The sequence below is a fragment of the Hemibagrus wyckioides genome, linkage group LG19, assembly GCF_019097595.1.
Source record: "Hemibagrus wyckioides isolate EC202008001 linkage group LG19, SWU_Hwy_1.0, whole genome shotgun sequence".
In the NCBI taxonomy this organism is placed as follows: domain Eukaryota; kingdom Metazoa; phylum Chordata; class Actinopteri; order Siluriformes; family Bagridae; genus Hemibagrus; species Hemibagrus wyckioides.
Genome location: NC_080728.1, coordinates 508555 through 579113, shown reverse-complemented (window position 1 = coordinate 579113; position 70559 = coordinate 508555). Strand labels below are relative to the sequence as shown.

General features: G+C 43.5%; 2 protein-coding genes across 4 annotated transcripts in view; one reads left to right on the top strand and one right to left on the bottom strand.

Annotated features, from left to right (window-relative positions):
• The window catches only part of pphln1 (periphilin 1), a 15453-nt gene extending 8055 nt beyond the window's left edge, over window positions 1-7398 (bottom strand). Inside the window, exons 1-7 of one of the 3 annotated variants that reach the window (XM_058417249.1) lie at window positions 7052-7398; window positions 6721-6774; window positions 5735-5799; window positions 5595-5659; window positions 4319-4525; window positions 3961-4025; window positions 1421-1555 (exon numbers count right to left, since the gene is read on the bottom strand). In XM_058417249.1, coding sequence (XP_058273232.1) covers window positions 1421-1555; window positions 3961-4025; window positions 4319-4525; window positions 5595-5621 — 434 coding nt within the window. In that variant the 5' untranslated portion in view covers window positions 5622-5659; window positions 5735-5799; window positions 6721-6774; window positions 7052-7398. The remainder of the gene's footprint in view (window positions 1-1420; window positions 1556-3960; window positions 4026-4318; window positions 4526-5594; window positions 5660-5734; window positions 5800-6720; window positions 6775-7051) is intronic. The other 2 variants (XM_058417248.1, XM_058417250.1) reach the window with 2 other exon arrangements.
• Window positions 7399-10638: 3240 nt separating this feature from the next.
• Window positions 10639-40949, top strand: LOC131369782 (macrophage mannose receptor 1-like). Its single transcript, XM_058416632.1, has 7 exons — window positions 10639-10757; window positions 10997-11062; window positions 22807-22924; window positions 38428-38793; window positions 38993-39325; window positions 39412-39503; window positions 39673-40949. Exons 4-7 carry the CDS (start codon window positions 38559-38561, stop codon window positions 39817-39819), a joined length of 807 nt encoding a protein of 268 aa, XP_058272615.1. The 5' UTR covers window positions 10639-10757; window positions 10997-11062; window positions 22807-22924; window positions 38428-38558; the 3' UTR covers window positions 39820-40949.
• The last annotated feature ends 29610 nt before the right edge of the window (window positions 40950-70559 follow it).

The window sequence follows — 70559 nt, the reverse complement described above, 5'->3', positions numbered from 1 at the left end:
TTCTTAGAAATTCTGGTCTATGCTGAGATAATTGCATCACACAATTCCTGCAGTTCGTTCAGGTGCACTTTCATTTTATAAATCTCCTGTTCTAACAAACCCCAAAGGTGTCCTGCTGGACATTAAATGTGAATGCCGCTTAAGACCACTAAAGGCATTGCCATGTTTGTGAAACCAATTTGAAAAGACTTTTGTTTTGTGACGTGGTGCATGATCATACTGGAAGTGGCCATTAGAAGATGGTAAATTGTGGCCATGAAGGGATGCACATAGTTAGCAACAAAACTCAAATAGACTGAGGCATTCATGCAATGATTGATTGGTATTATCGTTTGGTATTAACATGCCCAAAGTGCATCAAGAAAACATTCCCCACACCATTACAACACCTCCACCAGCCTGGACTGTTGACACAAGGCAGGTTGGATCCATGCATTCATGCTGTTATTGGCAAATTCTGTCTCTACCATCTCTGTGCCTCAACAGAAATTAAGGTTCATCAGAACAGACTACATTTCTGTATCTTGTGCTGGCTCCAGTTTTGAGGAGTCTGCCCTCTTCAGCCCCAGCTTTCAGTTCCTGGCTGACAAGAACCACCAAATGCGATCTTTTGCTGTACTCCTCCTTCCGAGATGCTTGTCTGGTCACCGAACTTGTACAGAGTGGTTATCTGAGTAGCTTTTCTGTCAGCTCCAACCAGTCTGCCCATTCTCCACTGACCTCTCACAAACAATGTTTTTTTTATTTTTTTTTTAAATACACAAATCTGAGTAAAGGCTGCTTTGTGTAAAAATCTGGGGAGATCAACAGTTATAGAGACTCTCTAAGCTTATTAAGCAACAATCATGCCATGGTCAAAATCAGAGATCACATTTCTCCTCATTCTGATGGGTGTAGTGAACTTTACTTCAATCAGTAGGTGTACAGGTGCTTCTAATGAAGTGCTCTGGAGTGCAAGGCATATATAATATGATATACCAATATGACAGGCCAGTGGCTCCAAAAAAATTATTGCCTTGATGATAAGAAATGTTGGAAGAGAAGGGCCAGACTTGTTTCAGTTGACAAAAAGGCTATGGTAATTCAAACAATTGGTAATTACAGGTACTCTTTACCCCTCGGTGAGCAGAAAAACATAAATCAAACCTTGAAGTATATGAGCTACAACAATCAAAGACCACCCAAGCAGGCCCATAATTTACTAATTTTGTACATGAACATGCTTCAGAACAGAAGATTTGCAGCATGAATGTGTACCTGATATATGCAGCAATTACATGGTGCAATTACGTATTACATGTACCAAAATCTGTGACACAAAGAATTAAAGTTTGTAAATTCCTAGACTTATCCTTGATCAACACCCACTCCAAACACACACAGTGTAACCTCATTCATTTTAGATACTGCTCATGCCTACCCTCGGTCCAAGTTCATAATGGCCTGGATTAATGTGTCATCTCCCAGGTTGGGGCCCAGTGCTGAGAGGGGTCTGGGAGCAGGGTAAGAGCCCTGGGTACGAGCATTGGGAGAGGAGACAACTCGACTGCGGCCTCTGTGAGATGAAAAGATAAAATAAGGCAAAAATAAATAATGAATAAGGGCCTTTAATGCATCTCTATCTCCATTTTTTGGACACACACTTCCCAGTGTTGCTTTCAAGAGATTAAGCCCAGTTTCCATTCTACACTACTCATTAAGATTCATTAGTGCACAGTTTTAGTAGGGAACTCAGACACTTTATTAGTGTCATTTATTAGTGTCATGCAATTATCCAAACAGCCAATCATGAGGCAGCAGTGCATTGCATAAAATAATAATAAAAAAAACACCACAAGAGCTTTAGTTAATGTTCTCATCAAACATCAAACAGGGGAAAAAGGATCTCAGTGACTGTGGCAAAGATGATTGCCTTGTTGTTGAGAGAGGTCAGAGGAGAGATAAGCTACAGTAACTCCCATAACCATTACATCCATGGCGAGCAGAAAAGCATCTCAGAATGCACAACACATTAAACCTTCAGGTTGATGGTCTACAACAACATACGACCACATTGGGTTCCACTCCTGTCAGCCAAGAACAGGAATCTGAGGCTACAGTGGACACACACTAACCCAAACTGGACAACACCTGGTCTGATGAATCTGCAATCTATCCATAGAACAAATCTGGCTATAAATAGTCCAAGTCGCTGGAGGTGGTGTAATGGTGTGGTGAATATTCTCCTGGCACATTTTAGGCTCCTTGATGATTGATACCAGTCAATTATCATTTGATGCCACAGACTATTTGAGTTGTTGCTGACCTCATGGGTCTTTATGGGCACAATTTACCATCTTCTACTGGCTACTTCCAGCAATATAATGCACCATGTCAAACAATTCATGTCCAGCCTGGTTCCATAAACAAGATGAGGAGTTCAGTGTTCTCCAGTGGCTTTCTCAGTCAGCGGATCAGTTTCCAGCAGAGCACAATAAGGATATGGTGGACAAATCTGCAGCGAAGATTTGCAATCATATCAAATTGGATCTGAATCTTTAAGGAATGTCTCCAGCACCATAAGAAATCTAAAACCGTTCTCTGGAGGAGAAAGGAGTTCATACCCAGTATTACTTCTGCCTCACAGGGAGGCTGCAGATACATGGGACTGCTGTGGATACTTGGCCACTTGGGGATCTTAACACTGGCTGCTGTGGTTGGTTTTGCGCTCGGCTCACCAGCATTTAACATACACTATATTGCCAAAAGTTTTGGGACACCCCTCCAAATCATTGAATTCAGGTGTTGTTTTCAGAGGTTGCGCTCGGCCCCTTAGTTCCAGTGAAAGGAGCTCTGCATACCAAGAAATTTTGGACAATTTCATGCTCCCAACTTTGTGGGAACAGTTCCAACATGACTGCACACCAGTGCACAAAGCAAGGAGCATAAAGGCATGGATGTGTGAGTTTGCTATGGAGGAGGAACTTGACTGGCCTGCACAGAGCAAGAAATTGTCCAAATTTTCTTGCTATGCTAAAGCATTATGAATGCCTTTCACTGGAACTAAACGGCCGAGCACAACCCCTGAACTTAATGATTTGGAGGAGTGTCCCAAAACTTTTGGCAATATAGTGTATGCTCAATGCTGGTATTGACTGTATACAGCTGTAGAAAGGACATAATTTATAATCCCACTCTTCGGTGTTTATATAAGTTATAATCCCACTGGTTCCTCTCAAGGTTTCTTCCTCATATCGTCTCAGGGAGTTTTTCGTGCCACCGTGGCCACTGGCTTGCTCATTAGGGATAAACATAAATAAATAAATATTTAACCTCTTGATTAAATCTGAATACAGAAACAGAAATATAGCTACAGATAGTACAGAGTTCACATTATATGACAGAAACAGGAATACGCTGAAAAATTATAGAACAATATTAAATTTCTTGTTCATCTCCCGAGCTCTTAAACATGCTAAGAAATGTACTGGTAACACTGAGCAGAAACACTAGTTCATGTCTGTATTATATCTATCTTGGCCTAAGTGTAGTGTGCTCATGATAATATGAACATTGCTGAATATCTTCTGAACATCACTGACAACAAACAACTGAAGAACTGAACTTTCAGAAGCCCAGCCTTCTGGTGAGCACTGTAAAAATGAAACAAGGTGCAGTGATCTGGTGGTGCAGCATGTGGTCAGTGTGTTCTGTCTCTACTCTACCCTAAAGCACTATGACTTCCATACCAGCTCAACACAAATCACTAGGAAGCTACAAAAATGCATCCAAACAAGCAGAAAAGACGATGCATCACTAGCAGGAGAGAAACAGAACTGAACTAAAATTTAACCACTTCTTTATTTACAAAAAAACAAACAAAAAAATCCCTCACCAACTGCATGCCGCTCGTTCCTGTGACCAAGGACTGATACGACACTTTGAGAATACATCTTTTATACATGCAAACATTGTAAATACCTGAAGTCCACCTGGCGTCCAGAATGAGAATCATCTTTGGGCGCTCTATAATAAGAGTAGTCATCCTGTTGAAGAGGTGGGAGGGATGGAGACACAGCTATGATCTAATATCTATAGTGATTCTGTACACAACAGCATGAGAGAAAACCTGACATGAACATATTTCTCTACTAGATCTGAAATGCACAAATAAAGACTCGTACCCCATTGAAAATACTGATTACACAGACCTTAACGAATGCTGGTTCCACAATTAAAGGTTAACGTTTACTTCTCTGTTTAATTTAGGCAGGTGCCTAATCATATAATCATTTTTATCTAATCCTGACTTGAAGAATGAAGGAAATTCAGTTCTTACCCTTCGATTAGCTGGACCTCCTCTGGATTCGTTGGAGAAAGAGTAGTGGCTGTCACTATGGTAACCCTTTTTCTCATCGTTGTGGTAGTTTCTTGGACCACCATTTGGGTAAAAGCGAGGAGAGTCATAGTCAAAGTTTCGGACGTAGTCTTCATCAGGACGGCCAAAAGCTCTCCTTTCCCCACCACCTCCTCTTGGGTAAGGGGCCTGAAACAGACAAATTGAAAGGACTAACATACCTTTTGCATCACACAGATCCTTATCCAGATTTATTTTACAAACGTCGTAACTAATCAGAACAAGCCACAGTTAAAGTGGGTAAACTTTACCGGCCTCATGTGCCACTACTACAACGAAGAAAGATCAAATCGCTTTGAATGAGCTGTTAAACTCCTGATAGGTCAGTCAAATATAGTGCTTTTGAAACTATAAGTGTTTTAAATTTCGCTCTCTCAGTACAGTTCTAAGTACACAATTTATGCTTGTGTTACTATACACAATTCTTCACTCCCACTTATTAATTTCACTCTGTCGAATGGACTACATGAGGACTGCTGCTGACCGGATGCAATGTGGACGGTGGCATATTCTCATCACTGAAAGAACACCACAGCCTCGTTAAAGCCTGGCGATATGATACAGCTACACTATATTGCCAAAAGTTTTGGGACGTCTGCCTTTACATGCACATGAACTTTAATGACATCCCATTCGTAATCCATAGGGTTTAATATGGAGTTGGCCCGCTCTTTGCAGCTATAACAGCTTCAACTCTTCTGGGAAGGCTTTCCACAAGGTTTAGGAGTGTGTTTACTCTAGAACATTTGTGGGGTCAGGCACTGTTGGACGAGAAGGCCTGGCTCACAGTCTCTCAGCATGATAGGAAGCTCAAGCACTAAAAGAAAAGCTGCAGAATGAGACGAAGAGCGCTCTGAACAGGGGATCCCCTGGAAGGACAAGTGGAATGAATACAGATGTGACAAGTACTAAAGATTCTGTTCTGAAGGTGATTTAACAAAGTATTATTTAAGGTGTGAGAACAATTACAATAACCTGGTTGTATACATGTGACATGATTTATAATAGTTTCATTTTCACACAAAAAAAAAACCTGTGACATTGATCGGGGTGTGTAGACTTTTGATATTCTGTATATATAGGGTAATGTAGAATTACTCTCACACATCATGCATAAAACCCAGCAACTGAACCTCACCAAGCATCAGAAGAACTACAACTAGAGACAGAATACAAGAAAATCAACTAAAACCCTTACTGAAAATATAAACAGTGAACTGCACATCAGTGATGTCTTGGGGCTGTTTTAGGGCTCAAATCATCCTTAAAATACATTAAATAATGGGTTATATTATATCCATAGCTGACTTGGTGCCAAAAAATCCAGAAAGCTCTTACAGCTCTGTCGGGATGGAAGCGCTGCTCGTACATGTCTCGGATACTCCGGTCTCTCCTGAATGCCACTAGAGCAAAAATAAATCAACAAAAACAAATAATAAAACTTTAAAATAAATCAGCGCTACAGGACTCATGCACAATAACAAATACTACAGGAGGGAAAAGGTTTTTTGGGGAAAAAAACATAAAACCACAAAAAATAAAGCAAAAAATAAAAAAACATTTACATTTAGGCTTGATTGTCCAAAACTACACTATAGCCAAAAGTATTGGGACACCCCTCCAGATCATTGAGTTCAGGTGTTGTTTTTCAGGGTTTGGGCTCCGCCCCTTAGTTCCAGTGAAAAGAACTCTTAATGCTTCAGCTTCATACCAAGACATTTTGGACAATTTCATGCTCTTTGTGGGAACAGTTTGGGGATGACCCCTTCCTGTTCCAACATGACTGCACACCAGTGACCAAAGCAAGGTCCATAAAGACATGGATGAGTGAGTTTGGTGTGGAGGAACTTGACTGGCCTGCACAGAGTCCTGACCTCAACCCCATAGAACACCTTTGGGATGAATTAGAGTGGAGACTGTGAGACAGACCTTCTCATCCAACATCAGTACCTGACCTCACAAATGTGCTTCTGGAGCACACCGGCCCTTTGTGGATAGGGCCAAATATTCTCATAAACAAACTCCTAAACCTTGTGGAAAGCCTTCCCAGAAGAGTTGAAGCTGTTATGGCTGCAAAAGGGTGGGACAACTCCATATTACATTTATGTGCATGTAAAGGCAGACGTCCCAAAACCTTTGGTCTGACTCGCAGTCTCCGCTCTAATTCATGTGCAGGTCAGTCAAGTTCCTCCACACCTAACTGTCTTATCCATGTCTTACATATACACACACACGCTATATATATATATATATGTGTGTGTGTGTGTGTAAATATATACAATGACATGCATTGTTTTTTTCTTTTGCAGAAATATTCCACCTACTTGTTGATCTCAGTATGTGATGACCAGATGGACAGTCGGGAGAAGAAAAAGGACCTGAAAAAGAAGCAGAAATGTGACACCATCTCAGCTTAATGTGATTTAAATTGGAAAAGTGATTTCAGGAGCTGTTACACAAACTGGGGGTTAATGGGGAGCATTGTGCAACTGTTAGATGTAAATAAAAAAACAGTGAGAGAATGTGTGTATTATATAAGTATATAATATACTCGCTCGTGCACTTGTTTAGTAGTTCCAGACGCTAGCGCTAGCATTAGTCACCAGGTAACGCTTTGTTACTGCCCACTAGTATAAATCATTACACACAGCTTACCATTTACACCTAGACCAGGAGAGATCACGCAAGGTGTGAGTATTTACACATGACACGTCATATCAACCTTTTTACAGGACTAATCACCGAAAAATCGCTGGGTTTAACTGAAACTATCTGGATATTTGAATACAAGGGAAGCCACCCCCGATATTCACTTCCGGTCGCGTGGACGCAAATATTTCAGAATAAAAGTTTGAAAAAAAGGAAAAAGAAGCATTGACCCTCATTTTTCAAGCCGAGGAGTGTACCGATTATTAAGATTGCAGTGTTAGCGAGGTTATATTTATCTGTAACATGAATGTGGCTTTTAACCCGGGTTAAACACTGTAGCAACTCAGATAGCGCCTTGAGCCTGCTGTCCAATCAGAGAGCTGGGAATAACGATTGCGTCACCAGTGCTCGAGGATCCGTGGAGCTTCTCCAGGAGACAGAATCGTATTTTCCAAACAGGGTCATGGTCATTATTACGATTTCCCAGCGTGTGAATTTAGCATTAGACTGCACACACATCCCTGTAGCTTATTAAGGTCTACTCTATAGGTAGCCTTTTCATTTACACATTTCCTGAAATATCTAACAGTAAGAAAGTGGGCATTAAAAGAGCATGAATGTAGAACACAGTGAGATCCTGTTTCCTTAAACCAAGCTGAAGATCCTTTCTGCTTAATCCGAGCTGAAGATCCTGTCCCCTTAAACCGAGCTGAAGATCCTGCCCACTTAAACCGATCTGAAGATCCTGTCTTCTTAATCCGAGCTGAAGATCCTGTCCCCTTAATCCGAGCTGAAGATCCTGTCTCCTTAATCCGAGCTGTAGATCCTGTCCCCTTAAACCAAACTGTAGATCCTTTCTCCTTAATCCGAGCTGAAGATCCTGTCCCCTTAAACCGAGCTGAAGATCCTGCCCACTTAAACCGAGCTGAAGATCCTGTCTTCTTAATCCAAGCTGAAGATCCTGTCCCCTTAATCCGAGCTGAAGATCCTGTCCCCTTAATCCGAGCTGAAGATCCTGTCTCCTTAATCCGAGCTGAAGATCCTGTCCCCTTAATCCGAGCTGTAGGTCCTGTCCCCTTAAACCAAGCTGAAGTTACACATTAAAAGAGTAACTCATTAATCCAGGTTTTTACTCTCACTATGTCATGACTGCTCTTACTTCTAAGAAAGAACTAATTAGAATTAAATCAAGCAATATGAAAGACATAGTTTTTCTATCAAACTGAATTTTTGTCCTCATTTTCTGCTTCAAACCTCTATGTGTTTTCTATATAAAAGACAGATGGAGGATTCTGATTCTTTTACCTGTAAGAAATTTTCTCAGTTGCTATACGTTATAGTGGGATCCTTCCTTTGTGGTATATTTCAAACATATTAATTTTAAACATTAAAATCAGCCCAAATATTCAGTTGAATTGTGATCTGTTTAATAGATATAAAAGCATTTTTCCTGTTACACTTTTGTTTTGTTTTTTTACCACAGGTAACTCTCCCACATGTTTAGTACATCCCTTTCTGTTCTGTTATGCTTGAATTTCGGTACTGTTTATATTTATATTTATTTATATAATTGCACATCATGTCCCACTGTTACTACACTTAATATATTGCACTTGTATATGTCTTATTATTTTTATCCATTGTATTTGTAACTTAAAGTTAGATTATTTACATATTTTCTGTCTACAAAAAATCAACAATATAAATAGTTGCAGTAAAAATGTTTATACCATATAATTGTGTATAATTTAGTTATCAAATTTTTCCATGGCTAATGTTTGCATTAGAGGTTATATACGATCATTTTCAGCTTGATAAAAAGCTGTAGCTCTTTAGCCATATGCATGGTAGTGTATATTATAATTTGGCATTATACTTCAAAAAATAATGTTACAGTATTTTGTTCGTATGTAACATTTAATAAAACACTGTTTTTTTTTAAATGTTTGCATTAAATTTTCTTTATTTTATTACAGTCATTATTGTTTAATAGTTATATTTACAAATATAGGCATTTTTATAGGGCGAGCATAATGAGCGATTTTTCATCATTTGTTAACATTTGCATTATGTAAATTGTATTATGGCGACCTCGCCTGGAACCTTCCATTACCATTCCAGCCACTACAACATCCACTAAACCCCTAAGTTGTCTATGGCAGATCAAGCAGTCATAGATTCATCATCCTCAAATATCATGGAGGGAATGCGAAACCCTTCTGACTGTAATACATGGGTTATGCTTCATGATCAATCCATGGGATTTTATTCATTCACATCATGACATCTGATCTGGTTCCAAAGCCATCTAGTATTGAGTTTCACATCCCTGTCAAATGAATACAACATGCCATTACTTCTACTGTTTCTTATGTTGTAATAGGACATTTCTCCTGACTCTCTAGTGCCAAATTGTTTGAGATATAATACATCATCACTTCCTGTGTCTACTAGCACCTTCCAGTGTCATATGAACAATACAGTCCTTTTTTCATAATCAGGACATGTTCTTAAATACACATGACAATTTAGATGCTTCAGAATACTCAGCAGTTGATTTCCTGCACCTGAGACTGCTGATGAATTTTCAGAGTATTTTAATTAAAATGAATATAAAATAAGTTTGTTTAGTTTATTACTGTTTATAGCTGTTTGTAAATGTTTTTATGTAGAAAAACTTAATTGCATTATTTCTGTAGGCATTATTTTGCAGACTTTTGCAGTCTGTTGTGGCTGACAATGTGTTTTATCAGTTACGAGTTAACATTCTTTGATCTTGTGGGTTAGTTTCATAAATGAGAGCTAGGCTAGTGCAGGGGCATCAGAGCAGCCGTGCACACAAAGACCAAGTTTACATAAGTGAAAGAAACGAATGAAGTATATGCAAAATGATACGGATCCTTTGTTTGAGCAATAGCAATAAATTTGCTTGGGTTTTTTTTGCATGGAAGCTTGACTGAAAATGACTTAGACCAAATGGAGTAAAACATTGAAAGATTAAAAAGCTTAAATAACATTTTTTTTTATTTGTAAAATGTTTTTAAGATGTCTTTGGTTTTGTACAGTGTGTCTTAACAACAAATCATCTTGTCTGAAAATATCCAGCCATGTATAGCCGTTTCATTTTTGATATTATCAATATATTATCAGTTGATTACTAATCTTATTGTGTACAATACTTTGGAAAACATGGGGAAAAATGTCTTCTGTTCTTGTTGCTCAGTACAGGCCCGCTTGAGTCTGATCTACTAAACTTTATTTATTGTTTTTATTTGGAAGATTTTAATAGATACTAGTTTTGTTTAAGATACATACATATATATATATATATATATATATATATATATATAAAGTTCACCTGTAAAGGTTATAGTGCATTTTAGGTGCATCCTGAAATTTCAACCGAAAGCCGAATATCCTTAACTTTTTGTGAACAGTATATATATTTATATATATATATATATATATATATATATATATATACATATTGTATATATGACACACACACACAGACACACACACCTCACATACTTTTTTTTGTACACATAAACAAATCTCCTTTTTAAATGGCACCTGTCCCTGTCACGTGGTGGAAAAAACCCAACTGTTTTGCATGACATTTTATAAACTGCAGAACTCACCAGAGATTACAATCTGAGCTCAGCATAAGCAAAGAGGTGATTCAGCATCTCCTTCATTCCTTCATATACAGGTATATATATATATATATGTATATATACACTAAATGTGTGTGTGTGATATTTTCAGTTTACTGAGAGTACAGTTGCAATATTAATAAATCTGATAATTATAATTAATTATAACGGTAAAAGCTCAGATTGCTTGAAAAATGACATAGCTAAATGCTCTTGCAGTTATTAGTCTTATTGTTATTTGAATAATGTTTTAAGTTGGAATGAGGAAAGAATTCTCATTTTGTTAACCTTTCAGAGCCTGAGATTCCCAGCAACTTATCAAAGATGAAGAATCATCTGATTCTGCTCATATTTTACACAGGTAACAGGAATGTTTGTGTGTGTTAGTATGTATATGTATGTGTGTTTGTGCGTGAAGGCAGAACCGTTGAGTTGGCTCTCACCTCCTAACCCTATTTGCTCTGTGTGAGTTGAGGTGTAAATTAATCTTGTGATGTAAATAGTGTAAACTGAATATGTAGATTTTTATGTGGATATGATCAGATCTGCATCTGCTAACCCATGAAGCTGAAGGTATGTATTACATAATACTGCTTATGGCCATACATTTCATGTCATATAAAATAATAAAATTACTTGAATATAATTTTTCAGGGCTCTAGTTATTAATATAAAATGGAAACAATGGCTATTAATAGATTTTACCAAGATCACTTGCAATAAATAAACTTGCAATAAACTTGCTCTATTTAATACTACTCAATTAATACTTCGCTAAAATCTGACTCCAAACTCCACATTGACCCGACAGCTCAGTCAAGCAAGACTCTAACTAAAGAAGACGAATCATGCAGACTGGATAATTGCAGATACAAGATTTTATTTGCAATCAGCGCTGGTTACAAGAATTGAGCTGCTCACGAATGAACATCCCAACAACCTCCGAAATAATCATCACAAAACATAGCCTTTTATTCTTTTCTCTTATCTTTTCATAATATTCAAACCAAACCCTCTTTACTGAGAAAATCCCACAGCTCTATCTCCTCTGACCTCTGACTGAGGGCCCAACTCGCCCCTCCTCGAGGTACCCATTCACCTATAGTTGATTTCAATGTTTTATGTAAACTATCAGTGTAACTACGTGAGTACCTATACCTTAAGTAAATATAAGTGCGGTAATATAATGTGGTGAATAAATGTGAGTAAACATGCTTCATAACTGTGGGTAAATATATTGAATAAATGTGAGTAGGTAATTTGAACAAGTGCAGTATAACATGATACATGTTGTGCTCCAATCCCTGTGCAGGCATCCATGCATTTTAATTTTCCTTCAACCAATACTTTTTAGCTTTCCTTTGTTCACAAGTTTGAGCTTGTCATGCCAATCTCTAATTCGTTAAAATTTATACTTACCTGAACCCCCTGCTCCATTAACCATTCTTTGATGGTGCTTCACATGTTGATTTTCTCTGTTTTGTGTACGGTGACCAGCAGCATGACCGTGCCTGCCTTAGGTTGTCTCACCCTGTGAGATCTTACCCGTCATTGACTATCCGGCCTTCTTCTCTGGTCACCGGCTGAATGTTTTTCATTCAGCTTACAGGCCAACACCTTACATCCCGGTGTGGTGGCTTCATTTTAAACGTTAGTCTCTCTGGTCCTTCGTGGAGCAGTGGTGGGGCTTTCAGTACGATTTTGAACTTAAACACCCTCTAATCATCATGCCAATCGTGTCTGCCTGCAGAGAGCTTGGGAACCAACCTCTAATAGTTGTTCATAAAAAACCTTAACCTATTCTACTTATATGTTGTGTAAATGTTTAAGTAAATATGACTTGATCTCTAAGAAACTTTAGGTAAACAAATCCTACTCTATAACATAAAATGCTTCTTACACTGATCATGATGAAACAGAAAGGACTCACTGATAAAATGGGTAATCAGCAAGTAAGACAAAACCATTCAGTAGTATGATCAAGCAACACATTCTATTGTATATCAGCTAACAGTGATCATGTAATTCGCAAGAGTGAGAGCATACAAAACAACCCAACAATATGTTTTTTGTAAACATATAAAGCAAGCAGAAATGTAATCAATGTCCCCTTCTCCAAAAAAAACAAACAAAAAGCACTCCACATCTTCTGTCCCATGTGACTTTGTGTCACGTAGAGGACAAAGGAGAGGTTACCAGCACATCACTTAGCCCTCTATGGTGACCAGATTGGCAACGATCTTAAAATATCCACTGTGTGTTTAGGAACATTGGTTCACAACACATCCTCCCCCAACTTCACTGTGAAAACATCCACTCTTTTGGGAAGTGGTATGTCTGCAGAAGTACCATACTGCCTTTTGTACCATCTACCATACTGGTCCTCTCTCCTAGTGTGCAGGCTGTTTTGGAGTATATGTTTGTGTTCGCACTACGGTGTTATACATACTATCAGCATAAATTTTTCAAATCAAATTCAAATCAAATTCAAATTTTATTGGTCACATACGAAATCATACACAGTACGACATAGTGAAATGCTTTTTACGACTGTCTTACATAAAAAAGAAAGAGTAAAAATGAAAAATTTAAAGTGTGGACATGAAAAATAGGTGATATAGTTAAGAATATATAGGGAAAAGTAGGGAAAATTAAATGGTAGAAATCACAAACGAAAATAACTTGAAAGTGTCAGATATACATAAGCAAATATATGTCTATGTGTATATATATATATATATATATATATATATATATATATATATATATATATATATATGTAGTATCAATATAGCAGTAAATATTATAAATAATGAGATATAAAATAAAAATAATAATAAAAATAGTAAAAAAAATAGTAATATAATATATAATGTATACAAATATAAAAACCGCTTTATAAAAACTAAATATGAAAAAAATATATATATAAAAACAAAAATACAGTATACAATACAGTACAATAAAGTATATACATAGTATATGTGCAAAATAAAACAATATATTGATGAATATAATGAATATAAAAGTGTAGACTCTATAATATATAGAAGATACAGTATATTCATGCATATATGTAGATAAAATGGTCAACTTTGAAATGGTGTAGCAAATGAATACAGTATGTACAGTGTGCATATGTAAGATATATATATATATATATATATATATATATATATATATATATATATATATATATATATATATATATATACACTATATTGCCAAAAGTATTCGCTCACCCATCCAAATAATCAGAATCAGGTGTTCCAATCACTTCCATGGCCAAAGGTGTATAAAATCAAGCACCTAGGCATGCAGACTGTTTTTACAAACATTTGTGAAAGAATGGGTCGCTCTCAGGAGCTCAGTGAATTCCAGCGTGGAACTGTGATAGGATGCCACCTGTGCAACAAATCCAGTCGTGAAGTGTTTGGGAACGACAGCAACTCAGCCACAAAGTGGTAGGCCACGTAAACTGACGGAGCGGGGTCAGCGGATGCTGAGGTGCATAATGCGAAGAGGTCGCCATCTTTCTGCAGAGTCAATCGCTACAGACCTCCAAACTTCATGTGGCCTTCAGATTAGCTCAAGAACAGTGCGCAGAGAGCTTCATGGAATGGGTTTCCATGGCCGAGCAGCTGCATCCAAGCCATACATCACCAAGTGCAATGCAAAGCGTCGGATGCAGTGGTGTAAAGCACGCCGCCACTGGACTCTAGAGCAGTGGAGACGCGTTCTCTGGAGTGATGAATCGCGCTTCTCCATCTGGCAATCTGATGCACGATGAGTCTGGGTTTGGCGGTTGCCAGGAGAACGGTACTTGTCTGACTGCATTGTGCCAAGTGTAAAGTTTGGTGGAGGGGGGATTATGTTGTTGGGTTGTTTTTCAGGAGCTGGGCTTGGCCCCTTAGTTCCAGTGCAAGGAACTCTGAATGCTTCAGCATACCAAGACATTTTGGACAATTCCATGCTCCCAACTTTGTGGGAACAGTTTGGAGCTGGCCCCTTCCTCTTCCAACATGACTGTGCACCAGTGCACAAAGCAAGGTCCATAAAGACATGGATGACAGAGTCTGGTGTGGATGAACTTGACTGGCCTGCACAGAGTCCTGACCTCAACCCGATAGAACACCTTCGGGATGAATTAGAGCGGAGACTGAGAGCCAGGCCTTCTCGTCCAACATCAGTGTGTGACCTCACAAATGCGCTTCTGGAAGAATGGTCAAAAATTCCCATAAACACACTCCTAAACCTTGTGGACAGCCTTCCCAGAAGAGTTGAAGCTGTTATAGCTGCAAAGGGTTGACCGACGTCATATTGAACCCTATGGATTAGGAATGGGATGTCACTTAAGTTCATATGCGAGTCAAGGCAGGTAAGTGAATACTTTTGGCAATATAGTGTATATATGTATATATAAGGCAAATATAAATGTCCAATTGAACAGGGAGTAAAGTGTCAGTGCAGTGTGCACACAAAGATGTACAGAAAAGATGTGTACAGTGAGAGTGTTATTGTGTGTACAGAGTAGTGCAGTGTACAAAGTAGTGCAATTTTTGCATGTGCAACAATCAGCTGAGGTAGAATGTCATGTCGTGTGGGGGTAAGTCCAGAAAGTCCAGATTCTAGGTGTACTGGTTGAGGGCCCGAATGGCCTGCGGGAAGAAGCTCCTCCTCATTCTCTCTGTGTTCGCCTTCAAGGAACGGAAACATTTCCCTGACCTCAACAGAGAGAAGAGTCCATTGTTGGGATGGCTGAGGTCCTTCATAATCTTTCTGGCTTTGGTCCAGCACCGCTTGCTGTATATGGTGTCCAGGTCAGGAAGCTCGGTATGGATGGTACGCTCACCTGATCGCACCACCCTCTGGAGAGCTTGCCTGTCCTGTTTGGTGCTGTTCCCAAACCAGGCTGTGATACTTCCCATCAGGATGCTCTCAATGGTGCAGGTGTAGCATGTCTTTAGCACCTCTGAGGACAGTTTAAAGTCCTTTAGGCATCTGAGATGATAAAGACGCTGCCAGGCCTTCTTCACCAGGGTGTTAACGTGACAGGACCATGTCAGGTCCTGCATGATGTAAACACCTAGGTACCGGAAACTGTCCACTCTCTCCACTGGGGTCCCGTTGATAGTGAGGGGCTGGTAATTCCTCTCCTGCTTTGTGCTAAAGTCCACTAATGACATTCAGGAGGAGATTGTTGACCTGGCACCATGTCTCCAGGTTTTTGATCTCCTCTAGGTAGGCCGTCTCGTCATTATTAGAGATCAGGCCCACCATGTTGGTGGAGCTGGAAGTGGCCACACAGTCAAAGGTGTACAGTGAGTACAGCAGGGGGCTCAGAACACAACCCTGGGGGGCTCCAGTGCTGAGGTTGAGTGAGGGTGAGACATGATTGCCCACCTGTACTGTCTGAGGTCTGTCTCACAGGAAGTTGGAGATCCATCAACACAGAGATAGGCTAAGGCCCAGGATCTCCAACTTAGTGGTGAGTATGGATGGAATTATGGTGTTAAACGCTGAACTGTAGTCGACAAACAGCATTTTGACATAATTCCCCTTCCTGCTGTCCAGATGGCTCAGGGCTGCATGATGGAGGTGTGTGTTGGCGTCCTCAGTAGAACAGTTGGGAAGGTACGTGAACTGTAGTGGGTCCAAGGTGTCAGGTAGGGAAGAAGTGATGAAGTCTCTGATGAGTCTTTCGAAGCACTTCATCACCACTGAGGTCAGGGCCACTGGGCGGTAGTCGTTCAGGCAGGCAGGCTGGGGTTTCTTGGGGACAGGAACAATGGTGGACCGTTTGAAGCACGTCGGGATTGTTCCAGGGAGAGGTTGAAGATCTCAGTGAACACAGGAGCAAGCTGGTCAGCACAGGCCTTCAGGACCCGACCCGTGATGCCATCTGGTCCTGCTGCCTTCCTGGTATTCACTCTCCTGAATGCCTTTCTCACGTCATGCTCTGAGATGATGAACACGTTTTCCTCTCTGGCATGATCCTCATGTGTGCTGCCTATAGCACTGTTAGCACTGCTAACGCCGTTGGCGCTCTGAGCTGCAGCCTCGAAGCGAGCATAAAGGGTGTTTAGCTCATCTGCCAGAGAAGCGTCCACATTCACCCATCTGGAAGATGGTGTTTTGTAGTCCGTCATAGTCCTTAGTCCCTGCCACAGACTCCTAGAGCCACTCTGTTGAAATTGTGACTCTAGTTTCTGTCCATAGCGCCGCTTCACCTCCTTCACCACTCTGCGCACGCTGTAGGATGCAGCTTTATACTCATCCATGTTTCCACTGGTGAGCCCCGTGTTGTACGCAGCGGAGTGGGATCTCAGAGCATCGTGGACGGATTTATCCACCCATGGATTCTGATTGGGAAACGTTCTGAGGATAGTCTTGTGAACTGTATCATCCGCTAATTTCCTGATGAATCCCACAACCACTTCCGTAAATATGTTGACCTCATCAGAGCTGTGCAGGAACATGTCCCAGTCTGCATCCTCCAGAGTGTCCTGCAGAGCGTCCTGCTGAGCGGCCACCAATTGGTCCGTCCAGTATAAGACCTCCCTCCGAGCCGGAACTTCCTGCTTGAGCCTTTGTTTATATTTTGGCATGAGGAAGATGGCGGCATGGTCGGATTTCCCAAATGGTGGGCGAGATTGTGCCTTGTAGCCATCTCTGACTGTGGTGTAGCAGTGGTTCAGTGTCCTTTCACCCCTGGTGGGGCAGCTGATGTGCTGGTAAAAGTTCAGCGCTGTGCATTTGAGGTTGGCACTATTAAAGTCCCCCACCACAATAAGCACAGTGTCCTGGTGTTGAGTCTGGTGTTGTCTGAGTGCTTCATGCAGCTCGCATAAAGCAGTATCCGTGTCCCCCTGAGGCGGAATATAAACGGCGCTGACTATAACCGATGTAAACTCCCAAGGAAGATAAAAAGGACAACATTTGATGGTCAGTAGTTCCAGGTTGGGTGTGCAGGAGCGTGTGAGAGGAACAATGCTCACGCTGTTGCACCAGCTACTGTTTACCATTAAACACACGCCGCCTTCTCTTGACATCCCTGAGTCCAGTGTCCTGTCCATGCGATGAACCGAGAAGAACTTGGCCAGCTGGATGGCGTGGTCCGGCACCACTGGGTTCAGCCATGTCTTGGTGAAGCAGAGGAGATTGCAGTCCTGAATGTCTCTCTGAAACTTTACCCTGGCCCTAAGGTCATCGAGCTTGTTCTCCAGTGACTGGATGTTGGCGAGCAGGATGCTAGGCAGAGGTATGCGGTGTGCACGGGCTCTCAGCCTGTTCCTGACTCTGGCTCGTTTCCCCCGGGGCCGCCGCTTCGGGTCACACCCTTTGTTCTCCCTCAGGATCTCACTCGGCCAGCTTGGATCCGGGGTCAAAAACATCGAATTTTGAGTACATTGTACACCATAGAAATAACAGTATCTCTATTGTAATGAATGTACTCCATGATGAAGAATTTGCCAGTATTACTGTACTGAAAGTTAATTTAAAAGACAAAAACAAAGAAAAAGTGGTAGGAGCAGTCATGACGGCAACCGAGCTCACCGGCACCATCTTGAATCATTTACTGTGTGTATAAGATTGCCTCTAAAAGGGTCTACGAGTAGTCTAGGCTTGGACTCCATTCTCCCAAGTCATTTGCCAACAAGGCTTTCTATGTGTCTCTCCAATGTCCCTCCATTATGCTACTAACTTTATTAAGTCCATTTTATCAATGGTATCATCCAATTCAGACTTCAGCTCAATCTCTTGTGTCATTTGTACATACTGTCCAAATAGCGAATGTGTCATACGTTGAACCATTGCACGAAGCAAAGGAATTAAGCCACATGACAAAAATATGAATATCAGTAGTACTATTCCTACAATGGTCCCTAGTCTAAACAAAACAGCCTTACAGTTTGAAGAGAATAACTAAGAAAACCAATCATCTGTTGGTTTATAAGTGTTTTCTAAATGCTCATCTCTCAGGTCTTTCAACTGTCTTAGTACCTACTCAGATTACCTTCTGGGCCCGTATGCATAGGGATGTAAGTGAATGAACTCGCAGTGCTTTTCAATTCCTTCATTCGGGTGGGGCCATAGGAAAACGAAACTGAGTGTAAGAGACAAACAAATGGGCACAAGTGGTGTAGATTGTGCACAGTGCTGTCACAGTTCTCTGGTCACCTTGTTGGCATGACACTGGGAGCTTGAGGTGTTCTATAGTAGCATTTTTCCTGTGTATGCTGTAGGTGTCGCCAGGATGACCTTTAATGGTCTGACCCTTCTGGGCTCGTTCCACTTTCGCTTGAAGACCTTTACATATACCCAATCCCCTGGTTGCACGGTTCTCAGCTCTTCGTCGATTTCACTCATTCTTACTTCAGTGGCACCTTTCACCTGTTGGAATATAGCTCGATGTATTTCAGTTAGATGCTTTACATAATTACCAAGTTCATTTTTGAACTGCTCAAGCGGAGGACCTTTATAAGGTCCTCGTAAGTATGTTAAAGGCATTGGTCGTCCAGTAAGCATTTCATGCAGGGTTAGATGTGTCATTCGGTTAGTTTGCATTTTTAATACTCATCAATGCTAATGGCAAAGCTTGCACCCAATTCATTTTTCCAGCCTCACAAATCTTAGCCAGTTTAGCCTTCAATGTTCCACTAGCCCTTTCCACCATTCCCTGTGACTGCGGATGAGAGACACAACCCAATCTGTGCTTTATCCTTAAATACTGGAGCACTTTTCAAATCACTTTGTTCACAAAATGAGTACCACTATCTGAGCTAATTTTGTCAGGGATCCCGAACCTTGGAATAACCTCTCTGCACAGAAACTTAGCCACTGACTCTGCATCTGCCTTAGCTGTTGGGTGTGCCTCAACCCATCTGCTAAATCTGTCTTCTACCAGCAAGACATACCTTTTCTTCTCTTTCACCTCAGCCATATCCATGAGCCAAGTCAATGATTAGATGTCTGAATGTTCCGTCTGGTTCCGGTATGTGACCTACAGTATAGGATCTGTGAAGTTCTTCCTGTTATTATATTCAGCACATACTTCACAGTGTGCTAACCTGTGGTCAACCGCCTGAGCCAAATAAGGTGACCACCATGATTATTGAATTCTTTTGATCATCTCCCCCCTTGCGCAATGGCTCAAGCCATGCCCATCATTAATTAAAGAAGTGAGAGGGGAGCCACAGAATGTCTTTGGGGACCACCCCATATGCCAGTGCGAGCATTTTTAACTGCCCCCCTTCTTAACCACTTAGAGTTCTCGTAAATAGAGGCTGAATTTTGAATTAATGAGGTCAAATTCCATGGCAGTGTCATCCTCAGAGTCCATGATGAGCAAAATGTTGGTGTGGCCTAAAGCTGCTAACTTGGCTGCCTCATCTGCTGCAGTGTTACCACTAGTTACAAATGAGCCATCTGTTTTGTGTGCTGTACATTTGACAATGGTGAGTTTCACTGGCAGTGTAATAGCATGTAATAATTCTGTGATAGCCGTACCATGTGTGACGGGCGTGCCGCCTGCCCTTAACAGGCCCCTCTGTGCCCATGTGGGGCCAAATTAATGACACACCCCATAGGCATACTGTGAATCTGTAGAAATTGTACAAGACTTGCCTGCAGCTAGTGTACATGATGCAGTAAGAGCCTTCAGTTCAGCCAATTGTGCAGAACATGGTTGAGCAACAGACATGGACTGAGTGGTAACAAAGCTACTCAAATCATTACTGGGAGTGACTATTGCATAACCTGCCAAATTTCCATCTTGATCCTTAAAGCATGAGCCGTCTACAAAATAGGTTAAATCGGAATGCGGTAGTAGCTGATTTTCTAAATCTTGGCATGCTTTCATGTAAGTGTGCGAAATTAACTGACAATTGTGTGGTTCATCTTCCAAAGGGGTCATCATCCTATCAGCCAGATTGACTGTCTGACATCACTGAATGTTTAATTCTGGAGATGACAGGATTACATCATAACCAGTTTTTCGTGCATGTATAATTACAAAAGTTGGGCTGGTCAATAATGCATACAGTGCATGAGTTGTGTACAAAGTGGTCAGATGACCCATTGTAATGGTTGAAGCTTTCTGGTAAGTGAATGCAGCTGCTGCTAGCCCATGATAACAAGGTGGCATGCCCTTCTCTATGTTATCTAATGATGTGCTAAAGTATGCAACTGGTGCTTACTTGGACCCTGTTGTTGAGTTAGAACAGCGTTAGCAAATCCCCTTTTCTCTGACACATACAAATAAAATGGCTTACCATAATCTGGACTAGCTAATGCTGGTGCAGTACAAAGATCCTCTTTCAACATTTCAAATGCTGCAACTGCTTCTGTTGTCCAGGTCAAGGATGCCTTCTTTTGATCTGCCGCTTTTATCAATGCACGGAGCAGAGATACCTTTAGCGCAAAATCTACTATCCACTGCCTGCTATAGCCTACCATTCCCTAGAAACGACAACATTTGGCCAACAGTTTGTGGTTTGGGAGCTTTCCGGACAGCTTCAACATGTGCAGGTGATAGTTTATGACTGGTGCCTTGCAAAACTCTCCCCAAACACTCAACCTGTTGCTTACAGAATTGCAATTTTTCCTTGCTTACTTTGTACCCATTTTCAGCCAATTGTTTTAGGACCTTTAATGAATCTGCTTGACATTGTTCTTTGGTTGGACTACAAATTAAGATTAAGAAGAATACAACAAAAATACTAAAATGCCCAAATTAGGGTACAAAAATATAACAAAAAATATATCAAATAACAAAATATAAAATATTACCAAAGTAATATTTATATAACAATAGAATATAACAATATAACAAAATACAGTGAAACCTTGACTTAAGAGTGACTCAAATTACGAGTTTTCCGAGATACGAGCCATTGCTCGGTCGATTTTTTGCATTAAGATACGAGCTGAGATCTGAGTTACGAGCGAGGGAGTTTACGCCACCCGCCACTAGGTCGCCAAGCGAGCGGTCAGTTCACATGGTTATCTCTCCGCTGTGTAACAGCACTTGCCTCACTTATTTTCCAAACATTTTGAAAGGGAGGAAGAAACAAACCTCCTTGGACAGGTTTTTACTGAAACGCCCTGCAAGTGAAAGCGAGGAAAGTGTGGCGAAAAAGGCAAAAGTCAGTGAAGAAGATGATTAAGTGAAGTGAAAAAAAAATGTAAAAAAATAAAAAAGGAGCAATTAAGTTTAGCAATAAAGTGTAGCATAGTGTGTAAGTTAAATTTAGCAATTAATTGTAGCATTAAGTGTGTAGCGATTAAGTTAAGTTAAGCGATAGAGCATGAAATGAAAAACTCCGCCACCCTCCTCCGCCAATCTCCTCCCCCTCCGCTAGCATTTTCGTCTGATCTTCAACGTAAATACACTTAATAAAACCAGTTTATTTCTTTACATTCTCTTTTATTATGTATTATTATTGTTTTATACATTATTTGTTATTTATAAAGTAGATTTTTCTTCTTTAAAAAACACGTAACAAAAAAATTGGTGTGGTTTTTGGGGGGCTGGAACGGATTAATAGCATTTCAATTCATTTTAATGGAGAAAATTGATTTGATATACGAGCAAATTGAGTTACGACCTCGGTCACAGAACGAATTAAACTCGTAAGTCAAGGTATTACTGTATAGCAGAAAAATACTAAAATACCCAAATTAGGGTACAAAAATATAACAAAAAATATATCAAATAACAAAATACAAAATATAAAATATAACAAAAAATATATCAAATAACAAAATACAAAATATTACAAAATATAGCAGAATATAACAATATAACAAAATATAGCAGAAAAATACTAAATACAGAGATTTAGGAATAAATATGGAGAATGAGATCAAAAAACAAGATAAGTAATGTACAAAACAAGTGATTAAGGTTACAGACCTAGTTGATGTGCAAAAACTGTTATGTGCAAAAACTGCGTGTTTATGAGTCCTGTTCAAATCTCAGTTTATTGAGAGTTCTGTATAAACCGGAGTGTATTGTGTGTAGTGTGTGGTTTATTGTACAGTCCAGGACAGAGAGAGGAGTAGTGTCAGCACTGACTTCTCCCACCCTGTGTTGAATTAAAGAGTCGCATGGCATGGGGGAGGACAACATAAGTCAACAGGAGACTATCAATATCCAAAGAAGCTAGATCCCTAGCCACTATCCGATTGAAGACTGATGGACTTTCACAATACCCCTGAGGTAATCGTGTGCATGTGTACTGTTGACCATTATAAGTAAATGCAAACAGTTGTTGTGAATCTGGATGTAGTGGAATGCTGAAAAATGCTGAACACAAGTCAATGACTGTGTACCATTTGGTGTCACCTGGTATATTGGAAAGCAATGTATGTGGGTCTGGAACTACTGGTGCCTCTGCATCGACAATATGGTTAATGGCACGCAAATCATGTACAAGACTCCATTTGCCTGAGTTGGGTTTTCTGACCGGAAATATCGGAGTGTTACATTGATTTTGTGTTGGGATCAATACTCCAGCTTCTAATAAACCTTAAATTCTGGGCCTTATACTGGCTTGGGCCTGCAATGTTTGTCAGGCATGCATTTCCGGGTTCCATGTTGCTACTTCCGGTTCCGGGACGCAACTTCCGGTTTCGCGATCTCATTTCCGGTTTCCGCCATTTTATGCTCCTCTGTCCTATATAAGCTAGCGAGCAGTCCATGCTCCTTGCCAGATGGTCTCTTCAGTCAGCCTTGAGCTTCTGAGATGGCATCCTGCCCTTTTCTTCAGTTCCTGTCTGCCTGCTTTGTCTCTGCCTTCCTTCAATCAATGACTCTGCCTGTCCTACATTTAACCTGTTCTCTGGATTTGGATTATTGGACTGTATGCTGCTTATGACTCTGCCTGTCCTACGTTTAACCTGTTCTCTGGATTTGGATTAGTGGACTGTATGCTGTTAATGACTCTGCCTGTCCTACGTTTAACCTGTTCTCTGGATTGTGGATTATTGGACTGTATGTGGTTGTTTCTTTTACTGATTCTACCAGCCTGCTGTATCCTGTTTTTTTCAGTTTTTTTGAGAACTCTGCCATTTTTTGTGCCGTTCGTAATAAAGACTCTAAGTTTGAACTCGGACTGTGTTCTGCATTTGGGTCCTCACCTGCCATCCGTGACAGTACCATCTGGCCAACATGGACCCTGCAGAGCCACAGAACATGCAAGCCCTTCTAAGCTCCTTATCTGAGACCTCCACCTCTCACGAACCTCGTCTCCAGGATCTCGCCTCGGCTACACACAAACTGATCCGTCGCATGAATCAGCTTTCAGTCACTCCACCCTCTTCAGCTCCCTCGGTGACAACGACACCCACGAGCTCACCAGGTCATCTTCAGGAGCCACACCTGCCTTTCCCCGAACGCTTCTCCGGTGAACCAGGACTATGCCATGCATTTCTGATGCAATGCTCAGTGATCTTTGAACTTCAACCCTCTTCCTTCCCATCAGACCGCTCCAAGGTAGCCTATGTCATCTCCCTGTTGTCAGGCAAGGCCAAGCTCTGGGCAACCGCCGAGTGGGAACGTCAGTCTGTACTCTGCTCCTCCTTTGAGTCTTTTTCCAATGAACTCCGCAAGGTCTTCGACACCTCTGCTCCTCAGCAGGATGTGACACGCTCCCTCTTTGAAGCCTCACAAGGGAGCCTAACCGTGGCGGAATATGCGGTGGATTTTCGCACATTTGCCATCGACAGCGGGTGGAATGCCACCGCACTCTACGATGCCTTCTATCGGGGGCTGGCTTCTGAAATTAAGGATGAGCTCGCTGCCTGGGAGCTACCAGCCGACCTCGACGACCTGATCGCCCTGGCTACCCGCATCGATCGACACATTCGGGAACGCCAAACTGAAAGGTCAGCCCGACGTCTTGGACAACCCAACTACCGACCCACTGTCTCTCGCCCCCCGCCTTCTCCTACCCTCCCTGTCTCTGCATCCAGGAGCCTTCCTCTCTCCCATGCCATGGAGATCGGTCATCGTCACTTATCCCCTGCTGAGAAGGACAGGCGTTGGGCCTCAGGACTATGCCTGTACTGTGGAGAGGCTGGACATTTTGCTGCTTCCTGTCCAGTAAAAGGCCGGGCTCGTCGCTGAAAGAGGGGCCAGCGGCGAGTCTACGACCATCAGTCTTCCAAGCCACTGCTCAAGATCCGCATCTCAGTTGACCAGCGGGGCTACGACCTATCTGCCTTTGTGGACTCCGGAGCTGATTCTGAATTTATGGATCAAGACCTGGCTAAACAACTAGGCCTTGAGACGGTGCCTCTGTTCTCGCCCCTCCAAGTTCGGGCCTTGGACGGCCACGTCCTCCATCATGCCTCCCAACGCACTAAACCCTTGCTTGTCACCATCTCTGAAATCACCAAGAGTGGTTGTCTTTTCTTCTGATCCCTTCACCATTTGCCCCTGTTATGTTGGGCTTTCCATGGCTCCGGAAGCACAATCCTCACGTGGACTGGACCAGCAGCCGTATTCTGGATTGGGGCACCTACTGCCTAGCCCATTGCCTAGGATCTGTACCTCTGACCAAGGTGTCTGACATGGACAAACCACCCCCTGACCTCAGCTCAGTACCCTCCGATTATCATGACCTGGGGATGGCATTCAGCAAGGTCAGAGCCTCCTCTTTACCCCCTCATCGTCCATATGACTGTGCTATTGACCTCGTGCCTGGCACTACCCCTCCTCGGGGTCGGCTCTACCAGCTTTCGGGACCCGAAAGAGAGGCTATGACCCAATATATTCAAGATTCCCTCACGGCCGGGATCATTCGTCCGTCTTCCTCACCTGCTGGGGCTGGGTTCTTCTTTGTAGGGAAGAAGGATGGGTCCTTGCGTCCATGCATCGACTACCGTGGGCTTAATGCCATTACTACCAAGAACCGTTACCCATTACCCCTCATGTCTACTGCTTTCGAACTCCTCCAGGGAGCCACTGTCTTCACCAAACTCGATCTCCGCAACGCCTATCATGTGGTGCGTATTCGAGAGGGCGACGAATGGAAGACTGCATTTAACACCCCAACAGGCCATTATGAATATCTGGTAATGCCGTTCGGGCTCACTAATGCCCCTGCTGTATTTCAAGCCCTGGTCAACGACATCCTCCGGGACTTCCTAAACCAGTTTGTCTTTGTGTACTTGGATGACATCCTCATCTTCTCCCACTCCCTAGAGGAGCATGTTCACCTGCTTCAGAACCGTCTGTATGTGAAAGCCGAGAAGTGTGAATTCCACACCTCCAGCACCACGTTTTTGGGTTTCATACTCTCGGCCGGTAGCATACAGATGGATCCCAGGCAGGTGGAGGCTGTGAGGGACTGGCAGTGCCCTGAAAGCCGTAAGCAGCTCCAGCGTTTCCTGGGGTTTGCTAATTTCTACCAGAAGTTCATCAGAGGTTACAGTGCCGTTGCGGCACCCCTGCACCGACTCACTTCCTCGCTACACCCCTTTTCATGGACTCCAGAGGCTGAGCTAGCCTTTGCCCAACTTAAGAAGCTCTTCACTACTGCTCCTGTCCTGATTCTTCCGGACCCATCGCGCCAGTTTGTGGTGGAGGTGGATGCATCTGACTGTGGGGTGGGGGCCGTCCTGTGTCAAAGGGCTTCTAAGGACAATCGACTCCACCCCTGTGCCTTTTTCTCTCACCGCCTTTCCCCAGCTGAACAGAAGTATGCCATCGGTGAACGGGAGCTTCTGGCTGTGAAACTGGCCCTGGAGGAGTGGCGCCACTGGTTGGAGGGCACTGAGCAGCCTTTCATTGTATGGACTGACCACAGAAATCTTGAATACCTTCAGACAGCCAAACGACTCAATCCTCGACAGGCTCATTGGGGGCTGTTCTTTGGGTGTTTTAACTTCACCCTCTCATTCCGCCCTGGTTCTAAGAATGGTAAACCGGACGCCCTTTCACAACTATTCACCCCCGATGAGGATGACCCAGCTCCCGAACACATCCTCCCTTCGTCGGTAACCATCCTTGCTCTTCATCTGGGGATCGAAAGGAGAGTGCAGCAGGCCATCGCAGGGATACAGATTCCAGGCAACTGCCCCAGGAACAGACTCTTTGTCCCTGATCACCTTAGGTCTCAGGTCATCCAGTGGTGCCACAGCAGCCACCTCTTTTGTCATCCCGGGGTTTCCCGTACCTTATCTACTCTCCAACAGCATTTCTGGTGGCCATCACTCAAGCACGATATCCAGAGATTTGTGGCAGCCTGCCCCACCTGTGCTCAGCAGAAATCGTCCAGGACCCCACAAGCCGGGCTCCTGCGCCCCCAGACGACCTTGGTCCCATATCTCCCTGGATTTTGTCAACGGACTACCTCCTTCTGCCAGCCACACTACCATCCTTACGGTGGTGGACCGATTCTCGAAAATGGTCCATTTCGTGCCCTTGGCCAAGCTTCCCTCCGCCAAGGAGACTGCCCAGATGCTACTATTACATGTCTTCCACTTACACGGGTTGCCTCGCAATATTGTGTCTGACCGGGGGCCACAGTTCACCTTGAGATACTGGAAGGAGTTCTGTCACCTCCTGGGTACCTCCATTAGCCTTTCATCTGGCTTCCACCCGCAGACCAACGGCCAGACGGAGCGATTAAACCAAGAATTGGAGACTGGGCTCAGAATCCTCTGTTCTGAAGACCCTACATCCTGGTCATCCAACCTCATTTGGGTCGAATATGCCCACAACTCTCTTCCCTCGGCAGCCACAGGCCTCTCCCCTTTCCAGGCCGCTTACGGCTATCAACCACCTCTGTTCTCTTCCCAAGAATTAGAGGCCTCGGTTGCCTCTGCCCTCACTCTGGTTAAACGGTGTCGACGGGTCTGGAGGAGGACCCGCTTAGTGCTTCTCCGCTCATCCAAAAGCTATGCTCGATGGGCCAATCGTAAGCGCCACCTGGCACCCCCTTACCATGTTGGCCAACGTGTTTGGCTGTCCACTCGGGATCTGCCCCTGAAAGTCGCCTGTCGGAAGCTCGCTCCTCACTTTGTTGGTCCGTTCCCAATCTCTAAAGTGCTCAATCCAGTATCCGTCCGACTCAAGCTTCCCCGGGCCCTTCGCATCCACCCTACGTTCCATGTCTCCAGACTCAAGCCTGTCCGAGCCTGTTCGCTGGTTCCCTCCACCAGACCCCCTCCTCCCGCCCGGGTCATTGATGGAGGCCCTGTTTATACAGTTCGCCGCCTTGTACGCTCCAGACGTCGGGGTAGAGGTCTCCAGTATCTTGTCGACTGGGAGGGCTACGGCCCTGAAGAACGCTCCTGGGTGCCCGCACGTCACATCCTTGATCCCGACCTTGTTTCCCAGTTCCACCGCGAGCACCCTGATCAACCAGGAGGGGCGTCGTGAGACGTGGAGGGAGGGGTACTGTCAGGCATGCATTTCCGGGTTCCATGTTGCTACTTCCGGTTCCGGGACGCAACTTCCGGTTTCGCTGGATTGTGGATTATTGGACTGTATGTGGTTGTTTCTTTTACTGATTCTACCAGCCTGCTGTATCCTGTTTTTTTTTCAGTTTTTTTGAGAACTCTGCCATTTTTTGTGCCGTTCTTAATAAAGACTCTAAGTTTGAACTCGGACTGTGTTCTGCATTTGGGTCCTCACCTGCCATCCGTGACAATGTTAATGGATATAAGATGGCAGTATTGAGCTACACGGTGAACTTTTTTCATATTTAATACAGTATGACACACTGGGTCCTAAACCACACTGAAAACAGTTTTACTACAGTGACTCCGTAGTAAAAACTTCAAATACTGATTACCTAACTTATCTCTTAAATAATCTTTTTTTTTCTGCCAAAACTTTTTCTTTATTAGTGGGGTATTTGTGTCTACTCTGGCTGGTTCAATTTATTTCTAATTCACCAAAGAAATAATAATGACTTCAGCTTTAGGAACAACATTCTCTTCTAATGAATCCATGAGACACTGTGTTCTGTCTCTTCATCTATTCTGGTATTCATGAATGAATTTCACCACATTCTCATCCTCTCTCAGGGTCATGTATTCAAGCTGCAGTGCATTGTGAGATTTCATGTCAAAGATGCTTTACAAAATGGCTCCAAGTAGAGTAAGTGCACTAGATAGTGAGTGGGGTGTGGGGTTTTTTCTTTTTCTTTTTTCCTCGGCTAGTTCTCTCTCTATCTATCTCTTTTTCCTTATCAAATTCAAATTTCAAATTCAAATTTTATTTGTCACATACATAATCGTACACAGTGTGATATGCAGTGAAATGCTTAAACGACTGTTTTGACCCTTGAAAAAGGAAAAGGAATAAGGACAGAATAAAAGACAAGGATAAAATATAAAAATATGAAATATAAAATATAAGAATACGAATTATACTAAAAATACGAAATATAAAATATGAAAACAACAAGTTCACAGTAGGTAAAAAATAGAATAGAATAAAATATAATAAATATAAATAAAGTAAGGTATGGTATATATGTATATAGAATATGTATATAAAATAGAATATGTATATATGAAGTGTAAAATACAACTGTGTTATGCAAAATTATATAAAATTATATAAAGTGAATAGTGTGTAGTGCAATAGTGTCCAAGGTGCAGACAGCAGCAATACAAAATTTTGCAAAATTATATAAAGTGAAGTGTGTAGTGTGTAATAGTGTCCAAGGTGTCCAAGGTGCAGACAGCAGCAGTACGGGGTGGTCACGAAGTGGAATAAGGTGATGAGAGCAATGGTATTGTCCATCTTTAAAGTGCAGATGTGCATAAGTCCTCTTTGTATGTAAACAGGAGCAGACTGTGCAACATGTATGTTTATGTGTTGTATTGTGTGCACAGTCTTGAAATGTGCAAATGTGCAGATGTACATTTGTGTGTTTATTGTGTGCCACAGTCCTGTAATGTGCAAATGTCCGGTGTGGTTGGTTGGAGTTCCAACACGAGTGTAGGAACATAGTAGGTCTAATCAGCTGAGTCCTATGTGAGGTTCTGATTGAGAGACCATATTGCCTGTGGGAAGAAGCTTCTCCTCAGTCTCTCAGTGTTGGCCTTCAGGTATCGGAAGTGCTTCCCTGACCTCAACAGAGAGAAAAGTCCATTGTTGGGATGGCTGAGGTCCTTCACGATCTTCCTGGCCTTGGTCCAGCACTGCTTGTTGTAGATTGAGTGCAGGTCAGGGAGCTCGGTATGGATGATGTGCTCAGCTGATCACACCACCCTCTGAAGAGCTTGTCTGTCCTGCATGGTGCTGTTCCCGAATGTTTCCCATCAGGATGCTCTCTATGGTGCAGAAATAAAAGTTCCTTAGCACCTTAGCAGGCAGTCTAAAGTCTCTCAAGCATCTGAGGTGGAAGAGATGCTGTCGGGCCTTCTTCACCATGGTGTTGATGTGACAGGACCATGACAGATCCTGTGTGATGTGAACACCGAGGTATCTGAAGCTGTCCAGTCTCTCCACTGGGCTGTTGTTGATCACAGGGGTCTGGTAGTTCCTCTCCTGCTTTCTGCTGAAGTCCACTATCAGCTCTTTAGTCTTGCTGACGTTAAGGTGGAGGTTGTTCCTCTGGCACCAGTCCTCCAGAGTCTTAATCTCCTCCAGGTAGGCCGTCTCATTGTTGTCGGAGATCAATCCGACCACAATGGTGTCGTCAGCAAACTTGATAATGTTGGAGGAGTTGGTAGTGGCCATGCAGTCATACGTGTACAAAGAGTACAGCAGGGGGCTCAGAATACAACCCTAGGGGGCTCCAGTGCTGAGGGTGAGTGAGGCTGAGACATGTCTGCCCATCCTTACTGCCTGTGGTCTGCCAGTTAGGAAATTGGAGATCCCCTGACAAAGAGATGGGCTGAGTCCCAGATGCTCCAGCTTGGTGGTGAGTGTGGAGGGGATTATAGTGTTAAACACTGAACTGTAGTCAACAAACAGCATTCTAACGTAATTCCATTATTCCATATAATATATAATTCCATAAACATTATCATGCAAACCATTCCACAATCTCCAAACATCTGTAAATCACTCAACAATCTAGGGCACACTATGTTCATTCTCGATAACTACACTATATTGCCAAAAGTATTCGCTCACCCATCCAAATAATCAGCATCAGGTGTTCCAATCACTTCCATGGCCACAGATGTATAAAATCAAGCACCTAGGCATGCAGACTGTTTTTACAAACATTTGTGAAAGAATGGGTCGCTCTCAGGAGCTCAGTGAATTCCAGCGTGGAACTGTGATAGGATGCCACCTGTGCAACAAATCCAGTCGTGAAATTTCCTCACTCCTAAATATTCCACAGTCAACTGTCAGCCGTATTATAAGAACGTGGAAGTGTTTGGGAACGACAGCAACTCAGCCACGAAGTGGTAGGCCATGTAAACTGACGGAGCGGGGTCAGCGGATGCTGAGGCGCATAGTGCGAAGAGTTCGCCAACTTTCTGCAGAGTCAATCGCTACAGACCTCCAAACTTCATGTGGCCTTCAGACTAGCTCAAGAACAGTGCGCAGAGAGCTTCATGGAATGGGTTTCCATGGCCGAGCAGCTGCATCCAAGCCATACATCACCAAGTGCAATGCAAAGCATCGGATGCAGTGGTGTAAAGCACGCCACCACTGGACTCTAGAGCAGTGGAGATGCGTTCTCTGGAGTGATGAATCACGCTTCTCCATCTGGCAATCTGATGGACGAGTCTGGGTTTGGCGGTTGCCAGGAGAACAGTACTTGTCTGACTGCATTGTGCCAAGTGTAAAGTTTGGTGGAGGGGGGATTATGTTGTGGGGTTGTTTTTCAGGAGCTGGGCTTGGCCCCTTAGTTCCAGTGAAAGGAACTCTGAATGCTTCAGCATACCAAGACATTTTGGACAATTCCATGCTCCCAACTTTGTGGGAACAATTTGGAGCTAGTCCTGTTCCAACATGACTGTGCACCAGTGCACAAAGCAAGGTCCATAAATACATGGATGACAGAGTCTGGTGTGGATGAACTTGACTGGCCTGCACAGAGTCCTGACCTCAACCCAATAGAACACCTTTGGGATGAATTAGAGTGGAGACTGAGAGCCAGGCCTTCTCGTCCAACATCAGTGTGTGACCTCACAAACGCGCATCTGGAAGAATGGTCAAAAATTCCCATAAACACACTCCTAAACCTTGTGGACAGCCTTCCCAGAAGAGTTGAAGCTGTTATAGCTGCAAAGGGTTGACCGACGTCATATTGAACCCTATGGATTAGGAATGGGATGTCACTTAAGTTCATATGCGAGTCAAGGCAGGTGAGTGAATACTTTTGGCAATATAGTGTATATATATTTTCCACATAACCATTCAGTGAACCCTATGTTTCATTTATCTTAAAGTTACCATAATGTGTCTAAATTAACAGTTTTTGCTGTGCCTGTTTTTCAGTTTAGCGAGCCTAGATTTCAAAATACTAAGAAAATGCAATTAAAGTGAACAATTTAAATTTTATTTAGTTCAACATTCTAAATATTTACGAAAATTAATATTATAAAGTTGCATTTTGCATTTAAATAAATATCTTACATTTAATTTTTTCTTATTGTCCACAAAAGCAACTACGTTCCCAACATAATTTTTCACAGTGAATCGACTGTCTCGCAGGGTTTTACTAGATTTTTTCCTCAACTTCTCTCCAATTATATTAATCTTATCAATTAATATTAATGTTGCCAATCCTCTCTCCCAATGCACGATCCTGGGCTCTACTGTTACAGTTACTCTTTATTCTGAACAATAATTATATTGATCTGGTCTCGGATTAAACAATTCCACGAATGGTTTATCATCTTCTCTGTGTGGGTCCCCAATGTAATCAAACAAAAGAATAGTGGCTTTGCTGGGGGCTGAGGCCTCAACCAATGCACACAATACTGGACTCAATAATTTGGGCCTCCAAACTGGTTCTTCGTACCAATCTGTCCCAGGGAAAGTTCTCTGCAAAGTATATGAGCCTTCAAACTTTGTTAAAGCCCACAATTTGTTTCTAATCAAATCTTCTGACTGCCGTCGCTCTACACCGTCTCTATCTTTGTATTTTTGCTCATCCCAAAAGTGTGTGCGTATACCTCTAGTCTCTGTGTCTAATTCTCGGAGGGCCGTCTAAGTTTATACAATCTGAAAAAGATAACAGTACACATCCAGAAGAGGACAAGCACCTCCACCTCCCCAGACCACACACAATTAATGCAGAATTTTGATTAAACAGGTTTCTGCCTTACCTTTTGTAACAGGCAGACTGTAACTGAATGACAGGCATGAACAGAAGTAGATAAACCCCAGGAGGGGCACGTTTATTAAGGAAAACACAACAAAGGAAGGAGAGGGGAGAGCGGAGTGATGCTCTGGAACAAGGAGTGAAGAGGAGGGGAAAGGAGAAGAAGAAGAAGCGAGCTGCAGACGAATGCCTGGTTCGAGTCCCTGACAATAGGTGGTTAACAGGGCGCGCTCATCCCACCCACTGGCAGCAGCTAGAGTGCGAAAGTGCAAGGTATATTCAGTGATTGAGTGTTTACCTTGTTTTAGGTGGTATAGTTGCTCTCCAGCACTCGTATCCCCTAAGGGCTTACCGAAGACCTCTCTGAAATAAGAGACGAAAGCGTCCACGGATTGAAGAACAGGGCCATTCTGCTGCCAGAGGGAATCAGCCCAGGGGAGTGCTTTCCCAGTCAAAAGCGAGATGATAAATGCGATCTTTGCCCTGTCGGTGGGAAAGCGGTGGGGTTGCATTTCCATCGCGAGTTGACACTGGAGCAGGAAGCCACTGCAATCCTCTGCTGAGCTGGAGTAGAGGGAGGGCATGGCCATCGGGCCAGCGGAGCACGCCACTTCCGGGTTCAGCGGCGGGCATGCAGCCACGGTGGAGTCAGCAGCTACAGCGGGCTGAGATGCGGTAGAATCCACAGCGGCAGAGGGCTGAGATGCGGTGATTTCCTGCAGCGCAGGGAGCACTCTCTGCAGCGCACTGACCAGCTGTTGGATGGTGTCAGCAGCTGTTGGCTCCATGCTGTTCAGCGGTCTGGTCTTCTGTCAGAAAACACCAGAGAGAAACAGACAATGGAGGGTTCAAACCCCAGAAGGGGTATTAATAAGAATGCGGGTGGAAAAAGGAGTGTGGAGAATACTCAGCTTTTTGGAGAGAGCTGGAAGCCGGAGCTGGAGGGAGATGCAGATTCCGTGCACGGGAGTGAGTAGAGTCGAGGAGAGCAGTGTGCGTGGAGGGAAATAGGAGGAGAAGGTAACAGTCGGGAAAACGGCACACTAGAGGTAGCTATGTGGCTAATGCTAACCGATGTCCGCAGGATATGGAGTCAGTGTCTATATGAGACCAGACAGGGATGAAGTGAAGAGAGTGCTCTTAAATAGGTGAGTGGAGGTAATTAACTGAAGAGGTGCAGGTGATCTAAGTCAATACTTGGGAGAGTGAGGGCACTGGTGAGGGGTTGGGTCCGGCGTGCCTGTTACACATACAGCCAACAAGCATTGTTGTACATAGGTCATAGATGCATAGATTATAATTTACTAAACTTTCAACTCCCTTGGGAAATTGCCAAATCACCACAGACCTCTGCTCGAGCTCACCTGATATAGACAGCACAGCGCCATCAGGGGAAAGCAGAGTTAGAGATCTCTGGTAAATAAAATGGACAAACTATGACTTTGGATAACAACACAAAAATGTGTCAAGGAATGTAATGTCAAGATTTTTCTGAAAACATGGCTTAATAACATCATTACCAGCAGCGCCAGTCAGCTAGAGGGACACAATGTTTTCCGGGCAGACAGACTCTGGTAAGCGCAAAGGTGGAGGTCTGTGCATTTATGTTAACAAATCACAGTACATACACTAGACTGTAACTGAAAGTCATTGCTCAGCTCATCTGGAGTATTTGATAATTAAATGCAGACCCTTTTATCGACCGAGAAAAAATCTCATCCATTGTTGTGACTGCAGCATACATCCCTCTGGATGCTAATGCTAAGGCTGCAATGGAAGAACTGCATGCAGCTATCAGAAAGCAACAGGCATCCCGTTGGAGCTATTATTGTTGCTGGGGACTTCAACCACTCCAACTTAAGATCTGTACTTCCCAAATTTCATCAGCATGTTTCCTGCGCTACTAGAGGGGACAACACACTGGACCATGTTTACACCAACATTGTTGAGGCATACAGGGCCATTTCCCTTCCCCACTTGGGTCAGTTTGATCACCTCTCTTTGTTCATGCTACCCAAATACACGCCACTCATCAAACACATTAAAACCATGAGCGAAGACTGTGAAGGTATGGCCAGAGAGGGGCATTTCCTCACTACAGCAACAGCTACAAGACACTGACTGGCTCATGTTTGCCTCACAGGCCACCTCAGGTGCACAGACAGACATTAACATCAATACATCATCTGTACTGGACCATATCAACACGTGTATTGACAACGTCACCAGTTAAACACTTTTCTAATCAGAAGCCATGGATGAACTCTGAGGTTCACCCCTTGCTGAAGCAAGAGAAGCTGCTTTTAAATCCAGCGATGCAGAGGACTACATCAGAGCCAGGGCCAACATAAAATTATCAATTTTATCAATCAGGGCATTAGGAAAGCCAAGCATGCACATAAACTGCGCGTCAAGGACCACTTCCACAGCAACTTTGACCCCAGACGCATGTGGAAAAGCATCCAGACCATCACTGACCACAAACCTACAATACAGTCTCTACCAACCAGCAATGCCTTCCTGTTCCCACATGTCTGAAGACTACAACCATTATATCAGTGCCCAAGCATTCTTCTCCAGAGTGTCTGAATGATTTCTGCCCTGTTGCACTCACCCCCATTGTTATGAAGTCCTTTGAGAAGCTGGTCTAAGTCTCATAGTAAGCCTTCCACCTACACTGGACCCACACCAATTTGCCTACCATCTGAATAGGTCAACAGCAGATGCCATTTTCACTGCTCTTCATCTTGCTCTCACCCAACTGAACAATAACAATACATACATTAGGATGTTGTTCATTGACTTCAGCTCTGCTTTTAATACAGTCATCCCTAGTGAACTGATCACTAAGCTCAGTGACCTGGGTATCTGCACATCCATATGAGTTGAATTATGAACTTCCTACCTAATAGACCTCAGTCTGTAAGGTTGGGTAATCACATATTCTCAACCTTGATCCTGAACACCAGCATCCCACAAGCCTGTGTGCTGAGCTCACTGCTCTACTCCCTGTTCACCCATGACTGCATTCTGCGGCATAACAAGTATGCAGATGATACCACAGTTGCTGGCCGAATCAGCAACAACGATGAATCGACCTACAGGGAGGAGATCCAAAGCCTGTCAGCATGGTGTTCCATGTACAACATCACCCTAAATGCCACGACCAAAGAGCTCATTGTGAACTTCCAGAAATCTAACAGCAGCAGACACTCCCATATCTACATCAACGGGTCTGAAGTAGAGGGTGTCTCCATCTTTAAGTAGATGCATTTCATTGCTATGTACCTGTACCTTGACAATAGATCTATCTATCTATCTATCTATTGTCATTTTAAAAGGTGATGGGCTATGCTTGTAGTGCCAAGGAGCTCACTATTTTTGACGGATTATGCCCATGCATGGATTATCATGGTCTCAACCAATGCACGATCTAGTACCCTTACCCCCTTCCTCTCTTTCTGACATCACTTAAACAATTGCAAAAGGCACAATATTTCACAAAGTTTGATCTCCAGAGTACATATAACCTGCTGAGGATACATAAGGTTAATGAACAGAAGGTTGTTAAGCACCACCACAAGCAACTACAAGTACCAGGTTCTAGTGTATGGTCTTTTTAGTGCCCCCTCATTGTTCCAGTGTTTTGTCAGCAACATACTGAAGGACATGCTGGGTAAAATTGTGATAGCTTACATCAGCGATATCCTGGTGTATTCTCCATGTATGTATGTATGTGTGTATGAGGCCCATGTGCAACATGTGTGTCAGGTGTTATGTTGCCTTCTGGAATATCAGATTCATGTCAAGAGGGAGAAATGTTAGTTCTATCAGCACACAATCACTTTTCTTGGGGAACATCATATCCCCAGATTGGGTGGCCATGGACCATCTGTGGACTGGCCAACCCAACAGATGGTGAAGATATTACAGCAAATCCAGGGTTTTGCTAACTTCTTCTGGTGTTTAAGATGTGGGTTTAGTTTTATAGCTTTTACTCTCACTGCACTCCTGAAGGGAGTATTAAGCTCAGGATATCACCCCGAGTCTAAAAGCCAAATACAGCAAACAAATCAGGAGATCAGTGGGTTCCTGTGTATGTACTATAGTAATCAAACCAGACTGATATCAGTTCCTGTCCTGAGATGAAAATACCCAGAACTTCCTGTGCCACTCTACCACACAGCTCATTGAAGCACCCATTCCAGTGTGTGCTTGCCTACTAATCCCCACTAATTTTCCAAGAGTTGATGCCTGATTTAGGTGCTGCAAGCAGGTATTAGTGGTGACACACCACACGCTCCTGAGAGCAACTCAGACCCATAAGACCAAGGCTGACCATCACCAGAGACCAACTTCCCAGTACCAGCCAAGAGACCAAGATTAGCTGGCAAACAGGGACCTGAGAAATGCTACTATCTGTAGGGGGGGCTATGTCACTGAAATGAAACAGCCTTTATTTGTCACATATACATTACAGCACAGTGAAATTCTTTCTTCGCATATCCCATCCTTGGAGGTTGGGGTCAGAGCGCAGGGCAGCCATGATACGGCGCCCCTGGAGCAGAGAGGGTTAAGGGCCTTGCTCAAGGGCCCAACAGTGGCAACTTGGCGGTGCTGGGGCTTGAACCCCTGATCTTCCGGTCAACGACCCAGAGCCTTAACCACTTGAGCCACCACTGCCCATCACTGCGTGTAATGGTATGAATACTGCTACAGATCAGCTACTGAATGAGACCACATCGAACTACAACTCCCAAAGCCACCAGCACTTCCATGTTCATAATAACCAAATTTCCAACTATGTTCACCTGTTCCCTGTTTGCATCTTTGTTCTTCAGCTTTATATACTCATCTGTTTCACTACATCCATTTCTGATGTTTCAATTTGTGAGTTGTCTCATGTTTTTGGATTTTCACCCAATTTGATATTGTTGTTTACTCCTGAAAGGACTTTGCTCATTTTGCTTTGTATTCTTTGATTACGGTTTGGATTTTGCTGATTCCAGTGTTTATGTGGTTTCTTATGTTTTACATATCATTATTTTTGTGACTGTGTGCATGCATCTGTTTCTGCATCATCTTACATGTGCATCCTACTTCTCTGCTCTGCTTATGTGACAGACATAAAATATGCTTCATTATTTGCATGAACTTGAAAGAGTAATGATATTAATTAAATCATTTGTTTTCCCATAAATGCAGAAACAACAGTTGCATATGACATCTGATTACAGATTAGTTATTTCAGTATTAAATTCTCAATACACACTTAACTCTAAATAATACAGTTTCTTTGTCTATGGACAGTGCATGGCTGTGCACCTGGTTTTTAGCAGTACATGTACAGAAACATTTAATCAAAATAAATTAGACAAAATAAATAAACATGTTGCACCTGAGTGCAAATATATGAGAAAAGCTCCTTTACACTGAAAAGATAAAATTGAATAAAAATGTTCTTCCACAGGAGTCATCCCTCTTGTCCTGTCTGTCCCTCGAAAGTACTACCTAATCCAGCAAGGGAAAACATGGAGTGATGCTCAGGCTTACTGCCGAGCCAAACACACTGACCTGGCTATCATCCAAAGTAATGATAACATGGTCCGACTTCAGTTTGACAACAAACAATTCAGTTCCAGTGCTTGGATTGGACTATACAATGACGTCAACAGCTGGCGCTGGTCCTTTGGAAATGAAGCACTGGGAAGTATGAGACAATGGTTTATAGGACAGCCTGACAATAGATATGGACATCAGGAATGTGCTATGCTGGATCAACAGGGTTGGTATGATAAAACATGTACCGATACATTCCCCTTTGTATGCTTTGATGGTAAGTAACAGCACATTTTTAACATTTCATCAGTATATAAAACATTGTAGATCTTGTGCTCTCATGGCTTAACTGTGCGCTTAAATGGCAATAATAAAAACCAAATCTTAATCAACTTCTCTTTTAACATGTAATACATATAACTTATAATACACATAAGTAGCAATCATGTGTTTTTGTTTTATTGTTGTTCCCACAGACAATAAAACTGGTACTGACAGGTACATTTACATCTCGAGCAGTAAGACATGGTATGAAGCTCAGGCTTACTGCAGAACATATCATACTGATCTGGCCAGTGCTAGAGATGCAACAGAAAATGCAGTTATAGCAGGACTGACCTCTGGCTTCACATGGTTTGGTCTGTTCAGAGACGTCTGGAAGTGGACAGACCAAACCAACTTCTCTACCCTCAGCTGGATGTCTGGATATCCTGATAATGCCCTGAAGAATGAAAACTGTGGTTATTTAAATAATGGTCAGGTTGCTGATGCACAGTGCTCAGACATAATGCCTTTCTTTTGTTACTCAGGTAAGATAAATTTCAGTCTTATATGTAGATAAATTTAGAATATATGTTCATGTTTGTATTTGTATGTGTTACATTTCTACACTCAGAAATCACAGGAAAACAACAAATCATGAGGGTAAAGATCAGGTCCAACGAGGATGTAAACAATCCTGAACTAAATGCAGCCATCTTGGAGCAGGTGAGCCTCATCCTCTACAAAAGTCTATTTATACATGTACATTCTCCTCCTCATTACAGCAGCCATCTAGCTCTAACAACTGCACACTTCATTGTAATCAGAATGTCCATCAGAATTGTAGTCTCTGTCCTGAATTATCTAGTAATAAAAGTTTTATTCTCTTTTTCAGATCAAGGAGAAACTGAAGGATCATGGGATGGCAAACAGCACAGTGCAATGGAAAGAACAACCAGATGGAAAGGTGTTTCAAAAGAAGAAAAACAATAATACTCAACAAAAAGAAGGGCTAAATGTCTTTAGCTGTGTCTTAAATTGAAAAAAGTAAAATATGTTTAATGCAAGTTGTATGTCAGTAGTGCATGGGTGGAAAAAGGACAGATAAGTGATGAAATCTTTCGATATCATACTCATTTAGAAATGAAAGCATTCAGACAGAAAATGCAGTCAAATGAAGTAAAAAATGCTATTTAAATGTAATGAAATATTAAAATGTAAATAGGTAAATGTTTTTAAAGGATAAAATTAGGTTAATTTTAGTAACTAGGTTTAGTAATTAGGTTTAGTAACATTTAAAATACAAATTATGTTTTAAAACAACACTTACCCATAGCCTCATTGGCTGGATGAGCAAAAAAGAGAGGGTTGAGATGTACACTACCAGTGAAAAGTTTGGACACACCTTTTAATTCAATGTTTTTTGTTTAGGGATTTATTTTCTACATTCTAGAACAATCCTGGAGATTTCAAAACTATGAAATAACACACATGGACTTAAGTAATCCATATGTAATGACAACAAAAAACAGTCAGTTGTTATTTTAAGACACGAAGGTCAGGTGTTCTGGAATAGTTCTTGCAAGAACAGTATTGTCAAGTGCATTTGCAAAACCCATCAAGCACCATGATGAAACTGGCTCACATGAAGACCATCCCAGTAAAGCAAGACCAAAACTGACCTCTGCTGCAGAGGAGAAGTTCATTTAGAGTTACCAGCCTCAGAAATCACCAATTAACAGCGCCTCAGATTAGAGGCGTTATGAAGGCTTTACAGAGCGTCAGTAGCAGACATATCTCAATATCAACTGTTCAAACGAGATTATTGTGTATTTCGGCCGCCTTCAGCATTGTTTTACAATGTAGAAAGAAATAAACATCAGGAAAGACCATGGAATTAAAAGGTGTGTCCAAACTTTTGACTGGTAGTGTAGTTCACTATTAAAGGGATGGTGGAACAATAAAACTAATTTAATCTAAGTTTACCTTTTGGCTTCTGTCTAAGATAATATCAGTTTTTTTGTCAATTAGTTGTTAGTAGTTTATAATGACACTTTACCCAGAATATAGTCAATCAACTGAGTTGTTCTGGTTTGTACTTCTTTAGTTTTACAGATACTATGCTAATGTAGTTAAAGTCTATTTCTCCTAAAATATTATATGTAAATATATACCCAAAATTTTATATATTCAATTTAGATAACATTTTAAGGTCCATAATAGTGTATGACTCATAAGCTCTTATTGCTTTCCATGTAATAAACATTAAATAAACTAAAAGCTCTGATGTCTGTAAAGCTGCTCTGAAGGAATGTTTATTGTAAAAAGCTCATGACTCTGTTCACTAAATAATAGTCTCCATTTCCTGGTATATTAGTTACACTAAGAAACTTTTAGCTTATGTTGTTAACATGAACAGAAAAATATTGTTTGGTTGGCCTGAAAGGGTGAAAGAGGCAATGAAAACTTTTATGATTATATTTTACTACTTTTGTAATCAGACTGACTCACTTTTATACCAGCCACAACTCAGTGCTACTAAAAACAGTCATTAATGCAATGCTGCAAAGGTTAGTGGTCCTTACCACTTACTTCCAACAGCTTCCTGGAGACCCATTCACAAACCATGCTTAAATGGCTGAAGTTCCAGATACAAACTAGTGATTTGTGTATTCACATTTGTGTTTTATGCAGTGGAGTGTCGGAGAAAGTATAATATACCCAGCTTTGAATTATATACCTAGCCTTAAAAGTAGCTTAAGTAATAATGTACTCAATGCTCTAAGCTCTGACTTAGCAATATTCTGCCTAAAGAGTAGTGTGTATCTATCAAGAATTATTTAGCCATTGATTAAGTAGTAAGTAGTTAACTTTGATTAATAATAGCTATAATAATCATATATATATAGCCTCATAGTCTTTATAATAATCATGCAAAAATATTAAGGGCGGCATGCTAGCGCAATAACCACACAGGGACTGAAGAAAGAGAAAAAAGGAGAGATTTATTGAAACATTAGGAGTTACAACTCAGTCAGCCAGCCTATCCAATGGGATCAGTGGGACCGGAGGGTCAGTTGTAGAAGACGGAATCTCGGGATCCTGAGGAGAAGTTGGAGAGTAATCAGTGGGAGAAGTTTGGGGCGAATAGTCAGGAGAAGACTGAGGAATATCATGAACACTGTAAGGCATAGGCACAAATTCAGGAGAAAGTTGGGGAATGTCAGGGGAATTAGGAAATGAAGAGGAGTCAGAGGAAGAATCATCAGAGGAGATCTCCTCAACAGGGGCATCCTCAGTCTGGATGCCTTGAGAAGAGGTACGTGTCCAATGCCAGTAGAAGGTCTGAGTAGACTGATCACAGGTTATGGGGTGAAATTGGGTGCTCTGATCAAGACAGACGGTATCTCTCACGATATGGTGAGCGAGGTAAGGAGACTCAGGAATAGAGGATTCAGATAGGCGCTCCAGGAAACCAGTAAGTTCAATGGCCAGACAGGACAGCTGATACTGGCGATAGCGTCGCAGAGCACCCCTGGGACTTCTCCGGAAGATAGCGCGGCGGGCTGACTGAGCTAGAAAAAATAATGGGAAATGGGAAGAGATGAGAGAAGTGCATATTGCGTGACTATGTAGTCAGCAAAAGAGAGCGTGTACTAAGGCAAAAGGAACACAGTGTGGGAAGTAGGCCAGGTCACTGTGACATGACAGTGATAGGTAGGTAGAGGAGACAATAGCATTGGAATACTAGCAACCAACAGTGATGAAAAGAGAAAAGGATATGAGGCAGCTTAATGGCACAGCTTAGTTTAAAATTAGTAAATAAAACTTAGATCAAGAAGGTAGAGGGAAAAGTCATCATGACATAGAGGAAGAGAGCAAGGTACTTACACATTGTTGTGGGGGGCAATGCGCGAGGTCAGGATGAGCCGAGGAAGCACCTTTAAGAGGTGACGGTCAAATGAAGTCAATAAGGAAGTGGCGCCTATAAGTAAGCGCCAATTTTTTCTAAAAATTGGTGACTTAGCCTAAAAATAAGGGGAACTGGAGAGGAGGACAATTGATGTCATCGAGGGGAGGATGGTATCAATTTAGGGGCGGTATCGGGACAAATGTGAAAATAATGGGAACTGGGAAACGTATGTAAACTAAGAAAGGAGGGACTAAAGTAGCCATACACTGAATATAATGGGAAATTGCTGGAAATATTTAAATTAGAGATAAGGAGGCGCCTCGGGGCGCCTGGGGTATAAGTAGAGGGGACTTTTTCGGGGTTGGAGAGACCAGCTGCTCTCTTCAGATATGCATGTTGTTGACTGCATGACTGAATAAAGAAACCTGCTTCTTCTCATCTGTTGACTGAGATCTCTGTTATTTCGGCTAAGTTTTATAGATTGTGGAGGTCATTGGGAAAGCTAAGAGTAATAGATACAAACAAAATTCCACCCTGTGATATGTCCACTCAGAGGGGGCTCTGAGTTCCGACATATTTATTGGTGCCGAAACCCGGGAACTTGCGTGGGAAGGCTGACGTGAGTCCGAAAACCTGAGCTAGGACCGCAACTACTACGGGCTGCAGATTGCCGGCATCAAAACAGAAAGGTAAGCAGACACCTGTTATAGTCAATGTCTGTGTTAAATCTATATCTGTAGCCTGAGTAGAGTGGCCCTGGGAAGGGTGAAGGCAGTTGGCCGCACGCCAAGAATTAGAGGGTGGTGAAGACAGATGAGAACGAGCGGAGAGGTGTTTTTGTTTTGTGGTTTTATGAAGTGTTAAGGTTTTATAAGTGAATAAGTGTGTGCAAGAAAATTCCTGTGGGCTAAAGCAGGTGGCACAAGTGAAAAAAATTCCTGCCGGTTGAGGCAGGTGGAGTATGAGAAAATTCCTGCGCAGGTGGAATATTTGTCCCTAGATACCGCTGTTGTATATGGAAAACAGGTCTGCATGGTAGGGATGTCGGTGAGTCACTGCAGAGAACAGTATAGTTAGTTTTCAGGAACGCAGGGTTGGACCCGAGGAAATGTGTTAAAGTGTTAATGTGATATGTTAGTGTGAAATGAGGTGATGTGCCGTTGTTGAGAATGTGTTGTTAAGAAAGGAAGGATTGCTGCTGGCAGCAGGTGTGTGTGTTTAGGAATTGTGTTAGGAAAAATAGAAGCGTGAGTTGGAGTAGTGGCATGGATGGATAGGTGATTAACGGTACTGTTATATAGATCTGCTAGTATAAATACTGTTGTAAGCAGAAGCTGTAAAAAGGAAAGAGAGGAGGGGTAAGTAACCCAGCAGACACACACACACAGAAGCAGCGCAAATATAGACACACACACACACACACACACACATAGACACAGGGGAAAGCCCCATTACACAGAAGGAGAGTTGAGTTGAGAAAAACTGAAAGTAAAAAGGGGTAGAGAGAATAGCAGTGAGCGCGGTGTATGGCAGATTTGGCAATAGAAACAAAGGGACTGAGAACACATTTTTGGGATGAAAGAACTTATAAAGACAGAGACGGGGTTGAAAGGAGACAGACAGAACAGCAGATTTGTGATAAACTGTGGGCATTGACGGCGTTTGATAGGTTAACCGCATTGCGTCACCAGTTTCCTGAAATAAATTGGGTAGAACAGCTTAAGAAACTCAGGAGACCTCGTGTTTTGGGCCCACTATTGCGTGCATTACTGGCAGCTCCTGAACCAAAAGAGGCCCAGGTAGTGATTTCAGTGTATGATTTCATTGATGATCCATACGGGGAGGAAGAAGAGCCCGTAGTGGAAGTGTTTGGAGCTAGACCAATACAGAGCAATTATTGTTCGGGGATAAAGGTCATTATTACAATTGAACCCAGGGTAGTACTGTGGGAGAGAGGTCTGGGAACAGCACTTTTGATTGATAAAATAAATATATTTGAAGAACAATCCAGAAAAAACCCAGTGAGGCCAAGCGTGACTGTAAGAAAAATCTATGTGAGGGTGACCTGGACACCTCTAAATAGTAACTTGGGTCATAGAAGTGAAGCCCATAGGGCCAGACAAGGGTGTGTCATGAGTAGAGAGGAGACACCAACCACACCCGTAGGGGTGATTATACTAAGGCACAGAGAAGCAGAGAAAGAAATTAAAAAGTATATGAAAAAATGGAGTGACCGGACACGTGGGGAGTTGCAGTGGCCACTAGAAGGCACATTTAATAATGAAAGGTGTGAAAAGATGAAGGAAAGACTAGAGTGCTGGGGAGAAATAAAAAAAGAAAGTAGGGACAAGACTGACAGAAAGAAGGAAATTGTGGATTGGTTCCAGGTGGAAGGGGAACGGCAGAGAGCACTTATAAATGAAAAGAGAGAAAAGGCTACAGCCCCACCAGCAGAGGAGCTTGTGGAGCAGGAGAAACCACCCCCATACAGAGAAGTGCCCCCAGCACGAACAGCAGGAATCTATCCCGTCCTATTAAAAGAAGGACAACCATGGACAGTGAGACTGGAGATAATGGAAGGACAGTTTGAAGGCAAAGTAATATATACACAGAATGAAGAGGAAAGAGGAGGAGAGAATGCAGCAGCCATGCAGTGCTCGAAACGAGAGCAGGAGCAGACCCATTTTAGGCCAGAGGGATCCGAAAAGGAGGGAAGTCTGGAAGGAAGTAAGGAAAGTCTGGCGTGGGATCCAGCGTCATATAGAAGAACGGGGGCAGGAACGGACATGTGGAGAGAGTATCAGATGAATCTAGAAAAGGGAAAATACAAAGGAAAAATGGAGTGGTTAGGATTGGAAGACAAGACAAGCACGCCCGCACCCAGAGATACTTGGATAAGAGGTCCGCCATCGAGAGCGAATAGCGAAGGGAGCGAGTCTCTACAGAGGGACAACCCGGGTGAATGGGAGAATGATGCTGAAACAACAAGTGCTTCTGCCCCAGATGAAGGAGACGATGGAGTGGAAATCATGCAGAAGGAGGGGTTCTACCCCACACCTCAAAAAGGAGAGCAGGGCGAGTACAGAGAGGAGGAAGTAATCGAAGCGGAAATGGAAGAAGAAGAGTATCACATAACAGGGAAAGTGAAACTGATGCCAACAACAAAAGGGAAAAGAGATGGCGGATTCCGTGAAATAAGTGAACGGATGGAGAGAATGGAAGAAAGAATGGAAGACAGTCGCTTAACAATGGAAGAGCTGAGGGGGCAGACACAAGCACACATAGAATAAGAACTGGAAAGTACAAGGAAGAAACTAGAAAAGATGGAAATAGACGCGTCAGAGCAGAAGGTGCATGGATTAGAGCACTCACAAGGGGAGTTGTCTGCGATAAGTCAAATAAAAATGAAGAAAAATGAAAACAAACTGGCCCACCTCAAGAAAGAAATAAAAGAAGCACGCTGTAATCTGGAACAAAAAGTGGAGGAAGCCAGGCAGATGCTGAGAGAACTGCAAAGCCAGGTGAGAGGAGAAGAAAAAGGAAGGACAAGGAAAGCAATACCCCCTTTGGCTATGGAATTAAGGTCTGCACGGAAACAAGGAGCAGGGGAAGGACCTCCAGAAAACAAGGAAGAGCAGCAGGTGGAGGCATCCCAGATGCCAGTGATAATAAAAGGAAACGATGTGGCTTATGTCCCATGGTCATTCATGGACCTGACGGGATTAATTGGCAGACTGCCAAGTGTTTGTGAAGGAGCTCAAAAATGGATCACACGGTTTGAAGAGCAAACAATGGGACAGGTACTGGCACTGGGAGATGTCAAAGCAATATTGTCTCAGTCATTGGGGAAGGCCAAGATGATTGAAATTTTTCACAATGTGGACCTAAGAAGAGAAGCAGAGGGGCAGAAATATGATCCAAGCCCATTTGGGACTCACCGTAACCAAATCTGGAAGCCCCTGCGGAGTGCATACCCAACACGGGCTGATCCAGGAAGAGTGGAAAAGATCAAATTGGAAGAGAATGAGAGTGTAGCAGAATTTGTATTAAAACTACAGAAGGCATGGAGAGAAGAGATGGGAGGAGCATGGGATGAAACAGCAGCAAGCCAAACCCTGTTTCGTATGATGGTAAAGAAGGCTCTTCCAGTGGAAGTCCAGGACCAACTGGACACAGTAGTGGGACTGGCTGCAATGGCGTGGCCCACCTTCGAGGCTAATGTAATACATTATGTGGAGCTGCACAGGCGGAGAGAAAGAGAAGCAAGGAAAGCAGCTGAAAGCCTGGTGATGCAGCTCCACAAGGCTCAACTGAGTGAGTTAGCCCGCAACAAACAGGAAAGCATGGAAAAGAAAAAGGAGGAGAAAAACGTAGCAAAGCAGGCAGCGGTGCTGGTGGCACAACAAGCAGCACCCCCAGCGGCTCAGCCTGCACCTCCAGTGCCACAGCCAGCAGCCATGGCGCAAACTACGCCAGTGATTCCCCCGCAACAACTGCAGCCTGCTTACTATGCACCTCCACCGCTGGTAATGTACCCCCCAGTTCAACAATACCCACCCCAGAATCGAGGATGGGGTCAGGGACGGGGACGTGGTCGAGGAGGAGGAGCATTTCAGCAACCTTTGAGAGGAAGAGCTCCAATGAACCAAGGAGGAAGAGGATGTTGGGTATGTCAAGATCCCAGTCACCTGAAACGAGACTGCCCATATGCCTATCAACAGGAAATGGCGCCTCCAAGAGGAGGCACACAGCAAAATCAAGGATGGCAAGGTCCAGGAAATTGGATGGGACCCTGGATGGGGCCTAATCAACAGCCCCAAGGAGTGAACTCGGGAGCAGGCCCCATGGGGCCACCCCCGGGAAGTATGTGAGGAGGCCCAGAGAAGCCAGAGGGGGAGCTGGTGCAGTACACCACCTCTCTGCACCCCGCTCAAGAACCCACTGTCTCAGTGATAGTGGGTAGACAAATTCGCTCATCATTCTTAATTGACACAGGGGCAACATTTACAAGCATAGGCAAAGAAGGCTCAAAGCTCCCCCTCTCCAGTAAAGCAGTGAAAACAGTAGGCTTCTCAGGGAAAACACAGACTTTACGCTTTACTGAGCCTCAAGAGCTGAACATACAAGGAGTGACAGTGCAAGCACCATTACTGTTCTCCCCAGAAACTCCAGCAAATCTACTTGGAAGAGATGTGCTCTGTAAGTTAGGAGCTAAGATACATTGCGGAGAAAGAGGAGTATGGGTAGAGCTCCCAGAGCATTTAGTTCAACAGTATGTCATGATGGAGACGAAACTTGAACTAAGTACAATGGACAAGGTGTATTGGTTGGAAATAATCTGTATACACAGTGGAAATCCTGGCTGATCAAAATGAGACCAGACTGTCAAGAAAGCAGAGAACCATGGCACTGCACGATGATGTATGATGAAGAAGGACAAAATGAAGAATACGAGGCCATGTGGGACGAAGGAATTGCAAAAACACAATACACTCTGAAGACTATAAACGTAATTGTAGGACCGCAAGGGGTAGCTGCATCAGTTCAACTGCCGTCACAACTCGAACAGTGGTACCTGATGCTGCTCCTCATGTCTCCCTGCTGATTGGGCAAGGTTTTGAATCAAAAGAATTAGGATCAATGGTGAGGGAGGCAAGTCAGAGGATGCAGTGGAAACAGATAGCACAGGGAGTCAGTGTGTCCCCAGATAGAAAGTTCCTTAAAATAGAGCAGGTAGCAATAGATGAGGTAAGGCCACAGACTGTACTAATAAGCAGAGCTGAGAATTTGAGGACAGAGAAGAACAAGATGAAACAATTGCCCCAATGGGCTGAAGAGAAGGAGATCACAGAGAAAGAAAGGGAGGAAGCACTAGTACAAATACCTGACCAGCTATGGACCAAACATCAAACAGATGTCGGACTGGTAAAGTCGGCAGGTTTAGTTAAAATACAGCTTAAACCAGGAGCACGATTGCCATATCAGAAACAGTATCCCTTGTCAAAAGAAGCAATAGTAGGGATAAAACCAACGATTGAGGGACTGACGCAAGCAGGAGTTTTGGTCTTAACAAAAAGTCAGTGCAACACCCCCATCTTTCCGGTCAGAAAACCAAACTCAGACAAATGGAGACTAGTCCATGATCTACGACCGGTAAATCGAGTGGTGATAGCGGAAAATCCTGTAGTTCCAGATCCACACACACTTTTGTCTAACATTCCAGAAGGAACAAAATGGTACACAGTAATTGATCTGTGCTCAGCATTCTTTAGTGTTCCATTACATCCAGATTCACAGTTCCTGTTTGCTTTTACCTATGGGGGACACCAGTATACGTACACCAGACTGCCACAGGGCTATTGTGAAAGCCCATCAGTTTTCAACCAAGTTCTAGCCCGAGATTTGACTAATTTGGATGTGTCCAGCATAATATTGCAATATGTGGATGATCTGCTGATCTGCAGTCAAGCCAAAGAGCAATGCGTACAAGATTCAGTGCAAGTTTTAAAAACTCAAAACTTAAAAATGGGCATAAGGTCAGTAAAGAAAAGTTGCAATTCTGCCAGCAAAAGGTAGAATACTTAGGTAGAGTGCTCGAAGGCACTACACGAAAAATCTCACCAGAACATGTAGAAGCAATCCGAAAAGCTCCCAGACCTCAAACTGTCCAGCAGATGCTATCCTTCTTGGGATTGGCGGGTTTTAGCAGACCGTGGATTTGTGATTTTGCAATGAAAACGCAGCCACTTAGGGATATTGTGAAAGCAGCAGACCAAACAAAGTCTAGTGCCACATTAACATGGACAGAGGAAGCAAAAGCGGCATTTGATATGCTAAAGACTGCATTGTCATCTGCACCTGCATTGGCATGTCCAGACTATGGTAAACCATTGTATTTGTATGTGTCTGAAAGAAAAGGGTTTGCCTCAGCAGTGTTAGCACAAGAACAAGAAGGCATGGGGAAAAGACCAGTAGCATACTTTAGCACGGCACTCGATAGTGTGGAGAAGGGCATGCCACCATGCTATCGGGGATTAGCAGCTGCGGCATTTGCCTATCAAAAGGCATCATCAATCACAATGGGGCATCCAGTGACCCTGTATACATCCCATGCCTTGCATGCACTGCTGACTAGTCAAAAATTTGTGATAACCAATGCTCGAAAAACAGGTTATGATGTCATTCTGTCAGCTCCTGAACTAACAATTGAGAAATGCCGCACGATAAATCTTGCAGATAGGCTGGGGCTCCCAGAAGACGGAGCCCCACATGAGTGTGCTGAAGTGACAGAAAAATACCTAAAAGCTAGGTCAGACTTAGAAGCACAACCACTGCCTGGTGCTCAATGTATCCTCTTTGTGGATGGATCATGCTATCGTAGTAATGAGGGAAACAAAGCTGGCTATGCAGTAGTTCAATATGATGACCAAGAAGGGGTATTTAACACAGTAGTGACCGTGGCAGTGCCACAACCATGCTCTGCCCAATTGGCAGAAATAAAAGCACTAACAGCAGCCTGCAAAGTGGGGGAAGGCAAAACATGTACAATATACACTGATTCGGCCTATGCCTATGGAGTGTGCCACGTATTTGGACCAATCTGGGCACAAAGAGGTTTCCAGAGGGCAGATGGATCAGCCATTGTACATGGGCCGGCAATTTCAGAGCTGTTAGGGGCAATGATGCTCACTAAAGAATTGGCAATTGTAAAATGTAGAGCTCACAAGTCAGATGGAGAATGGGTCAGCTGAGGAAATGCAGTAGCTGACGAGGCAGCTAAAAAGGCAGCAGTAGGTGAAACAAGTGTCACGGTAATGATGCAAACAGGAGAGCCAGATGATGAAGGGCAGATGCAGGTCACAATAGCTGATGTCAGGGCCTTCCAAGAGTCTGCCTCAGCAGAGGAGAGAGAGTTATGGAAGAAACGGGGAGCGGTATTAGATCCCCAGTCTAGGACATGGAGAAGTTGTGATGGAGTGTTTGTGGCCCCACTAAGTTTTCTTCCAATGCTGATCAAAGAAGCACATGGAATAGATCATTGTGATCGCAGGAAAATTATTGAAACAATTCGAGAGAACTGGTGGTCTCCATACTTAGCGAGTATGGTGGACAAATTCCTGCGATCGTGTGAGCTTTGTGCAGTACGCAATGTCAGAAAACATTTCACCGCACCCATCAGCCACATACCAGAACCCATGGGACCATTTAGACACCTAGTAATAGACTTTGTGGATATGGGAACTACAGAAAGAAAGGAAGGAAAGAGGTATATTCTGGTAGTGATAGATCGGTTCAGCCGATGGGTAGAGGCGCAGGCTACGGCCAAAAATGACGCCAAGACAGTGGTTAAGTTCCTGTGCAGGGAAGTGATCCCCCGCTTTGGCATCCCAGATCAGCTGAGCTCAGACAATGGTCTGCATTTTGTGAACGAAGTAATGAAAGCTATGGCAGAGGCTTTATGCCTGAAACACCGTCTAGGTTGCGTATATCACCCACAGTCTCAAGGGATTGTAGAAAGAGCTAATGGAGTGCTGAAAGAGAAGATAGCTAAGATCTGTGCGAGCACAAAGCTAAATTGGGTACAAGCATTGCCGTTAGCACTGATGAAAATGCGTTCACAAACCAACAGGAACACTCACTTGACACCACATGAAATGCTTACAGGACGGCCAATGCCAGTAGCCTTCATTCGGGGGCCTTACAAGGGCCCATCGCTGGAACAGCTAGAGGGCGAAATGTCAAGCTATGTAAGACACCTAACCCAAATACATAGAACTCTGTATTCACAGGTCGGCGAAGCCACGCATGGTGTGAGGGTAGAGAAGGAGGAGCTTCGTCAGGTGGAGCCAGGAGACTACATGTATATCAAAGTGTTCAAAAAAAAGCATTGGAGCCAACCAAGGCGGGAGGGACCATTCAAGGTAGTATTGGCAACACCAACGGCAGTCAAGGTTGAAGGAAGAGAACACTGGTATCATTTGAATCATTGTTGTAGAGCGGCAGGGAAAGGACCAAAGTGGAAAGACTCGCGCCCAAAACTGGTGCAGCTTGCTCATTCGGAGGAAGACACTGACCCAGAAGACGTAGAACATCCAGAAGCACCAGCATACAATACACGGGGAAAAGGAAAGAAAGCACAGCAGAAGGCGGAGTCCCAGACCATAGATTCAGGCCCGATTACTGATGAGCAACCGGGAGAGCCCCTGAGGTCACCGACTCTTGACTTCGAACCTATAGTGCACCAATTTTTAAGGGAGCCTGAAACGGTAGAAGATTTGTCAGGCGAGCCCAGACCAGGTCCATCAGGGTATAAACCGTCCCAAGTATTTGATGTATCAGATCTAACAACACTGAATCTAGCAGATATAGCCCAGGACAGTACAGAAGAGTCAGAATGAAGGTCATGGTAGCAGGCCGCGAACAAACGCTGAAACTGCGCCACTGCGTTATAGTGGTAGTACTAATTAGTGTATACCTGGGGATAGTTTGGATGCTCGTGGCAGTTGGTCACACAACTACGACGTCGGTAAATATGACACTGATAAACGCAACTCAGACAAAACTAGCTAATGAATCACACCCCACACTGACCCACAGGACACGACAGCACTCTGAAAAACAGGCTAATTTACGGTACAGAAGAAGCGTAGGGTATGGTGAGGCATCCATTGGAGGCCGTACAGTGTATCGAGGACAACAGCGCACACTGGATCTTACAAAAGAAAAGGCTCAGACCGCGGTTCAGGATCACCTGAAATGTGCAATAGGACTGATAGGACATGCTTTAAAGAAAAACATGATACCGAAGAATGAAGGGGTGTTCGTCATGTACTCCTTTGAGTACATGGGGCCCGATCCACCAGTAAATGTGGATCCTATTGAGTGGGCGGAGAATAATTCGGCGATAAATTATACAGTGACAGCTGAGGTACGTATTAAGTCACCCCATAGTTGTCACAATGCAAGCAGTCCAACAAGCAGTGTAATTATAGCAGGAAAACCAGAGGAGGCGTACTGCAGAGTAATTCATCCGCTCTGGTATTATAGTATCTTTGGGAATGCTACCTCTAAACATAATCTTCAGAGAACCGTCCTGCTAGACGACTACAAGGCTCGTGTGTTTGTGCCCACGGGGCATCCCTGCACAGAAATCCGCCAGGCCGGGATTGACTTTGGGGTAAAGATTCCTAAGGATTGTAGCATCGAGGCACTTTGTGATTTGACCGTAGGAAAATTGATCCAGAACGTGCAAGATGCAATAGATTATGTTAACATCACGAAGATCACGCAGTACAACAGTACAAACGGTGCTGAATCTCCACAGAACCTGTACCGCCAATGGCTACATGATGCAGCACGCAAGACTGTTACCAACAGCACATGTATGGTGTGCCATAACTGCATGCATAGCCCCCTGCTTGTGATGCCTACGAGGGGAATCCAAGAATGTGCTAACCCCCCATATAATGAAAGCTATTTGTGCCCTGCAGTATGTCTGCTGGGGTCTGTAGCCAGGACTCATGGTGCAGACTGGATGCGTAAATTAAGTTCCTCCTGCACTTTTCATCCCGTTGCCACACAGGCTACTGATAGTATACGCGTACGTTCTCATCCTCTTGAATTGTTTCAACTGTGCGTCCGTTCTAGAGGTACGGAATATGTAGGGGATCTACCAAAAGCATCGTGTGATAAAATAATGGAGGCAGCACACCCTATAGTTAATGTAATGCCAACCTGTAATGTGTCAGAGTACGGCTGTGAACCCGATATGGTGGTCCAACTGAAGATCCCAAGCTTGTGTCTGGGAACATTACCTGTTGCAGACATCTTTTGGTATTGTGGAGGTACGGAAGTCCTACAAATTCTACCCAGATTATGGCATGGGCTATGTGCCCCAGTGGTACTGGAAGGACGACTCTCGGTAATTGCTCTTAATGACTCATACCTCGCATCCATGTTTGAACCTGCACATTTACGCCGCCCCAAGCGTGAACTCACAAATACAGTAGCTAGAAGCATTTTTACCCATACAGGTCTTCCAGGCTCATATCGAAAAAAGTACTTACAGGTCACAAACTCCTCAATACTCCCAAATTGGGGTCCGGACACGAATATTTATATAAATTGGGAAGGGATACCAGTTGGAGTTCCTAGCGAACATTTAGCCCTTCGAAGAGGCTCGTCTACAGCTTGGAACATCTTGCTTCCAGCAGTACAGGTACATCGGAACACGGCATGGGTTAATTACATTTGGTATAACCAGCAACGGTTTATTAATCATACCATTGAGGCATTAAAATTGGTATCAGAACAGCTCCATGCGACGACCCTTATGACTGTACAGAATCATTTCGCTATAGACCTGATGCGCGGACCCGATCAGGGAGTATGTGACATGATAGGATCTGATTGTTGTACCATTATTCCGTTGCATACGGGCCCTGCAGGCCCACTGGACACGCTGCTATCACAGATGAAAGTGGCTCGGGACGAAATGGTCTCTAATAATGCTTCCTCAGACCCAGACTGGCTTGACTGGCTGTTTTCCTCTGATTGGTTGGCCGGACTCACGCGCATCGGGACAACCATTTTAATAGTGTTATTGGTAGTTGCTCTCATCGCTTGTTGTGGAATACCATGCTTACGTGCCCTATTGGACAAGATTGTGCACTCTCTTTTCGGACAGTATATGCAGCTCTACATGCAGGACATGAGCGACCCCGTCTTTATGGGCACAGCGGAGGACAATGGAGAAGATGGAAAACAAAGGCAGGAGGCTGATTGTCCCCTGCTGGACAATATGACGTACTATTGTTAAAGAAAGTTAAAGGTGTTGGTATGTGTTGTTTCTTGTGCGTCTTTTCCTCTCTGTTGTCTCTCCTCTTTGTTGTGTATATAAATGTTGTGTGCAGGATTCATGGCAGCATCGCAGAGCCCTGGTGCAGTCTTTCAGTGCAGGCGCTACCATCGCCCTAACCGAACATCTCTTCCGTGTGGACAACTAAAACTTGATTCACAAGGGAAAGGCTATCTGGAATGGCATAATCTCCAGTGTGTGGCCTGCTGCAATATGATGGCAACCTAAGAAGCCCTGCATGAGTCTCGGGATCCGCAGGCACAGTGAAAGGTCTTCCACGCATGTTGTATGGACCCGGAGTGGACCTTCAGCATGGAAGCGGCACGTCCTATTGAGCGGCTGCTCACACAGGCCGACTTCTTCTATGAGGAAGATAGGTGGTTGGTCGAGAAATACTTGACACGCTTTGAGCTTCCCTGCAACCTGTCTCTAACCGTGGACACATATTTGCTTCAGCATCCCATATCTTTGGCTTCTGTGTACGGGGGTCCCCGGGCTCATGGATTCCTCGTCACGCGTAATGTTGTCCAGTCTACTATGGTACAAGTAGTGACTGTGCATTTCTGTGGCTGCTTTCTGTGGACCTCACATTCCAAAGGACAACGCAGATACTTGGATAACCTCAAGCCCATGCCCCACTTCTTTTATGCATGGAAGGATAAAGACTCAGAAGTGGTGGCCTGCAAAGGAATAGGTACTGGCATGAAAATGCACACCGACGTTTGGGATGCGCTGCGAGCACGCTCGCGCATACGCGCGCCCTTGCCAAAGTGGATTTCGGCGTTATACAAACACCATTATTGGTGGTGGAACTGATCGGTGACATTGTAAGTGCTGACTGGACCTGGTGAATTGTGTTTCTGTGTGCAAAATGTCATGAACGTATGTCTGTATGTGGTTGGTGATCCTGGCAAAACAGGCTGTCGCGCAAACGACAAATTGCGGGCAGAGTGGGAATTTTCCCTTACAAATGGTTCTTGAGGGTTTTTCGCCCACTCCTGGTTCACCTTGAGAAGAAGCATAGTGAGTAAATAGGGGGAGTGATGTGGGGTATGGTGATGTGGGGTATATGGATTATATGGGGTATGGTGATGTGGGGTATATGGATTATATGGATTATATAGAACAACAAAAAGAATGGTGATGTGGGGTATATGGATTATATGGATTATATAGAAAAACAAAAAGAATGTATTGAATACATCGGGTATAGTAAGAAAATAGACAGCATAATATAATGTGGAAAAGGACAATAGAATAGGAGTACACTAGGTGGAGGATGTTAGAACAGTGATATAAAAGCGTACTTGATGCGTTAGAAATACAGAAAAGAATCTAATAATGCGGAACTTAGAATTTTCATGGTCATAGATGTTTCTGATGTCTACTTCACAGTTTTGATGTCTACCCGACATAGATTAGATGTGTCCACGTGACACATTGGACCGTGTAGTGATGAGCTACCTGGTGAAGTGCTGGTAACCTCTCCCAGGAGCTCCATCGGACCCTCTACGGCACGTAAAGTGCCTGGGTCAGAAGAAATTGTGCCTCATCTAAAAGGACATTGTGCATGAAAACCATGTGTGTAATGTCGCAAGAAGATGATGTACATACTATGGGGGATAAGAACACAGAGTAGTGGAACTAAGACATGTACAAGCTGATTGTGAGACTGACGAGTCTCAAAGGGGGGAGTGATGTCGGAGAAAATATAATATACCCAGCTTTGAATTATATACCTAGCCTTAAAAGTAACTTAAGTAATAATGTACTCAATGCTCTAAGCTCTGACTTAGCAATATTCTGCCTAAAGAGTAGTGTGTATCTATCAAGAATTATTTAGCCATTGATTAAGTAGTAAGTAGTTAACTTTGATTAATAATAGCTATAATAATCATATATATATAGCCTCATAGTCTTTATAATAATCATGCAAAAATATTAAGGGCGGCATGCTAGCGCAATAACCACACAGGGACTGAAGAAAGAGAAAAAAGGAGAGATTTATTGACATGTAACATTGACAGGAGGAACATGAGTTACAACTCAGTCAGCCAGCCTATCCAATGGGATCAGTGGGACCAGAGGGTCAGTTGTAGAAGACGGAATCTCGGGATCCTGAGGAGAAGTTGGAGAGTAATCAGTGGGAGAAGTTGGGGGCGAATAGTCAGGAGAAGACTGAGGAATATCATGAACACTGTAAGGCATAGGCACAAATTCAGGAGAAAGTTGGGGAATGTCAGGGGAATTAGGAAATGAAGAGGAGTCAGAGGAAGAATCATCAGAGGAGATCTCCTCAACAGGGGCATCCTCAGTCTGGATGCCTTGAGAAGAGGTACGTGTCCAATGCCAGTAGAAGGTCTGAGTAGACTGATCACAGGTTATGGGGTGAAATTGGGTGCTCTGATCAAGACAGACGGTATCTCTCACGATATGGTGAGCGAGGTAAGGAGACTCAGGAATAGAGGATTCAGATAGGCGCTCCAGGAAACCAGTAAGTTCAATGGCCAGACAGGACAGCTGATACTGGCGATAGCATCGCAGAGCACCCCTGGGACTTCTCCGGAAGATAGCGCGGCGGGCTGACTGAGCTAGAAAAAATAATGGGAAATGGGAAGAGATGAGAGAAGTGCATATTGCGTGACTATGTAGTCAGCAAAAGAGAGCGTGTACTAAGGCAAAAGGAACACAGTGTGGGAAGTAGGCCAGGTCACTGTGACATGACAGTGATAGGCAGGTAGAGGAGACAATAGCATTGGAATACTAGCAACCAACAGTGATGAAAAGAGAAAAAGGATATGAGGCAGCTTAATGGCACAGCTTAGTTTAAAATTAGTAAATAAAACTTAGATCAAGAAGGTAGAGGGAAAAGTCATCATGACATAGAGGAAGAGAGCAAGGTACTTACACATTGTTGTGGAGGGCAACGCGCGAGGTCAGGATGAGCCGAGGAAGCACCTTTAAGAGGTGATGGTCAAATGAAGTCAATAAGGAAGTGGCGCCTATAAGTAAGCGCCAATTTTTTCTAAAAATTGGTGACTTAGCCTAAAAATAAGGGGAACTGGAGAGGAGGACAATTGATGTCATCGAGGGGAGGATGGTATCAATTTAGGGGCGGTATCGGGACAAATGTGAAAATAATGGGAACTGGGAAACGTATGTAAACTAAGAAAGGAGGGACTAAAGTAGCCATACACTGAATATAATGGGAAATTGCTGGAAATATTTAAATTAGAGAAAAGGAGGCGCCTCGGGGCGCCTGGGGTATAAGTAGAGGGGATTTTTTCGGGGTTGGAGAGACCAGCTGCTCTCTTCAGATATGCATGTTGTTGACTGCATGACTGAATAAAGAAACCTGCTTCTTCTCATCTGTTGACTGAGATCTCTGCTATTTCGGCTAAGTTTTATAGATTGTGGAGGTCATTGGGAAAGCTAAGAGTAATAGATACAAACAAAATTCCACCCTGTGATATGTCCACTCAGAGGGGGCTCTGCGTTCCGACAGGAGCCACTGGACAGGGTGTGGTCTAAACAGAGAGTTTTGTGCTGTATTTGCTCTCTTACACCAAGAGCTTGTGACTGATAAACAGCATGCTCCTTCCCCTCCATCCGAATAAATGAATTAGCATGGCCCCAGCCCCCTGTACCTTGTCTGTAAAACCAAATTGAGTGAGAGGTCAGGGGAATGTAAAAGGGCCGCATCACAAAGGGCAGTTTTGACCTGATTGTATGACTCCGGTCCACTGAACCAAATCTATCACTTCCTTTTTAGTGAGATCAGTCAGCAATCTGGTGACATTGAAATAATTAAGGGACAAACCTGTGATAATAGCCAGCCAACCCCCAAAACTACCTAACCTCCTTTTTGGTCTTAGGTCTCAGGGAAGTCTCAATTACTGTTGTCTTATCAATATGGGGATGTACCTGCCAATGGCTCAGGTGGAAGCTGACATCCCATACTTCCACCCATCTCCAGCCAATCTCAGGACAGCCAACATACATCTGATGATAGCTTGACTTATGCATTCAATATGCAATTATCAGTCATTTTAAAAAAATCTTTTGACTGCATTGTTCTGCTCCTTTCACTAGCTTCCATACAAATGGCTGCAACTGTTGTAGCCTTAACGTATTGATGTGAATTTTACATTTGATTTGTGAAGTGTGAAAAAAAATTCCAATGAACCCCTATTATATTACCATTGCCACACTCAAAAATATTGACCAATTAACTATAATACCTCACCAGTAAGTGTGTACATTTAAACAATAACTTATCCTCCCTCTCCACCATGTATATATTAGCATTGTCAGGAGTGAATATTTTATGCATTATTATACCTTAATATATACCATTGTTATACCATAATATTTATACCTTGTATCTGTAAATGAAGTAAATCTGTGAATAAAACAAATTTCTAATCAAATTTCTTTACAACAATTGCAAACCCTGATCTGGAACTTTGTTGACCCTGTGACAACCCTCATAACAAGGGCTGATGAGAGCATACCAGAAACTGCTAATCTCTTTGGCTGTTTCACACAAAACAGTCTCTAGAATTTACACAGAATACAGAATAAAATAAATGTGTGTGAGTGTGTGTGTGAGAGAGAGAGAGAGAGAGAGAGAGAGAGAGAGTGTGTGATGACTCTGTGGGAAATTACTTGTTCCATGGAGGGATGTGTATCACTGAGCATTAAAGCATCTTAGCTAAGCCGCTATGCTAACTAGCTAACTATGAAAGTGTATTCCAGATGTAAAAGTACAATAATCCATTCAGGTTATATGATCTGATGTTAGTTGTTATTTAGTGTGTAAACTTAGACTGGCTAGACACTAGACAATTTTCAAATCTTTACAGATTTCAAAAACATGACATAAGGACAGTTTAATCTGATTTTAACATTATAATTTCCCAAAGACATGATAAGGTAAGGTAAGGTAAGGTAAGGTAAGGAAATATAAGATAAGAACTTTATGAATGCTGAAGGAAGGCAATTCGACCAGACCAGAGCCCGTATTCACAAAGCTTCTTAAGCTTAAAAGTTGCTCCTAGTGACGAAATTCCAAGAAAATTTTTATAATTATGATATTTTTTTTTTAGAATTTCCCCTTAAATTTAGGACTAAATCCTAAAGACAAAAATAATTCACAAAACATCTTAGCCCCAAAACAGCTCCTAAGGTAAAAATTGTTAAAAGTAGAGAGGAGGACCTTTAAGAGGCTTAAGAGTTTCTATAGCAGAGGACAAAATGGCGGAAAGAACTATTCTCCAAACCCTGAACGATTGTGAGCTAATTAAATGCTACAGATTGGATCACGATGGGATAACGTTTGTGGTCAAACTTATTAGAGATGAGCTCACATCTCCCACCCAACGTAGTAATGCCATAATGCCAGAAATGAAAGTGATTACAACACTGAGGTATTTGGCAACTGGGAAAATGCAACAGTGCAGTAGTGATGACTTGTGTCTGTCACAACCTTCCATCAGTAAAGTGATCACACAAACTACTGAAGTACTTTCACAGTCTCATATAGTGACACAGTTCATTTCATTTCCACTGGACATTCACACTCTGCAGCCTCACAAAAGGGCATTCATGGACATAGCAGGGTTCAAAATGGCCAGGCTCAACTCATGATGCCAGGATACTATCCGAGAGTGGCCCGAGACAGCTTTTTGAAGGACATTTTGTGCCAGTTAACTTTCATTTGTTAGGGGACAATGGCTATCCATGCAAACCATGGCTCCTCACACCTTACCTCCACCCAGACCCAGGACTAAACTACACCAGGTACCTAAACAGTAGACTAACAGTGAATCATTGTGTATGAAAATAAAATGTAGTTACAAATACGCTTGAATATATTACAAACAAGAGATATTTAATCAAACATATTCACATTATTGTTGAGTGCATTAGGCCACCTTAACTTGTGATGTCTTTTGCACTGACTTTTAGAACCCACAAGAAAACACACTCAGTAGTTGAGCGGGGTATTGGCCAGCTGAAGAGGAGTTCATATTTTCTTCATATGTTTGAGGACTTCATATGTTGCATGGAGAAGGTCTGCAAAGTCAATACGGCCTGTGCAGTGCTTCACAACATCTGCAAAGCAAGACAAATCCCAGAACCTCTCAAAAGCAGCCATGGTAACAGTGATGAAGATGATGCTGATGAAGATGATGATGAAGACATTCAGTTTACCCAGGGGAGAGACATGTCCCAGAGTGGTATTCATCACAGAGCTCAATTTACAAATTTGCATTTTAGGTAAGTAACAGTTGATGTAATATCCAAACTGGTGTCTGTAGCTTATTAAACAAACATTCCATACAACTGTAGTTGAACACAAATGCCTTTATAAAGACCACGTGACCGTGATACACTTTCTATTTGTCAGTCTTCTTCTATTTTAGCAGCTCAATTTTTAGCTTATAATACTCCTCCTGTAAACAGAGAACTTTTTTGTGCTGTGTGAGGATATCAATTTCGATCTCCAATTTTCTGTCCAGCAAGGATGTTGCTGGGGTGGCTGCAGCAGGCAGGCTTATCTGATACACTGGCTGAGGCTGAGGGTCGCACACCTGTGACGCTGACGGCCCCGGTTCCTCTGACGGCTCCATGCTGCAGAAAATGCGGAAAACAATTATTTTATTTATTGTTTTGTTTGTTGTTCACATGCGAGAGCACAAAAGATGGCACATAGTCTATATATTAAACAGCATTTTTTCTTGATATTTTTCTTTATTTGCCTATTGCTTACTTGTCCTACCTTTGTCTACTTGTCCTACCTTTGTTGTATTCCCAATAGCTGGATCATTGAGCTGTCTGTGCCTTCCTTCAAGATTCAAGATTCAAGATTCAAGAAGCTTTTATTGTCATTTCAACCACATACAGCTGGCGCAGTACATAGTGAAATGAAACAACGTTTCTCCAGGACCTGGTGCTACATAAACATACAACAACAAGTTCAATACAAAACAACAAACAACACCACAGAGCTAGGACAGAAGTTTGTCTTAGCCATGTAAAGTGCACAGTGTGCAGCTAGGTGCAAACAGAGCATAGACAAGACAGTGCAAAAAAGACAATAAATACAATAAAGACAACACAAAAGAACACAGGACACTTAGCGCTGAAAAGAAATAAAAGAACGTGTACTCGAATGTAAGTGAAATAAAATAGATAAAGTGAAATGATGTAAAAAAAAGTATTGTGCAAAAATATTGTGCAAAAATACACAGCAGCGGTTGAGGTAGTGCAAATAGTAATAAACATAAATATAACTATAGCAGCGGATGACAGGTAGAGGTAGTGCAGTAAGTAATGAACAGTATAAATTATGTGTGTGTGTGTGCGTCCACACAGTCAAGAGAGAGTGTGTGTATCTGTGTGTGAGAGAGACAGAGAGTTAATATACAGTTCAGTCCTGAGTGAGAGTGTGTGTGTGTGAGAGAGAGTGTAGAACGGTTCAGTCCTGAGTGAGAGTGTGTGTGAGAGTGTAGAACAGTTCAGTCCCAGGTGTTGAGGAGCCTAATGGCTTGAGGAAAGAAACTGTTACACAATCTGGTTGTGAGGGCCCGAATGCTCCGGTACCTCTTTCCAGATGGCAGGAGGGTGAAGAGTGTGTGTGAGGGGTGTGTGGGGTGTGTAAGAGTGTGTGTGAGGGGTGTGTGGAGTGTGTAAGAGTGTGTGTGAGGGGTGTGTGGGGTCAGCCACAATGCTGTTGGCTTTGCGGATGCAGCGTGCGGTGTAAATGTCTGTGATAGAGGGGAGAGAGACTCCGATGATCTTCTCAGCTGTCCTCACTATCCGCTGAAGGGTCTTGCGATCTGAGACGGTGCAGTTCCCAAACCAGGCAGTGATGCAGCTGCTCAGGACGCTCTCGATGGTCCCTCTGTAGAACACAGTCAGGATGGGGGAAGGGAGATGGGCTTTACTCAGCCTCCTCAGGAAGCAGAGGCGCTGCTGGGCTTTCTTGGTGATGGAGCTGGTGTTGAGTGACCAGGTGAAGTTCTCCACCAGATGGACACCAAGGAATTTGATGCTCTTGACGATCTCCACAGAGGAGCCATCGATGTTCAGTGGAGAATGGTCACACTGTGCTCTCCTGAAGTCAACAACCATCTCTTTGGTCTTGTCGACGTTCAGGGAGAGGTTGTTGGCTCTGCACCAGGCTGTTAGATGTTGCACCTCCTCTCTGTATGCTGACTCATCATTCTTGCTGATGAGACCCACCACGTTCGTGTCATCAGCGAACTTGACGATGTGGTTGGAGCTGTGCATTGCTGCACAGTCGTGAGTCAGCAGAGTGAACAGCAATGGACTGAGCACACAGCCCTGAGGTGCTCCAGTGCTCAGTGTGGTGGTGCTGGAGATACTGCTCCCGATCCGGACTGACTGAGGTCTCCCAGTCAGGAAATCCAGGATCCAGTTGCAGAGAGAGGTGTTCAGGCCCAGGAGACTCAGCTTCTTAATCAGCTGCTGAGGGATGATTTTGTTGAATGCTGAACTGAAATCTATGAACAGCATTCGAACGTAGGAGTCTTTGCAGTTCAGGTGTGTGAGGGCCAGATGCAGGGTTGTGGTGATGGCGTCTTCTGTGGAACAGTTAGGACGATACGCAAACTGCAAGGGGTCCAGCAAGGGTGGTAGCTGTGACTTGATGTGCCTCATGACGAGCCTCTCGAAGCATTTCATCACAATTGGTGTGAGTGCAACGGGACAGTAGTCATTGAGCCAGGAAACCGTGGACTTCTTTGGCACAGGGACGATGGTCGTTGTCTTGAGGCACGTAGGGATGATGGAGCTGCTCAGCAAGATGTTGAAGATGTCAGTGAAGACATCTGCTAGCTGCTCCGCACACTCCCTGAGAACTCTGCCAGGAATGTTGTCTGGTCCAGCAGACTTCTGTGGGTTAACTCTGCATAGAGTTCTCTTCACGTCAGCCGTGGTGAGACAGAGCACTGGGTCATTAGGAGGAGGGATGGTCTTCCTCGCTGTTGTGTTGTTCTGTGCCTCAAACCGAGCGTAGAAGTCGTTCAGCGCATCTGGAAGGGAGGCATCACTGTCACAGGCAGGTGAAGTTGTCCTGTAGTTGGTGATCGCCTGAATGCCCTGCCACATGCGCCGGGAGTCTCTGCTGTTCTGGAAGTGGCCGTGGATTCTCTGGGCATGTGCACGCATCGCCTCTTCGATGGCTCGGGACAGTTTGGCCCTTGCTGTTTTTAAGGCCGCCCTGTCCCCTGATCTGAAGGCAGAGTCTCTCGACTTCAGGAGAGCACGCACTTTCGCAGTCATCCACGGCTTCTGGTTGGAGCGTGTTGTGATGGTCTTGGAGACGGTCACGTCATCGATGCATTTCCCGATGTAGCTGGTCACTGATGCCGTGTATTCCTCCAAGTCAATAGAGTCGCCGTTGGTTGCAGCCTCCCTAAACATATCCCAGTCAGTGCACTCAAAACAGTCCTGAAGAGCAGAGATGGCTCCCGCTGGCCAGGTTTTTTCCTGTTTCAGAACCGGTTTAGAGCGTCTGACGAGTGGTCTGTATGCTGGAATCAACATAACAGAGATGTGGTCTGAGTAGCCGAGGTGGGGGCGGGGCTCCGCATGATACGCGCCGGGAATGTTTGAATAAACAACATCCAGCGTGTTCGCCCCTCTCGTAGCAAAGTCCACATACTGATGGAATTTAGGGAGCACTGTTCTGAGATTTGCATGATTGAAATCTCCGGCGATGATAAACAGTCCATCGGGGTGAGCATTCTGCAGCTCGCTAATAGCTCCGTACAGCTCACACAGAGCCTCCTTAGCATTAGCGCTGGGTGGAATGTACACTCCGATAATGAGAGTAGTGGTGAATTCCCGGGGTAAATAAAAAGGTCTGCATCTAACAGTCACAAACTCCACTACCGATGAGCAGTAGTTAGACACAAGCACAGAGTCTTTACACCATTCCGTGTTGATGTAAACACACACACCGCCACCGTGAGTCTTACCACACAGAGCTGCATTCCTGTCGGCACGAAACACGGTTAGTCCGGCTAACTGAATGGCAGCGTCCGGAACTCTGTCGCTGAGCCACGTCTCCGTGAAAACAAAGACGCAGCAGTCTCTGAACTCACGCCGTGTAGTTTGCTGGAGTCGGATGTAGTCCAGTTTATTATCCAGTGAGCAGACGTTGGACAAGATGATGGAAGGGAGTGCCGGCCGGCTAGGGTTGGTTGTTAGCCTAGCACGGACACCCGCCCTTTTACCGCGCTTCCGCTTCCTCGAACAACGCTTGCGGCGTCCTCTCTCCCGGCCACCGGCATCAGGCGACGCCGAGGACTGAAGGCCTGGACTTCGCAGCAAGCCGAGTTCGCGAAGTTTGCAGAGTAGTTCATCATGCAAGTTAGTAACTGCATGATTTCTGTACCATAATATTGTCTGGCGGTCGCATACATGAACACCACTGTCTTTGGCGTCCATGCACTTTAAATTTAGTGCTAAAACAAAAAGAAAGCACCATTTTGGTTCTGGAGTGGCTGCTGCGTGCTACTGCCCCGCCGCCATCTTGGATTCAAAGTTTGAATCCAAGTTTCAGCCCAGTGACAGATATTTCCGAGTGTCCAAGTACATTAAATACAGTTTCTGCTATCTGAGACAGTTGTTTAGTGGGTGGTCCTCCACCTAAAAACACAGTAGCTTAGGTGTATAGTTCTTTAGGCATATTTAACCAAGCCAGATATAGTAAGAAACTGCAATATCACTCACCTATGCTTGAAGAATCCCATTTGTGTGCTGCAATCTCCCTTCTGGCTTGAGACTGCAACACATACCACCGCTTTTCACAATCCTCACTGCTGCGCACAACTAGAGGGAATCAGGAGTTTATCTGCTGAGATATTTTCTCCCAGGTCTGCCTCTTTCCTTGAGCTGTGATGCTGGAGCCAAATTTACTTTTTAAAATTGCTTTATTTTCTTCAACTAACTGAGCCAAAACACTGCGCTTCTGTCCAATTTGGTTTTCTTGTTCTTTTACTTCCTTCCATCTCTCTTGGATTGTTGGCTACATACCATCCAAAAGTGCAACTTAAATAGACAAATGACTGTTAACTGGCACATAATGTCCTTCAAAAAGCTGTCTCAGGGCACTTTCGGACAGTATCCTGGCATCATGTGTTGAGCAACAATGTCTAAAATCTTGTAATCTGCAGTGAAAACAAGTTGCACATTGATGCTGTGGTGCCTCTTTCTGTTGACAAAAATGTCTTTATTTTCCGAAGGTGTGATTATGCAGATGTGCGTCCCATCAATTACACCAACAACAGTGGGGAACCCTGCTATGTCCATGAATGCCCTTTTGTAAGCCTGCAGAGTGTGAATGTCCAGTGGAAATTAAATGAACTGTGTCACCATATGAGACTGTGAAAGCGCTTCAGTAGTCTGTGTGATCACTCTGCTGATGGAAGGTTGTGACGGACACAAAGTCATCACTACTGCACTGTTGCATTTTTCCAGTTGCCAAATACCTGAGTGTTGTAATCACTTTCATTTCTAGCATTATGGTCTTACTATGTTGGGTGGGAGATGTGAGCGCATCTCTAATAAGTTCGACCACAAACATTATCCCATCGTGATCCAATCTGTAGCATTTAATTACCTCACGATTGTTCAGGGTTTGGAGAATATTTCTTCTTTCCACCATTTATGCCTCTTAAAAGTCCTCCACTCTACTCTTAACAATTTTTACCTTAGAAGCTGTTTTAGGGCTAAGATGTTTTGTGAATCATTTTTATCTTTACTAAGATTTAGTCCTAAATTTAAGGGGAAATTTTAAGAAAATGTCATAATTCTAAGAATTTTTTTAGAATTTCATCACTAGTAGCAACTTTTAGGATTAAGAAGCTTTGTGAATACGGGCCCTATACTCCAAAGACTCTTAGGTGCATATGCTTTTACTGGAATTTAGCTCAGCTTTTAACACAGTTATCCCCCAGCGGCTCATAAACGAACTAAGACACCTGGGACTCAACTCCCCTTTCTGTAACTGGGTGCTGGACTTCCTGTCAGAGAGACCACAGAATGTACGAGTCACCGGAAAAAACATCTAAGACTGTCACACTGAGCACAGTGTCACCACAAGTGTTCAGCCCGCTGCTCTTCACCCTGTTGACCCATGATTGTGTACTCATTTACAATACCAACCACATCGTCAAGTTTGCAGATGACACGACTGTAGTGGGCCTCACCACGAACAACAACAAGGCCAACTACAGGAGCGAGGTGAGCCGACTGGTCCAGTGGTGTACAGACAACAATGTCTTCTTCAATGTGGGGAAGGCCAAAGAAATTGTCATTGACTTCAGAAGAGGACTACCACAGCACCCCCCACTAACCATCAACGGTGCTGCAGTGGAGAGGGTGAACATCACCAGGTTCCTAGAGGTGCATATCTCTGAGGACCTCTCCTGGAAGACGAACACCACATCGCTGGCCAAGAAAGCTCAGTCACGCCTCTACTTTCCTTGCAGAATGAGGAAAGCATGAGTCCTACCTCCTATTATGTGCTCCTTCTACCGGGGCACCATTGAGAGCATTCTCACCAGCTGCATCACTGTGTGGTATGGTGGCTGCACTGCCTCCTGTCGAAAGACTGCAATGCATAGTGAATGCAGCCGGCAAGATCATTGGTGTCTCTCTGTCCTCCCTTGTGGACATCTTCCACACATGCCTCACTCAGCATCGCAGCAGATGGTTCACACCCGTCAAACCTCTACTTCAGCCTCCTGCTTTCAGGGAGAAGGTACTGGAGCCTCCAGGCTCGCTCCACAAGACTTTCTAACAGCTTCATCCATCAGGCTGTCAGGATGCTGAACTCTGTCCATCATCTCCCTCCTCCCCCACCTACTCCTGAACTCTGAAACTACAGGTCACCCACACTTCTTCATTGCACATAAGACACTTTATACTGGCAGAATTCTTCATTTTCCGATGATGTGGAACTGTTTACAAACACCTGTTTAAACGTTACATGTTACATGTTTCATGCACAAACTATTTAAATCCGACACTGTTTGCACTTTACACTTTACAGTCTTTTTGCACTACTGTCATACTGCTGCTATAGTACATGCTGTCTTGCATCTAACTTCTGAATGTTTACATTTATCTTCATGTATGTTCATCTTCATATTTACATCTATCTTCATGTTTATTTGCACCTCAAAATATATTTGTATATTTAATAGAATTCACTGTTTACACTTACTCAGATATACAGTATATTCATTCAGATGTTCAATTTATTTTTCACTGGTTTATTTATATCTATTTATTTCAAGTATACTGCTGGTACTGTCACACAAAAGCCCTCTCCCGAGTTTTGAGCACACTTCTGGGTGGCATAGCATGCATTGTGTTCAATGCAAAGTACTTTCCTAGTTAACTTTACCAAGCCTTAGCCTCGTGCATACCTCTGTGTTCTATGTACTGTGTTTTTTGACCTTAGCCTGCTCTCTACCGTTTCATCTTTTTATCTAGCGTTTGTCAGATTTGTTTCCCTTCATCTAGTTTTCTGACTTCTGCCTGTTTTTGATCCTGCTTTTTGCCTACCGTTGTTAAACAATCTGCAAATGGAGTCTACTACTTCTGCCTCCGGTGTGTCTTCCTCACACTGCTGAGGTGGCCCCACATGGACTACATGGAGATATGTGAGACTGCTGTGGGTCGAACCACTTGGAGACCATCGCAGTGGCTTTGAAGAATCCTTGGTCGGATTTGCGCTCGGATTTCCATTATTAAATATTTTCCGGCTTTAGCAGGAAGGTATTTATGTGAAAACTATTCAGAAATTATTCAGATGCTCATACTAAGTTACTCATAAACTCCTCAGAAACACAATTCCATTGACTATATAGTTATATAATTACATTCTGTGATGCCATCCAGATGAGGATGGGTTCCCTTTTTTTGGTTGAGCTACTCTCCAAGTTTTTTTGTTCTTCTTTTTGTTCTTCATGTTGTTTTTTGACCTTGTTTTGCTTAAAATCTGAGCAACTCAGTAAAATGTTCTTGTTGGAATTTGAATACAAGTCTTCAATAATCACTGTTAAATCCATTTCAAACATTCCATTCATTTGAAACTATAAAATCCATCAGTTTCAAGTTATAATTTTTATTAAGTTATGTTTTTTTCATCTGGGTAAACACTTTGTGTTCAACACAATATGCTACATATTTACATTTACATTTACATTTCTGGCATTTGGCAGATGCTCTTATCCAGAGCGACATACAAAAGTGCTTTAAGTCACTATCTTTGAAAACATTAACACTGGTTCAATAGGTCACAGACTTAGGATACCATTCACCTAAAATTGGATTTTTTTTTTTTTTAAATAAACCATAAACAGTGAAAGGTAAGAGCTAGTTTAAGTGCCTCAGGAAAAGACAGACATCTAGGGGAAGTTCATTCCACCATTTCGGTGCCAGAACAGAGAAGAGTCTAGATGAATACCTACCTTTTACCCTGAGAGATGGTGGGACCAGTCGGGCAGTGCTAGTGGATCTGAGGGAGCGAGGAGCAGTGCGAGGAGTAATAAGATCTTTGAGGTAAGATGGTGCTGGTCCATTCTTGGCTTTGTAGGCAAGCATCAGTGTTTTGAATCTGATGCGTGCAGCTACCGGAAGCCAGTGGAGGGAACGCAGCAGTGGGGTGGTGTGGGAGAACTTAGGCAGGTTGAATACAAGCCGTGCAGCTGCATTTTGGATCATTTGCAGTGGACGAGTTGCATTCAGAGGAAGACCTGCCAGTAAAGAGTTGCAGTAGTCCAGTCTCGAAATGACCAGAGACTGAACAAGCACTTGGGTAGCCTGTGTGGATAGAAATGGTCAGATCCTTCTGATATTGTACAGAAGAAACCGACATGAGCGTGTCACATGGGAGGAAAAGGACAGTTGATTGTCCATGGTTACCCCAAGGTTGTGAGCAGTGGCTGAAGGGGAGATCATGGAGTTGTCCAGAGATAATGCAAGATCCTTGTCTGGGGATGAATCACCTGGGATGACCAGCAGTTCAGTTTTGCTGGGATTAAGTTTCAGCTGATGAGCTGTCATCCAGGATGAAATGTCTTCCAGACACACTGAGATTCGGGTAGAAGCTGTGGTATCTGAGGGAGGGAAGGAGAAGATAAGTTGGGTGTCATCAGCATAGCAGTGGTATGAAAAGCCGTGTGAGGATATAACTTTGCCAAGAGTGTGAGTGTAGAGGGAGAAAAGGAGAGGACCAAGTTCTGAGCCTTGTGGGACACCAGTAGAAAGTCTGCATGGGGCAGATGTCAATCCTTTCCATGTTACCTGATATGAGCGACCATCCAGGTAGGAAGCAAACCATTCCCATGCTGTTCCACAAATTCCAAGACTCCTCAGGGTGGACAAGAGAGTCTTGTGGTTAACCGTGTCAAATGCTGCAGTAAGGTCAAGGAGGATGAGGACCGATGACAGCTTGGCTGATCTAGCAGTATGTAGTTCCTCAGTGACCGCCAAAAGGGCAGTCTCTGTAGAATGTGCTGCTTTGAAGCCAGACTGGTTGGGATCATGGAGATTATTCTGCAAGAGATAGTCAGACAGCTGATTATAAACAATTCGTTCGAGAATTTTTGAAAGAAAGGAGAGGAGTGATACTGGTCTGTAATTATTAATGTCAGAGGGATCCAAAAGTAGGTTTCTTTAGTATAGGGATAACCCTTGCTTGCTTAAAGGAAGTTGGTACCTGTCCTGATGTAATGGATCTATTGATGACTGTGGTGATGAAGGGCAGGAGGTCAGGTGAGATGGTCTGGAGCATAGTGGAAGGGATTGGATCCAGTGGGCTTGGAGATTGGAGGGAGTGGGATTGGAGGAGTGGATGATTTGCAAAACCTCTTCTGCTGCTATGGTTGAGAGGTGCTTCAGTGAAGGAGTAGCTGAGTCCTGGCTGTGTAATGCAGATGAAGTAGGGGCGGACGTGAAGGTCTGG

Excerpts from the sequence above, each read along its gene's own strand:
- LOC131369782 (XM_058416632.1), top strand. The coding sequence starts at position 38,559 with ATGGTCCGACTTCAGTTTGACAACAAACAATTCAGTTCCAGTGCTTGG. Across the intron at positions 38,794-38,992 it reads CCCCTTTGTATGCTTTGATG|ACAATAAAACTGGTACTGAC; the intron begins GTAAGTAACAGC and ends TTGTTCCCACAG. Across the intron at positions 39,504-39,672 it reads ATGCAGCCATCTTGGAGCAG|ATCAAGGAGAAACTGAAGGA; the intron begins GTGAGCCTCATC and ends TCTCTTTTTCAG.